This window comes from Pinus tabuliformis, chromosome 1_2, assembly GCF_031772625.1.
Source record: "Pinus tabuliformis cultivar Carrire ecotype Pingquan chromosome 1_2, CPIR1, whole genome shotgun sequence".
Classification (NCBI taxonomy): Eukaryota; Viridiplantae; Streptophyta; class Pinopsida; order Pinales; family Pinaceae; genus Pinus; species Pinus tabuliformis.
This window is the reverse complement of record NC_142298.1, coordinates 820,244,797-820,316,885: the sequence shown is the minus strand read 5'-3', so window position 1 is coordinate 820,316,885 and position 72,089 is coordinate 820,244,797. Positions and strand designations below refer to the sequence as shown.

General features: G+C 36.8%; 3 protein-coding genes across 5 annotated transcripts; 2 read left to right on the top strand and 1 right to left on the bottom strand.

Moving 5' to 3' along the window:
- The first annotated feature begins 26,744 nt into the window (after positions 1 to 26,744).
- On the top strand, positions 26,745 to 31,146 carry LOC149208435 (uncharacterized). The gene is made up of 4 exons (XM_089396046.1): positions 26,745 to 28,777; positions 28,850 to 29,701; positions 29,801 to 30,275; positions 30,707 to 31,146. The coding sequence occupies exons 1-3, from the start codon at positions 26,848 to 26,850 to the stop codon at positions 30,262 to 30,264; spliced, it is 3,246 nt and encodes a 1,081-aa protein (XP_089252172.1). The 5' UTR covers positions 26,745 to 26,847; the 3' UTR covers positions 30,265 to 30,275; positions 30,707 to 31,146.
- A 4,568-nt stretch (positions 31,147 to 35,714) lies between these two features.
- On the bottom strand, positions 35,715 to 38,501 carry LOC149208434 (uncharacterized). The gene is made up of 3 exons (XM_089398342.1): positions 37,302 to 38,501; positions 37,014 to 37,181; positions 35,715 to 36,878 (listed from the first exon to the last, which is right to left on the bottom strand). The coding sequence occupies exons 1-3, from the start codon at positions 38,499 to 38,501 to the stop codon at positions 35,715 to 35,717; spliced, it is 2,532 nt and encodes an 843-aa protein (XP_089254468.1).
- A 114-nt stretch (positions 38,502 to 38,615) lies between these two features.
- On the top strand, positions 38,616 to 40,678 carry LOC149208433 (phospholipase D alpha 1-like). 3 transcript variants are annotated; one of them, XM_089396044.1, is made up of 4 exons: positions 38,616 to 39,333; positions 39,441 to 39,537; positions 39,569 to 39,602; positions 39,769 to 40,678. In XM_089396044.1, exons 1-2 carry the CDS (start codon positions 39,226 to 39,228, stop codon positions 39,531 to 39,533), a joined length of 201 nt encoding a protein of 66 aa, XP_089252170.1. In that variant the 5' UTR covers positions 38,616 to 39,225; the 3' UTR covers positions 39,534 to 39,537; positions 39,569 to 39,602; positions 39,769 to 40,678. The 3 variants fall into 3 exon arrangements, with proteins under 3 accessions (XP_089252170.1, XP_089252171.1, XP_089252169.1); XM_089396045.1 differs by having other exon boundaries at positions 39,450 to 40,678; XM_089396043.1 differs by having other exon boundaries at positions 39,441 to 40,678.
- Positions 40,679 to 72,089: the final 31,411 nt, after the last annotated feature.

The following is a 72,089-nucleotide window of genomic DNA, read 5'->3' as shown; positions in this document are numbered from 1 at the left end:
AAATCTTCTAAATGGAAACATTCAATAGTTAGGAAACCTTAAAATAATAGAAAATAATGTATTTAAGTCACAATAGATTACAAGGAAACATTCCCAATGACTTTGAACAATTACAACACCTTGGTCTCTTGGACATCTACAGAAACATGCTCTTTGGAAAGATTCCCAATTTCCTTGCGTCCCTTATAAAACTAAGAATAATCCTCCTCCATCACAACCAGTTATTAGGAAGCATACCTGCTAGTATAGGAAACTGTACAAATTTGGAATTGCTTGACCTATCTCACAAAGTGTTCACAAGGAGCATACCTCGAGAAATAGCTAAACTTTATAATTTACAATTCAATTTGAATTTGTCAGGAAATTTATTAGAACATTCCTTGCCCATGGAGATTGGTAAAATTGTAATGTTTCAAACAATAGATATTTCTTACAATTAGTTGATTGGAGCCATTCCATTTACTCTTGTAACTTGTAGTGAACTAGAATCATTGACTTTATCTCAAAAAAGAATCCAAGGCTCTATTTCAGATTCACTTGGAAATTTACAATTGCAAGAACCTAGATCTCTCTTCCAACTCTTTATCAGGTACAATACTAGTTGCTCTTTAGAAGTGAAAATGCTTCAGTGTTTAAATTTTACTTTCAACAATCTCATAGGAGAAATTCTAGAAGGAATTTATTTTTCAAATCAAACAATTGTCACATCCTTAATTGGGAATCTTGGACTTTTTGGAACACAAATATTCAATTTATCTACATGTCCAATGTTAAGAAGTCATTTTACATTTGTGAAAAAAATATTATTGTCAGTGAGTGGAGCTATTACTTTTATACTATGTTCTCTACTTTTGGGACTTCTTTATAGAAGATATATACATATGCGAAACTTTGATTTCTCACAAGCTATTTTGCATATTTAGCACACCAAAAGGTCTTATATCAAGAGCTTCACATAGCAACCAATCAGTTTGTTGAGGTTAACTTTCTAGGGAAAGGGAGTTTTGGTTTAGTGTATAAAGAAATTTTGAGTGATGGTTCACTGGTTGTTGTCAAGGCACTCTAGTTGCAGAACAACCAAGCTAAAAATAGTTTTATTGTTGAATGTAATGTCTTGCAAAAGGTTCAACAATGAAATCTAGTGAGACTAATAACCTCATGTTCTAATCTCCATTTCAAAGGTTTGGTGTTCCAATTTATGTCTAATGGAAGCTTAGAGAAGCATTTGTACCCAATCAAGACAATAACAATGCTGAGGATGTGTGTGATTTGAGATTAAAAACATCATTAGATGTTGCCATAGATGTAGCCCATATCATGGAATATCTTCATCATAATTCTTTTGTGCAAGTAGTACATTGTGATATAAAACCAAGAATGTGATTTTGGATGGAAACATATAAAACCATGTAATAGATTTTGGTATTACAATAGTAATTGGTACAATATCTACTGATTCACTTATATCATCCATTGCATTTGAAAAGATCAATATAGCATTGCTTTCACTTACCTTTCTTCAACAGTAGTTTAGTTTTCTATATATATAGATTAGTTGAGTAAAATTAGATGATAATTGCCATTAATGTGGAATCTGGATTGGGTACGACAATTTCCAACAACAAAAAAAATATTTATAACAATAGAATACACATATTTACTTATTACAACATATACCAAATTTTCATTATGATTTTAAACAAAATCCGCTATTAATTACTTATTAAAAAAAAAAAACGTTTGCTACCTTGGACCCTGCTCGTCGTGATTTCAAATATCAGGCAAAGCTCCCATTATAATGGAAACCAAGCTGATGATAGTATTGCCCGTCATTCAATAAAAAAAGAAAAAAGTCTGTAAGTTCTTTTAACTTGTGAAATAGGAAAATGTAAGGGACCTCTGCGTAATTTTTAAAATGCCAATTAAGTATATTTATGGAAATATTTAAATTTTTTATTTTTAAATATTTGTGGAAAAATGTAAAATATTATTTTTTATTTTTTTGGAATAAAATAGAATTGGTTTAGTTGTTTTAAAAAAGTTGATTAAATTTTAATTGAAATTTGTAAAAGTTTAATTTTTATGGAGTTTGTCATTACACCAAACACCATTACACCAAAATTTTTAGGCAATAGTAAATTTTCAAATTTTTATCATTACTTTGAATAAAGGATTCTAAATTTTTATTATTATTTTGGATAGTCAATTAGTCCCATGTTACCAAGGTAGTGGTTAACCCACTTAATTGATTCTCATTAAGATGAGTATGAATTACTTCAACAACTTTTTTAGAGCCCAATAAACAAGTATGAGTATAGAATTATTACAAATTTATAATTATCAATAAAACAAAAAAACAAAAAAATTGCTTAAAATAACAACATTATCTTATTATCTTTGATACAAAGCTCTTTAAATTTTTAATTTCAACTCGGCCTATTCACTAAGATATCAATTTCCCTAACTAGAATGAAACACTCAACACACACTTTTCTGAGCTCGTGGCATATTAAACAATACCCCTAATTTGACTATATATTGGAAAAAAAATTAAAAGTCACATTATTTAACCCCCTACCAATACCAATCCAAAATACCTTTCGAATTTAAAAAACCCCTACTTTCACTAGATATTGTAGGTATCCATTTTTCATTAATATTTTTTATGCCTCTTTATATTTTTTCATTAAGTTTGAACTCTATTTTTTATACCTGCCAATATAAAAGCCCTTTACCCCTATATATATCCCCCAATATATTATGTGATTTTTTTCTCAATAAATATCCCCAATATAAATGCATGTGGTAGGTATTGCTTTCCATGTGAAGCCCCTGTGGGCATGTAGCCCAAGATGAACTCTTTTGAAAAAAGCTAAATAAACTAACAAAAAATCGAACTGTTTTACCTGTTTTACTCAATGGAAAGATGAAAATGTCTTTCCAACATATATAAGTGAGTCACTGAAATTAAAAGATTATGATTGTGGAAATATATAACTAGCATTTGCACCAGATGTTGCAAAGGAAACGTCGTAAGGCATAAATTCGAGAAGCATTATGACGTATAAAGAATCATTGAAGATGAAAATTAGTAAGTGGTGGGTAAAGACCTAATACCCAAAGCCCACTGCATTAAATAGGTCTTGTTTTTGGAAACTTTTTGGCTATTACATCTTGCCAAAAAAAACTTCTCATTTATAGCGGGCTATGGAATAACTTTAACTAGGGGACAATGCTGAATACTATTGCAGGTATTGAGGAGGAGCAGAATGTTGTCCTCATTAGTAAGATGAATAAGTGAATCATTAAAAGAGGAACTAAGAAGGGTTAAAAAGGGTTATTTACAGTTCTCCATTGTGGGCTTTTTCTGTATCTCAATGTGTATGGTAAGTGTTCAACACTCTATCTGCTTTCAATGACTTCAATTTGCATATTCGTAAAAGGAGTTTCTGCTGCTGTTTAAGCTAACATCCTCTTTTTGGTTGGATTTATTTATGTGAGCAAGGTGCTATTCACTCTTTTGGCTCTCTTTAGTTCCCTTAGTTGTAAGTGGACAAAAATGTTGGACTTATATGACACTGAAACAAAGAACCATTGAGCTATCACAGTTTATAAATAATCATATAACAGAGGTAACCATATCAACCAAAATTTGTAATGCATCAGGGTCATGGTTGACTCCCTGAGACCAAATAAAAACTAGAGAAGCCACTGTCATGACCCCGGTAGAGAGCCACAACAAAACCTGAGTCGTTTGGGGAGAATGGAGTCTCGGCATAAAAGCCAGAGAATCCATTGTCATGACCCCGACAGAGAGCGGCAGTAAAACCTGAGTCGTTTGGGGAGAATGGAGCTCCCGGAAAGGGTTCGCTGACTAGTGCTCCCAAGAAAACCAATGTGGCGAGGAATAGGCTCGCGGCGTCTAACCAAACATTGGATGATAATATACCTGCAACAATGACGTGAAATGATTTACAATGAAGTTTCTATGGGTAAATAAGACATTGGAGTTTCAATCTAGCAAAACTAAAAGAAAGGATGAGAAAAATCTTTCTTACTTAGTATGCTCCCACCAAGTGAACCACAATGCATGCATTGGAAAATTCAATAAGTCAGTAAGGCTCATAGAATTCAAATTTTGTCAATAAGTTTCTAGGTGCATTTTCCCCAAAATCTGCATAACCCTAAAAAGCACATAACATATAGAAGGTAGTTGTTATTCTTAGTGACAACAAATTTGCTTTTGTGTCTTCGCTAAACATTAATGAATATCTAATAGAAGAATAAGTATTGATTTATGGGTTCCCCCCCTGTGAGGCTTTTCCCTTGTCTTTGACTAAAAACTTTGGTGTCCTTATTGTGTATGTTTTTCTTCTCTTATTCCTTTATGTTCCGCTAAATTGTTCAATTTATTGTTCTCTCTACATTATTTCTAATGATGATATGATGTTATGGGGAGAACGTAATATGAAAACATTGAACAAGTTTAAAAATTCAATTATCTACAACAAAGAACAAATTAGCCCTAAAAATTTACATTCCACTCCCCCTTCCTCTCTCTCCACTCTCTCCTCTCTTTATCTCTCGTCTCTCTACCTCTCCATCTCCCTTCATCTTTCTTACTCATTATCCCTCTTCCTTCATCCCACTCTCTCTATCCCTCTCCCTCTTCTATCCATCTTTCCCTCTTTCCCCTCTCTCTTTCTCTCACTCTTTCTCTTCCTCCACTCATTCCCTCTCCCTCTCTCTTGTCTCCCCATTTCTTACTTATTTCTCTCCATTTCCCACAATCACTCTCTCTCTCTCTCTCTCTCTCTCTCTCTCTCAATCTCCTTTTCTATTTTCCTCTCTCCCTTCCTCCTTCCCTCCCTCCATACCGCCTTTCTCTTTCATATTCTCTTCTATTTCTCTCCAATCTTTCTTCAAATTCTCTACCTCCTCACTCTCACTCACTCCTTTCTTCCCCCTTTTCCCTCTCTCTCTCTCTCCACGTCCCTCCCTATTTTTATGCATCTATTTATATAATTTTTTCTAAGTTTTTCTCTATGTTCCTCTATCTCTCTCTCCCTCTCAACCTCCCAAACTCTATGTCCCTCCCTCCTTCCTTCCACCTCCCCTTCTCTCCCTTTTCACTCTTCTCTTTAGAATAAGATGCATAATATATAATTGGAATCTAACAATTATATAACAATGCAAAACATCAAACCTACAATAAAAATGTTTATAGAAATATTTAGCATAAGCTAAATAATTACGAAATCTTAATAACAATTACATCAATTTGATATTTATTTTATAATAAACCTTAGAGAGGCAAATAGAGAAAAAGATTGAGAGAAAGGGAGAGAGGGGGAGTGATAGAGGGAAAGGGAGAGAGAATTAAGAGGGGAGAGAGAGAGAGTTAATATATATATATATATATATATATATATATATATAGGGGGGGTGAGAGAGAGAGGTAATATATATATATAGAGGGGGGTGAGAGAAAGAGAGAGTTTATATATATATATATATATATATATATATATATATATATATATATATATATATATCCCCTCTTAATTCTCTCTCTCCCTTTCCCTCTATCACTCCCCCTCTCTCCCTCTCCCTCAATCTCTTTCTATTTGCCTCTCTACCTCCCTTGTTCCCTCCCTCCATACCCCCTTTCTCTTTCATATTCTCTCCAACCTCTCTTCGAATTCTCTACCTCCTCACTCTCACTCACTCTCTTCTTCCCCCTTTTTCCTTTCTCTCTCCCTCTCCCTCTCCCTCTCCCTCACTATTTCTATAAATTTATTTATCTAAATTTTTCTAGGTTTTTCTCCATGTTCCTCTATCTCTCTCTCTCCCTCTCAACCTCCAAAATTCTATGTCCCTTCCTCCCTCCTTCTACCTCCCCTTCTCTCCCTTTCCACTCCTCTCTAGAATAAGATGCATACTATATAATTGGAATATAACAATGCAAAACATCAAACCTACAATAAAAATGTTTATAGAAATATTTAACATAAGCTAAATAATTACTAAATCTTGATAACAATTACATCAATTTAATATTTATTTTATATTAACCCTTACTCTATATCTATATATATATATATATATATATATATATATATATATAAACTATTTAGAAATAGATATTAATATTAATAATCTTCTCGAAGCCACCATCCCTCTTGGTAGAGATGGAGTTAAGATGATCTATTAATCACTCCCTTAAAATAAGATATATTCCACATGAATATCATGTGTTGTTATAAACCTAAAGCTCAAAAACCACTAGTAATTTGACCAAGTCAAGTTTATCTTAATTGCCCAACAAAAATTAATAAAATTAATATCCTTAAATTTTAATTTTAATTATTTTAATTTAAAATTATTTTTATTTCAACAACACTAATTTTATTTTATTTTGAATAAATAAAAATATTTAAAAAGACATTACAACAATTAAAAAAAAATAAACAGTAATTAATAAAAAATATTAAAATAACAAATTGCATCTATGCTTGAAACTAAATTAAGAAAATAAAAAATAATGAAAATTTAAATTACAATTTTACCAACTAAATTTTAAAATCACAATTTAAACTAAACCAAATTTTAAAATCACAATTTAAACTAAATCGATACATCATTCTTCTTCAACTAGTATAAACCTATATAGTAGAGTGATATGTAAAAGCCAATGTCATGTCATTCATTTTCAGGTGGTATACAAACTCCACGTATATCAAAATAAATTGATACACAATCATATTTAGCCAGTATTATTCTTCTCCATCGGGATACAAACAAATCGGATTTTTTAATATATTTATTTATTTATTTGATATTGAATTTGAAACAAAGATTTTATTAAAGCTAAAGGCCAAAACCTTAGAGTTTAAGTTACTAATTTTTTAAAATTTAAGATATTTAAGAAATTTAACACGCAATCCAAGAACAAGTATATGATAAAAGAAAAAAAAAATTAGCTAAACAAATTTCGGCTTTTAATGTGTTTCATGTTTACAAGTATACGATAAAAAAAAAAAAAATTAACTAAACAAATTTCGGCTTTTAATGTGTTTCATGTTTAGATATAGATATTTGAATTTGAAAAAAAAATCTTATTTTTTGAAAAAAAAATCCTATTAAAAAGGCATTTTGTTGTTACAGTTTCAGACTTTGAAAACTAATTACCTACTAAATATTCATTGAGAATGCATTTTGTTGCTCCAGTGTCCAAACTTTAGAAAGTTGATTACCAACTGTGAGGCTTTTCCCTCGTCTTTGACTAAAAACTTTGGTGTCCTTATTGTGTATGTTTTTCTTCTCTTATTCCTTTATGTTCCGCTAAATTGTTCAATTTATTGTTCTCTCTACATTATTTCTAATGATGATATGATGTTATGGGGAGAACGTAATATGAAAACATTGAACAAGTTTAAAAATGCAATTATCTACAACAAAGAACAAATTAGCCCTAAAAATTTACATTCCACTCCCCCTTCCTCTCTCTCCACTCTCTCCTCTCTTTATCTCCCGTCTCTCTACCTCTCCATCTCCCTTCATCTTTCTTACTCATTATCCCTCTTCCTTCATCCCACTCTCTCTATCCCTCTCCCTCTTCTATCCATCTTTCCCTCTTTCCCCTCTCTCTTTCTCTCACTCTTTCTCTTCCTCCACTCATTCCCTCTCCCTCTATTTATCTCTCTCCCTCTCTCTTGTCTCCCCATTTCTTACTTCTTTCTCTCCATTTCCCACAATCACTCTCTCTCTCTCTCTCTCTCTCTCAATCTCCTTTTCTATTTTCCTCTCTCCCTTCCTCCTTCCCTCCCTCCATACCGCCTTTCTCTTTCATATTCTCTTCTATTTCTCTCCAACCTTTCTTCAAATTCTCTACCTCCTCACTCTCACTCACTCTTTTCTTCCCCCTTTTCCCTCTCTCTCTCTCTCCACCTCCCTCCCTATTTTTATGCATCTATTTATATAATTTTTTCTAAGTTTTTCTCTATGTTCCTCTATCTCTCTCTCTCCCTCTCAACCTCCCAAACTCTATGTCCCTCCATCCTTCCTTCCACCTCCCCTTCTCTCCCTTTTCACTCTTCTCTTTAGAATAAGATGCATAATATATAATTGGAATCTAACAATTATATAACAATGCAAAACATCAAACCTAAAAATGTTTATAGAAATATTTAGCATAAGCTAAATAATTACGAAATCTTAATAACAATTACATCAATTTGATATTTATTTTATAATAAACCTTAGAGAGGCAAATAGAGAAAAAGATTGAGAGAAAGGGAGAGAGGGGGAGTGATAGAGGGAAAGGGAGAGAGAATTAAGAGGGGAGAGAGAGAGAGAGAGTTAATATATATATATATATATATATATATATAGAGGGGGGTGAGAGAGAGAGGTAATATATATATATATAGAGGGGGGTGAGAGAAAGAGAGAGTTTATATATATATATATATATATATATATATATATATATATATATATATATATATATATATATATATATATATATATATATATATATATCCCCTCTTAATTCTCTCTCTCCCTTTCCCTCTATCACTCCCCCTCTCTCCCTCTCCCTCAATCTCTCTCTATTTGCCTCTCTACCTCCCTTGTTCCCTCCCTCCATACCCCCTTTCTCTTTCATATTCTCTCCAACCTCTCTTCGAATTCTCTACCTCCTCACTCTCACTCACTCTCTTCTTCCCCCTTTTTCCTTTCTCTCTCCCTCTCCCTCTCCCTCTCCCTCCCTATTTCTATAAATTTATTTATCTAAATTTTTCTAGGTTTTTCTCCATGTTCCTCTATCTCTCTCTCTCCCTCTCAACCTCCAAAATTCTATGTCCCTTCCTCCCTCCTTCTACCTCCCCTTCTCTCCCTTTCCACTCCTCTCTAGAATAAGATGCATGCTATATAATTGGAATATAACAATGCAAAACATCAAACCTACAATAAAAATGTTTATAGAAATATTTAACATAAGCTAAATAATTACTAAATCTTAATAACAATTACATCAATTTGATATTTATTTTATATTAACCCTTACTCTATATATATATATAAACTATTTAGAAATAGATATTAATATTAATAATCTTCTCGAAGCCACCATCCCTCTTGGTAGAGATGGAGTTAAGATGATCTATTAATCATTCCCTTAAAATAAGATATATTCCACATGAATATCATGGGTTGTTATAAACCTAAAGCTCAAAAACCACTAGTAATTTGACCAAGTCAAGTTTATCTTAATTGCCCAACAAAAATTAATAAAATTAATATCCTTAAATTTTAATTTTAATTATTTTAATTTAAAATTATTTTTATTTCAACAACACCAATTTTATTTTATTTTGAATTAATAAAAATATTTAAAAAGACATTACAACAATTAAAAAAAATAAACAGTAATTAATAAAAAAATATTAAAATAACAAATTGCATCTATGCTTGAAACTAAATTAAGAAAATAAAAAATAATGAAAATTTAAATTACAATTTTACCAACTAAATTTTAAAATCACAATTTAAACTAAACCAAATTTTAAAATCACAATTTAAACTAAACCAAATTTTAAAATCACAATTTAAACTAAACCGATACATCATTCTTCTTCAGCTAGTATAAACCTATACAGTCATATGTAAAAGCCAGTGCCATGTCATTCATTTTCAGAAACTAAACCAAATTTTAAAATCACAATTTAAACTAAACCGATACATCATTCTTCTTCAGCTGGTATAAACCTATACAGTCATATGTAAAAGCCAGTGCCATGTCATTCATTTTCAGAAACTAAACCAAATTTTAAAATCACAATTTAAACTAAACCGATACATCATTCTTCTTCCGCTGGTATAAACCTATACAGTGATATGTAAAAGCCAATGTCATGTCATTCATTTTCAGCTGGTATACAAACTCCACGTATATCAAAATAAATTGATACACAATCATATTTAGCCAGTATTATTCTTCTCCATCGGGATACAAACAAATCGGATTTTTTAATATATTTATTTATTTATTTGATATTGAATTTGAAACAAAGATTTTATTTAAGCTAGAGGCGAAAACCTTAGAGTTTAAGTTACTAATTTTTTAAAATTTAAGATATTTAAGAAATTTAACACGCAATCCAAGAACAAGTATATGATAAAAGAAAAAAAAAATTAGCTAAACAAATTTTGGCTTTTAATGTGTTTCATGTTTACAAGTATATGATAAAAAAAAAAAAAAAATTAACTAAACAAATTTCGGCTTTTAATGTGTTTCATGTTTAGATATAGATATTTCAATTTGAAAAAAAAATCTTATTTAAAAAAAAAAAATCCTATTAAAAAGGCATTTTGTTGTTACAGTTTCAGACTTTGAAAACTAATTACCTACTAAATATTCATTGAGAATGCATTTTGTTGCTCCAGTGTCCAAACTTTAGAAAGTTGATTACCAATGATATTTTGTTTGTACAACAAGGCCAAACCTTAGGAAGTTGATTACCAACCAGATATTCATTAGTAAAAATTCAAGACATTCAAAATTTCTGAGCTACAAAGCAAGAACCATTCTATAAAACTAATAACAACTTTATCTAAATAGTTGAGTTATACAATGAAGTCCACCAATAAAGATAAAAAACAAGGGTCACCGTAATGAGAGATTGACATACTTCTCAAGACTGATACTGAAAATAAAAAAAGGCAGCTGTGTCATACGCTTCCTTGCAAATGCTTTTCTGAGAATCATACGCTTCCTTGTAAGTGCTTTTCTGAGAATAATGGTGGATATAATTCAGCGCTATTCTGAAAATAATGTAGATTTAATTCAGTATAATCATAACTGTAAAAATATAAATAAAATAACCCATGCAATTTGAGCAAAATGTAAATTAAGTGGATAACACTTCATTGGAAAATGGCAGCACAAAGAGCAAATGCAATTCAAGTGAATGAATCTTCATTCGAGATTGACAACACACAGGTACACATATGAATATGAAATGACAAAGTTACGCAAATGCAATTCAAGTGAATGAATCTTCATTCGAGATTGACAACACACAGTTACACATATGAATATGAAATGACAAAGTTACTAGGCTTGTAATCTAGGAAAATGCAATCTCAGTGGATTTCAATTAGAATCTATGCTGATGTAGAACTAAAATGGAAAAGAAATTTACATATAATCATCATGTTTATGCAACACAGATAACCAACCGATGGTATTTTTGGGTAGTGACCGTCAGTGTTTATAGAAGGAAATGTCATTGTTAGTTCAAGAGGGTCTTGGTGGTTTCTAATACAATTTATGTGTTAAGTTTTTTTTTTTTTTAGCAATTTTTGTCTTGGTTTCTATTAAGATTTATGTGTTGAGTTTTTTTTTTTTTTTAGCAATTTCTATCCTGTTTTTCTATATGTCCCAATTTATTTGTTAATGGAATAGCAATGGTACTGTTTTTTTGTATGGAGGAAAAGGGTAAACAACTGATATATGGGGTTGTATTATATAATGCACAAAAAAGGGCAAATGGCATAAGAAATATAAAAAAATTAAAAGGGAGCTATCCCATCATCCCCTCACGAATTGAGGGAAGCCAGATATGGTTGAACCCGCCAGAAAACCAAAGAGTTGGGTACAATTTCAGTGTACTTTGGAAGCACTACAAGAGGTAGCAGAAGAGCCCATAACTCTTGGAAAAATGCATAATGGAAAAGAATCTTGCAACTATTATGCAACAGAAGACCAAGCCAGCGAATTAAAGGAAACAGAGGCGATTGTAGTTTGACCTAATGTTAGGCCTGGAAAAAAATATTTAAAAATAAAAGTAAAATTTGTGAATTGTGTTGAAAAATTGAAAGTCCGATCTAGTGAAAAGGAGATTGCCATTCTTGTATTTATTGTAAGAAGGAAAGGACTGGAGGCTGGATGCATATAATTTGATTTCCTTGTTAATTAAAACAAACCAGACCACCTCCAGTTTTCCGTCCAAAGGAGACTGCATCTCTGGCCAATTGGATAGGTAGATTTGTGAAGTCATACATTTAGAAGAACATGGGCAAAGTGGGAGTGCGCGACATGTATCACCATTATTAAAAACAGTTGCAACATCAGGTACTCTTGAAACTGAAAATTTGGAGATTATTTTTAAAAGTTTGGTAGAAGATTTGGAATCAACATCAACGAAGTTGCAGAGGAAGGCAGCAGCACATTTGAGGTTATATGCAAAAAAAACATGGAGAATAGGATTATGATAGCTAAATCCTTTAGTATCATTGTTACGTTCTGTGGATCCTCTAACACAGGAAAATGCCGTCACTGCTCTGTTGAAATTGTCTCTTTATGAAAACAACAAGTTTGAAATAACATAAGCTATCAAGCCCCTTACACATGAACTAAAGTCAGGAACATCAACAACGAAAGAGAATGCAGCTTGTACCCTTTTGAGTCTGTCACTCATAGAGGATAATAAGAATAGGAGCTTCCGGTGCGATTCCTTCCTTGGTAGCTCTTCTTATTAATGGTTCCTTAAGAGGGAAAAAAGATGCAGCTACAACCCTTTAACCTTATAAGCTTATGGAGAATCAGGGTCCAAGGCATGCAGTTTTTCCCTTGGAGTCTGTGATCTCCATTTCAATGCATCATGTTTTCTTCTTGTCTCTGTTGGGACTTCCCAAAAAAAACTGACCGTAATATGAAAATAAGCAGTTCAATATATACCAACTTCAACAGAAAGGGAAAAGAAAAGCCATACCTGAAAACTTGAATGAATGCAGGTTCTAGAGATTATAGGTGTCTTCTTCACTGAACTGGATCTTGGTGCTCCTGTAGCTGTTCGGCTGCACAAGAAAAGATCTTGGTGCTCCTTTAGCAAAAGAATCTGGAACCTAATCCTTCAAGTCTCCTTGGATATTTTGTGCTATGCAGTGACATCAGTAGCAATCAGCACACTAAAACACTCCTCACGAAAGCCGAAAGCCAGCAAGAGTCCTCTCTCGCTGATTCTGTGAGATATCACCCTGAAGAGGTTCGCATGTAAGTACCCGACCCAGTGCCACCAGCAAACTATCCGCATCTGACTTTGTTTGAGTGAAAAAAATACATTTTCCCCTTTGGCATATTCAGTTATCAATGGGTTGAGAATCGAACATTTCCCATAGGTGGATGCAGCAATATAAGAAAGTGAGATTTCTTCTGCTTACTTCTGAGATGATTCACCAACACCATCGATAACAACAGGATCATTTAAATATTTCCTTGAAAGCCTTTGCACCCAGACATGCATTGTAGCAGAAAAAAAGCATACTCTGACGCCTTTTCGGCCATCTTTCCATAATCTCTTCATCCATTCCGAGCTTGGCAACATCAACCGTTCATTGTCACCGCCGACTTTTCTTTTGGCTTCGACTTCCGTATTTTGTCCGAGGCGTCTCGACCTCCTGACGCCCAAGATGCGTGCCTCTCATCCTCTGCGATTCCATATTCCGCCAACAACTGTGATTCCATATTCCACCAGGGATAGTAATATCTGGTTGTTCCCTTCAGCTTCTCGCTCGGGAACTTGTACCGGAACTTCCTCTTTTTACGGGAGCAATTAACTATATAACACAAAATATTATTTGGCGGCACTAGAGATCTTAACAATCCAATGGATGATATTAACTTAATCGTCTAACACAACGATCGAATGGCTGACGATTGCACACGTTGGCATGAGAGGGTACTTAGTCTCAGAGGGAACGCCTTACGACGTAAATATGTTTTGAAGCACCTATGGATAGAAGACCAACAACAAAATATAGAAGTTAATGACAAAAAGATGGTTAGAATGTAAGTGTCACTGCAAATCTCATCACATTTCTGTTATTTTTTTGGGTTTTTGGAATACCAATACAAAGTTATTGTCTAGAGGTATGATTTTTTTGGTTTTTCTTTTGGGTTGGAATGCTAATATTTCATTATTTAAATGGTAGAAATGTATTTAATATTTGTGAGGCATTCTGATCCTATACAAAATTAATTTAAAATTATAATTCACTCTAATTTTAACCAAATTTAAAATAAAATTGAATAGAAAATCTACGTCGCCAAAAAAAAATCAACTTCATTTTTAACAGATTTTGCTTAAAAAAAATCTTGGAGATTTTGCTAATAAATTTGCCCACAAACTGTGTGCTAGGGAAATTTTCCTCTCCAACGGACCTCATTTTTCCGGGTCACGAGAAAAGTATTGTGGCAACACAAAAGAACCGAGAGAAGTAGAGGGAGAACAAGATGTCTGGAATGGAAAACACAAAATGTCACAATCTACACCCCTTTCTCTAAAAGTTCCCCATTCTCTTTTAAATTTAATTTTAAAGTTTTCGTTGACTTATTAATGCTATGGCACTGGAAATGGAACCACTTGGAATTTTAGTCTCTCACGTTAACATGTTTGCGTTTGTTTCAACCATGTTAGCTGCCATCTCTTGATAGAACAAGAACAATATAAGTACCAATCGAATTGTGTCAATTGAATTAATTTGAGAATAAAAGGAAGTGTTTGCCAACAAAACTAAGTTAATTTTTGAATAGAAATCACTTGTCTAGATTATTTTAATTTCAGATTTAGTAAAGAGTTGAGAGAGATCTAATCTCCAAAGTGCAATTATTTTGTGCAAAATTTGAGTAATAAGGTTTGCTAGAATTTTGAGTGCAAAATTTGACAAACAAGGTTTGGGAAGAAAGATTTCCACCTTAACAGATTTGATACCTCTCAACACTGGACAACTCCCTAATTAAGATGATTTATACTAGTTTAATTATTAACCATCTTAGATCCGTCTATCACCGGATCTATCATGCATTGAGAGGGATCAAATCCCTCGAGGTGCAAACCTTATTTTTGGTGTGTAAAACTTGAGGAAACGTTTGCACCTCGCGGGATTTGATCCCTCTCGGTGCATGATAGATCCGGTGTTAGATAGATGTAAGTTGGTTCCAGTTGAAAGCAACAATGTCACATTTTTAGATTATCATTATTACTTATATCTTTGAGATAAAATTCAAAATTCACATTACATTTTCTTTGGTTAGTATGACCATATCATTCTCTTCTTTATTTTGGTATGTGTTGCTTTCCTTGAATGGTTTGTACGTTTGTGTTTGGATGTTTGAAGATTGATATTGCACACCGATTTCATTTAATTTTAGGTATCATAACTTTTGACAACTAATTAATTTTAAATAGTTTCTCCAAATATTACAAAATACATTTTGAAGAGTAGTTTTAAGAATTTACTACGTTTACGTTTGAAATAATTTGTTTATTTGTTTATGTTTGAAATAATTTAATTACTTCAAGAATATTTTGATGATTTTTTTGTATCTATAGTCTATTTTGTGAAGTCAAGAAATAATGTATTTCAGATTTTTTTTTAATGAGTGGCCAAATTTGTTAAATCTTTACATTATTTGTTTCTCCAAACAAATATCACATCTCCTTCAATAATATTTTAATTTGTTTTGAGGTTTATAAATATACATTTTCCTCTTATAAATATTTTGAATACATTGTTGTATGCAATTACTTTATTTGTAATTTCGAATATATGTAATTTTGAATATATTTTCAATATATGTAATTGTCTATTAGTAATTAGTTGGTGATGATGAACCCAGACATCTTTTTCATTTTATTTCTAGGTATTGCAACTTTTGACAGCTAACAACTAATTAGTTCTTAATAGTGTCCCTCTATGTATTACTAAATATATCTTAAAAATATATATATATTAATAATCTACAGCCTCAAGATTAACAACATCTAATGCATCTAATGTAAACAATCAAATAGGATTAGAAAACAACATCTACACTTAAATCAATGCATCTAATGCAAACAATCAAATGAGATTAGAAGTCAACATCTACACTAAAATCAATGCATCTAGTGCAAGCAATCAAATAGGATTAGAAATCCAAATTTACACGGAAATCCATGCATCTAGTGCAAGCAATCAAATAGGATTAGAAATCCACATCTATACTAAAATCCATGCATCTAGTGCAAGCATTCAAATAGGATTAGAAATTCACATCTACACTGAAATCAATGCATCTATTGCAAGCAATCAAATAGCATTAGAAATCTTCATCTATGCTGAAATCAATGCATCTAGTGCAAGCAATCAAATAGCATTAGAAATCTTCATCTACGCTGAAATCAATGCATCTAATGCAAGAAATATTCTTCCCTCTTGGCCATCCGTCTAATCTTGAAAAATATTTTTAATAATTTACAGTCTCAAGATTGACAACATCTAATCCATCTAATGCAAGAAATCAAATAGGATTAGAAAACAACATCTACACTGAAATCAATGCATACAATGCAATCAATCAAATAATATTAGAAACCAACATCTACATTGAAATCAATGCACCTAGTGCAAGCAATTAAATATAATTAGAAATCAACATCTACACTAAAATCAATTCATATAGTGCAAGATTAGAAATCACCATCTACATTGAAATCAATTCATCTAGAGCAAGCAATCAAATAAGATTAGAAATCAACATCTAAACTGAAATCAATGCATCTAGTGAAAGCAATCAAATATAATTAGAAATCAACGTCTACATTGAAATCAATGCATCTAGCGCAAGAAATCAAATAGGATTTGAAATCATCATCTACAATAAGATCAATGCATATTGTACAAGAAATAGTCTTCCTTCTCTCCCCGCTCCATCTATATCTATATCTCCCTCCATATCTCCTTCTTTGTATCTCTATTTCACGCCCTCAAACACACACACTCACTCTCTCTCCATATATATATATATATATATATATATATATATATATATATATATATATATATATATCGCTCCCTCTCTTTATCTCTCTCTTCTTCCCTCTCTTCACCTCCCATCTATATCTTTGTCTCCCTCTGCCTCCCCTTTGTCTTTCTATATCACCCCAAAAACATACACACTCTTTCTCCATATCTATATATCTCTCCCTCCCTCTTCCTCTCCCTCGCTCTTCCCCTTCACTCTCTCTCTCTCTCTCTCTCTCTCTCTCTCTCTCTCTCTTCCCTTCTCTTCTACTCTCTTCTCTCCCTCTCTCTCTATCTCCCTTATCATTCCCTCTTCCTCTCCCTCTCTCTTCCCCTTCACTCTCTCTCTCTCTCTCTCTCTCTCTCTCTCTTATGCTCCCTTATCATTCCCTCTCTCTCTCTCCACCTTTTTCTCTCTATGTATTTATTCTTACCTCCCTCTCTCTTTCCATCCAACTCCATCTCTCTCTCCCTCCCTCTCTCCTTCTCTCTCTCATGTTCTCTCTCTCTTTATCTCTCACCTCCCTTTGTCTCTCCCCCCCCCCTCTCTCTCTCCATCCTACAAATATGTCACTATCTCCCTCCTACTCTCATTCTCTCTCCTTCTCTTCCCGCTTCCTTCCATCTCTCCCTCTTTATTCCACTATCCCACCCCAAAACATACACACTCTCTCTCCATCTCTCCCTTGTCACTCCCCCCCTGACCCTCCTCTCTCTCTCTCTTCATTCCTCCTCTCCCCTCTCCTTCATTTTACCTCCATCTCTCCCTTGTCACTCCCGCAAGAAATCAAATAGTATTATAAATCATCATCTACATTGAAATCAATGCATCTAGTGCAAGAAGTATTCTTCCCTCTCTCCCCTCTCCATCTAATCTTTAAAAATACTTTTAATAATTACAATCTCGATATTAACAACATCTACACTGAAATCAATGCAGATAATGCAATCAATCAAATAAGATTAGGAACCAACACCTCCAGTGAAATCAATGCATCTAGTGAAAGCAATCAAATATAATTAGAAATCAACATCTACACTAAAATCAATGCATCTAGTGCAAGAAATCAAATAATATTATAAATCACTATCTACATTGAAGTCAATGCATCTAGAGCAAGCAATCAAATAGGATTAGAAATCAACATCTAAACTGAAATCAATGCATCTTGATCCGGATCTAAACAGGAACGTAAAAAATTACATATATAACCATAAATACAGAGATGCAGCAGAAATAACACTTCATTTCATTAATATCAAATATTGAAATATGCTTACAAACATAATGGAAATAAGACTAGCTCGAGCGATGGTAGCTCATCTCTGAGAAGATATGTCGCTGCTACATGCCTCTAAACTGAATTACAATGAGGCTAAAAGGTCTTTTTATTATTGAACAATAAGAGAAAACCCTAACCTAAGGAGATGTAACACCAAGAGTTTATGGGCCCTGTTGGGGTTAGTTGGGCAGCCAACTTCCTGGGGTCGTAAATTGGTCATATTATCTTCGTTTGACGCGTATGATACATCGTTGGAAATATCTCTCCGAGGACTACAGTTGCTGACATAATTTCTTTCGAAATCGCCAGAGATATTTTGCCAAAAAAACGTCGTTTATGGGTTCAAAACAGCTCCGGAAGTTCAAGACTCGAAAAACTACCAAATAGTAAACTGTGCTACAATTAAGGAAAAAACAAAAAAAAAACAAAACAAAACAAAAACAAAACAAAACAAAAAAAAAACAAAATCAAAACAAAAAAACAAAAACTGAAAGAACAATGGTGAGGGTCCTAGTGGAATAGGCTGGTGGCCACCAATATCCACCTGGATACATTTATTGCAAGAAATCAAATATAACTAGAAATCAACATCTACATTGAAATCAATGAATCCAGTGCAAGAAATCAAATAGGATTTGAAATCATCATCTACGCTGAAATCAATGCATATAGTACAAGAAATAGTCTTCCCTCTCTTTCCCCTCCTTCTATATCTATATCTCCCTCCCTCTTTCCTTCTTTGTCTCTCTATCTCACCCCCCCAAACACACACACATACACTCTATCCACACACACACACACACACATATCCCTCCCTCTCTTTATCTCTCTCTTCACCTCCCATCTATATCTCTATCTCCCTCTGCCTCTCCTTTGTCTCTCTATATCAACCCCAAAACATACACACTCTTTCTTCATATCTATATATCTCTCCCTCCTTCTTCCTCTCCCTCTCTCTTCTCGTTCACTTTCTATCTCTCTCTCCCTTCTATCTCTCTTCCTCTTGCTCTCCTCTATCCCTCTCTCTTTATCTCCCTTATAACTCCCTCTCTCTCTCTACCTTTATCTCTTTACGCATTTCTTCTTACTTCTCTCTCTCTTTCTGTCCAGCTCCATCTCTCTCTCCCTCCCTCTCTTCTTCTCTCTCTCACGTTATCTCTCTCTTCCTTCCTCTCTCTCCCTTTCTGTTTCACCTCCCTCTGTCTCTCTCCCCCCTCTCTCTCTTTCTTCACCCTCCAACTATGTCACTATCTTCCTCACGCTCCCCTACTCTCTCCTTCTCTCTCCTTCTCTTCTCCCTTCCTTCCATCTCTCCCTATTTGTCTCTCTATCTCACCCCAAAACATACACATTCTCTCTCCATCTCTCCCTTGTCACTCCCTCTCTCCCTCTCTCCACTTTTATCTCTCTATGTCTTTCTTCTTCACTCCGTCTCTCCCCCTCCAACTCCATATCTTTTTTCCTCCCTCTTCATCCTTACCTCTCTCCCATTCTCTCTCAAGTACTCCCTCTAGTCCTTCCCCTCTCTCCTTTTCTCTATTACCTCCCTCTCTCTCTTCTTTCCAATCTTGTCCCTCTCTCCCCTCTCTGTCTTTGTATCTCCCTCTCTCTCTCTTACCCTTCCCTCCCTCTCTCTCTCTCTCTCTCTCTCTCTCTCTCTCTTCATTCCTCCTTTCCCCTCTCCTTCTTTTTATCTCCATCTCTCCCTTATCATTCCCTCTATCTCTCCACCTCTATCACTTTATGTCTTTGTTCTTCCCTCCACATATATATATATATATATATATATATATATATATAGATATATATATATATATATATATATATATATATATATATATATATATATATAGATATATATATATATATATATATATATAACAAATTGAAAGATGTCTCTCAATAGCTATAGCATTCTACCAATCTAGAACATAAAACCATGCAAGGTCCCAACAATTACAACAACTTCAATTTCAAAAAATGTTGTTAGTGTTCACCCTAAGGACATCGCCGAATTTTTCTATAATCACTAAATGTCCTACATGTTGGGGTAATGCTTCCTTTGATCTTCTATCTGCATTAACGTTGTGTTCCCTGTGGATATGTTATACATCTAGTTCCTTTAAAAATTCATGTAACTGGTGAATTCTTTGTTGCCGAGGATTTAAGGCCATGTTGTGTAATTTACCAATCATAAGAACCAATCAATAACCACTCCAGAATTAGCAAAGATGATTAAGAACTTCACTTACTTGGATATTACATAGTCAAGGATGAGCAAAATCCCAATTAATTCTAGTTTATTATTAGTTCCAGACACTAACCTCAAGCTAAGAAGGAAAGTGTGATCGCTGTTCAAGTGAAATGAAACTCCTACTTTGCATACACCCCAAACATAACTTTTGGCTCCATCAAAGAAGGCCCAAGCCTTTGAATTATCTATCCTATGGCCAATTGGAATTATGTTCCTCTTCCTTAAACCATTTTTGTTGAGCTCCTTCATTTTTATTTTGTTTTGTGCACCACCTGTCATATATTTGAGATCTAACTATCAAAGATGTTTCTATTCCATTGTAACCATATATGCCAAAGGACCAACCTTGGAAGGCTAGAATGATTCTCCAAGGTTGGGGTTTTTGCCACTCTGTGAGGAATTCTCCTAACGACCTACCCAACCATGTCCTTGCACAAGCCTCCTTAAACAATATCGTTCTCCACACTGCCTATGAAAAAAACCAATCGACGAACATGTGTGTCACTGACTCTTCAATATAACAACAAAGTGGGCATCTTGTAGGCTCTTCCCAGCCTCGCCTCTAGATATTATCCCGCATGAGTATCTTTTTATTTAGAGCCAACGATAGAAAGAGGAATATCTTTAAAGGACAAAGCCACTTCTAAACAAATTTATACCACTAAAAGGGGTTTGACTCTACATCTTGTGTCACCATCACTTCATAAGCTAGTTCCTTCGTCGCTACTCCACATTCTTTGTTCATTTTCCACACGAATTTATCTAGGTCTATGCTAAGTCTAATGCCATTCTATGCAAGCAAAAAGAAAATTTGTGTCAATTCCCATGCTAGATTCTCTGAAATTCCTAGAACATTGGTTGGTTTCCAAGGTCTCAGGAACATCTCATTGGTTGTGTGATCAACTACTTTCGAAAGTAAATAAATTCCTTTGTACTTTAATGCCACTGTCATATTTAAAGAGATTCTTTTGAGGCCATCACCTCTTATCCACATATCCTTGCTTAGTATATTTTGCTTCCATCTCCTACTTACAAAACAAGACCTTTTTTAACTATGTCAAATGTTGACACTAATTTCTTCCAAATATTTGACACTCCCTACCATGACTTTGCCTATGATCGAACCTATTCTTCGACTTTTTTATCATTCCAATACTTGTCTTGCATTAGAGTTCCCCATAGGCATGCATCAAACATACTCCTCCAAATACTTTTGGTAGCTAGTACCTTTGCAAAAATGGATTTTTTTTAGCCCCCATCCTCCAAATTTCTTTAGGGTGGTAATCTCTTTCGAGTTTGCTAAATGCATCCCTTTTTGTCTTTTGTGTTTCCAAAGAAAATGGAAACTTAAACATCTATTTATGTTTAGAATTGTCCTTGATACACTAGCTAGGGTCAACCAATAGACTAATATTGCTTCCAAAACTGATTTTACCAAAATCAATAGGCCTCCCAAAGAGAGCTATTAGTTGCACTAGTCATTCATCTGACATTCCACTTTCTTCACCAACTAGAGTCAATTATAAACTCAATAATTGTTAGAAGTTAGATGATAACCAAGATATTACATTCCCTCATCTAAAGGAAAGAAGTGGAAAGGAAGAAAAGTTTTAAAATTTAAAATTAGACTTTCAAATACTCCATTAGTTAACAAAATTGACTTGGAAGGACTAACCTCCATGCTTGTAGCTTCACAATGCAACACAATTATGTTCCAAAATACTTCATTCTTCAATCAAGAAATGTCCAAATAAGAGAATGCCATCAACAAATAATAGATGTATGATTTTTACTAGTGTGGATACTTGTAGACCTTTAATTCTCTCTTCCCTTGTTGTCTGGTTGAGAAGAATACTTAAGTCGTTCGCCACCAATAGGAACATAAAAGGTGAGAGTGGAATTTTTTGTTGAATTCCTCTAGACGCTTTAAAAACCTGAGTTGGTATTCCATTGACCAGTACCAAAAAATTTGTTGAAGTGACACATCCCATTATCCAATACATAATATCAAGAGGAAATATCATTTATAGTAAAAATAATCTCAAGAAGACCCAATTAACTCTATCATAAGCTTTAACCATATCTAATTTGAACACTAACCCTAGGATGTTCTTGATTTTAATACTATGTAGTCCTTCTAGAGTTGTTTCAATAGCATCGAGGATCTGTCTATTTGTCAAGAATCCAAATTATTCTTTAGAAATTCCTTTTGACAATTGTTCAAGACGGTCAACTATAATTTTTGAATTCAACTTGTATGGAAAACTACATAATGATAAAGGGTGAAACTCTACAAAAGATTATGGATTAGTCTTCTTTAGAATTAATGCTATGAAAGTAGCATTGAGAGCCCCCAAAATTATTCCTCCCACTCTAATCTCTTCAATGACGCTAACTAGATCCTGAGCTAGGAAGTTGAAGAACTCTAAATAAAATTTTGTTGTCCACCCATCAGGTCTCAGGCTCTTTTCCTTCATGGATTTGTTAATAACTAGCAGAAATTCCTTCTGAGTAATTGACTTCTTCAGAACCACAATGGATTCATTATCAAACATTCTAGGAAAAATTCTAATAACCTTCAACTATACTTCAATCTTAGGAACCTCTAGCTCTTGAAATAAAATTGAGAAGAAACTGAGAACCAAATTCCTCAAACTCACTCGTGAATAAATGAGAGAGCCATCTTCCCTAATCATCTCCCATATGGTTTTTGGTTACCCTCTAGTGCTTCACGGACTTATGGAAAAAATTGGTATTTTTTCCCCATATTCAAGCAAGAAAACTTGGGCATGTAGTCGCCAAGTCACTTCCTCCTCATCCATTAGTGTTTTTTTCTTACCTTCCAGAGTTTGAACTTTTTCTATCTCCGCATCCGAAAGTATTCAATATGGTGGAGTTTTATACAATTGGGTGATTCCAACCTCCATCTCCTTGATCTCCTTATTTTCTCTTTCTTGATGAGCCTGATCTCGTACAATGACCTCTATTTTCAACTTCTTTATTTTACAAATGAAGTGTTCAATCACGGATTCAACACTTGAAGAATCAAAAGACACTCAATTAGATCTATCCAGATTGAGACAAAACTTTCTTTGATCTAGTGAGATTTGAATTTGTATGGTGTCTTTTTCTTTTCTACCTTCTTCCCCAATTGAAGGAAAATGGGGGCATGATCTGACAGTCTTTCAAAAAATTCACCTATCCAACTTTTGTAGTGCCTCATTGTTTATAGTACATGATCGGCCACCAAAAAGTGATCCAAACTTTTTGTGATTCCTTTAGATCCCGCTCTCTTATTGTACCACATTGGACGAATCAACATTGGTTCAATATCAACCAGTCCTAATTATCCCACTAATATAATAAAGTATGAATAGATTTAAATAATAATGATTGATATTGTAAGCATGATATTTTAAAACATACAATTAATAAGCATGTAAAAACTTAATAAATTTAATAAATAAGCATATAGCTATAAATAAAAACATCTCTAAATATAGACATCAAAAACATATTACCTATATATATATATATATGTAACTATATGTATTATTAGGGTTCTAATAATAATAATATATGTGTGTGTGTGTGTGTGTGTGTGTGTGTGTGTGAGAGAGAGAGAGAGAGAGAGAGAGAGAAAGAAATCTATATAAATATAAATAATATTATTAAGGATCAACATATATCCATCTTAACTTTGGATCTACCAAGTGTTTATAGGAATCAAATCTCTGGAGGTGTAAGCTTTCCTCAAGTTTTGTACTCAAAGAGAGTTTTGTGCGTTGAGAGATTTGATTTCTTTAGGCACATGGCAGATCCAAAGTTAAGATGGATCTATGCTGATATGTAAGTCAATTCATATGTAAAGTGTTTAACTATGGAATTGCATATTTCACTATAATGTACTCATATATTTATGAGTTATACAACAACATAAGATGATGATGAAGACATATATAAATGGTTATTGGAGGTTTGATATCAATATAGAGAAAGATATTAAAGTAATTGAAATCAAATTAGCATTGAGTTGAACATGACTTTGATAAGCGATAATAAAATATTCTACCAAAAAGACTAATTAATAATTACAAGGGTTTCATACGTTGTTTAGCCTCTTTATTTCTAATGTAAAGGAAGATAAAATTAATTTTTTGAGATCCTTCAATAGGATGACCCATAGATCACATTTTTATGGGAATTAGGGTTTAAAAATGGTAATATTATTGTAGACAAACCCTCTAATGAGTTTGAAGAAGTCTAAAAAAAATTGTTTGAAGAAGTCCAAAAAGTTTAGAGAGAATGGGAATTCTTTCCAAACCCTCTAATGAGTTTGAAGAAGTCTAAAAAATTTGTTTGAAGAAGTCCAAAAAATTTAGAGAGGATGTGAATTATTTCCAAACCCTCCAATTGATGTATATGTGTGTTTGAAGAAGTCTAAAAAAATTGTTTGGAGAAGTCCAAAAAGTTATTAGGGAGGATGTGGAATTCCTTCCACATTGGAAAACAATGATGTGCAAAACCCTCCAATTGATGCGTAAATGTGTTTGAATAATTCAAAAAAATCTTGAGGGACAATGGGTAATTCCTTCCACATTGGAAAACATTGATGTGCTATTAGTTAAGGGAAAAATTCTCCAGTTAGAAAGATAGGATCACCTAAGTTTTCTAATGAATTCAACAATCTTGAGATATAATTGTAATACAAAGTGATTATTTTAAAAATGCGAACAAGAATGCTTCAAATGCTCAAACATAATTAGTAATATGTTTCACATACATTGTCGATCCATTCCTTACTTGTGTCCTTAGGATAAATTCATCTTACAACACAACCATGTAATGTGTACTTTTCATAAGTGTTTCAAACTTCAATCTATTCATCAACAAAGAAATCCACAAGTATTTCAAAAATTATCTCATGATAAACCTTTGAGAGAAAATACCATTATGTTTGTAGTCCAAAGTTGTAATGTTGTCATCAATCACAATATCTCCAAATGGATCAAATGATATGTCTTTAGACCTAAGGAATGTCATTAATAAATATTCAAAAACTTAGTGTAAATGGGGCACTCAAAGCTAACACGAGCCAACCAGTATAGCAATAGTAGTAATGACCTTAATTGTGACAAAAATATAGCAGAAAAATATATTCAAATATCATAATGAAAAAATAATTAATATTTTCATAGATATTTTAATATTTTCATAGATAATAAAATAAAAACAATTAATATTTTCATTTATATAGCATATGTGATTGTAGAATTTTTTAATATTTACTTTTAAAAAATTGTCTAATAGAAAAGATGTAGAAAAATAGTAAATTAAAAAGCAACCTTTTAGAGGGACAACACAAGTGAACAAAACATCACAGATACAAAAGAGAGAAATGATATTTACAATGATTCCTAGATGTTTAGAAGGACAACACAAGTGAACAAAACATTACAGATACAAAAGAGAGAAATGATATTTACAATGATTCCTAGATGTTCATTAGCTCTGAGTTTGGAATGGTCACAGAAATATTATTGGAGAGTAATGGTAAAAATAAATAATCGTTATAAATAGATACAAATTAATCTATATAAAAGAGATATCATTTTAATTATCAATTTTATATTAAAAATATAATAACATATTAATTATCAATTATATTTTATTAAATATTTAGTCTGTATCAATAATTTACATAAATAATAATTTTAAAAATCTATTTATAATATTATTTATTAAATATCACTTACATTTGTATTGTGATGTGACCCATTTACGTAAACTAAAGAATAAAGGGCAAAAAGTAATAAAATAATTAATATGAAAATTATGAGGCTGGGCTAATCCATTTAAGGCAAACTAAATTTTTAATAAATTTGAGTTGCACAAGTAAATTAATTTAAAATAACAATTGTGCGTTAAGTAATTGACTCCAAGTAAAACAGGTATTGAATTCGTATATTCCAAAAGTAAATTATTAATTTAAATGGAAAATGGGTTTCGTAGGGATCCATTCCAGATAATGTGCACTTCAAAATGAGTGACTTTTCACGAGTCTCGAAAGGACGGCTAAGGGATTAATCAATCCACGTGTCTTCCTATCTTCACTCCATCCACACCTCTCACGGAAAATGCTATTTCCAACCCCATAGCCTCATTAATGCGGGGCTACATGTGCAGGAGATAGCCACCTCGCGTTTAGATAATAAAAAAAAAACGGCGTAGTACCCACCTCGCGTGTTATAAACTCCTATCTCCTGTGCATGTAGCCCCGCATTAATGAGGCTATGGGGTTGGAAATAGGAGTTGCCCACCTCTCACGACGCGATTTCCTCTCCACTGAAATTCTGTGTCTCTCCTGAAGCCCTTAAGGGACCTCCCCTTGCCCTTTATAAATACTCGTTGCCACAATCCCCATACCCACTGCAACGGAACCCCTTCATTTCCATCGCCATGCCGTCTCCCTTTTTCGCTTTGCCTGCGCTCTTCCTCCTCTTCCTTTTCCCTTTCTCCTCTGCGCATTCATTTCATGATGATGCACAGTCCCTGTTGGCATTTAAAAAGCTCATTACTAGCGATCCCAATAATTCCTTGACCGATTGGAGTCCCACAGTCCCCCTTTGCAACTGGTCAGCTGTTACCTGCGGTGGCCGTCATCCGGACAGAGTTGTGGCCATCGATCTCGATGGCATGGATCTACGCGGCACCATCTCCCCTTCGCTTGGTAATTTGTCGTTCCTACGCTCACTCAATATTTCAAACAATAAGCTCCACGGTCATATCCCACCCCAATTGGGACGCCTCTTTCGTTTGAGGTGGCTACGGCTCTACAACAATCAATTGGAAGGAAATATACCACATCAACTCAGCAGCTGCAGAAATTTGGTTTGGTTATCACTCTCCTTCAACAATCTGAGCGGAATTATCCCCGGTGAGTTGGGTTCCCTGTCACATTTGCAAGAGCTTTACTTGGGAGCAAACAGTCTAACAGGTACCATTCCCTCTTCTTTAGGAAACCTTTCAGCATTGATTAATTTAGATATTGCTGAAAACACTCTGGTTGGTCTTATTCCACAAGAACTGGGCCTTCTCACTCATCTGCAAACTCTTTACCTTTTTACAAATGAATTGTCTGGCAGCATTCCCCCTTCATTGTCCAATATCTCCACTTTGAATGACTTGGCAATTTACACCAACCACCTCACTGGCAGCATTCCACAAGAACTGGGCCTTCTCACCCATCTGCAAACCCTTTACCTTTATGAAAGTGATTTGTCTGGCAGCATTCCCCCTTCATTGTCCAATATCTCCACTTTGACTGAATTGGTAATTTACGAAAACAAATTTAGAGGGCACATTCCATTAGAATTAGGTGCCAAACTCAACAACTTGAATTACCTCTCTTTATGGGGAAATCAACTTAGTGGGAACATACCAAATACCATTGGGAATTGTTCCAAACTTGAAAAACTTGCTCTACACTACAATAAGTTGAGTGGGAGTGTTCCAATAGAGTTGGGTAACCTATTCCTCCTTGAAAGATTATACTTGCATAATAATGAGCTTGATAGTGATAGCACCACAAAGATGCTCTTTCTTGTATCTCTTACGAATTGTTCTCACCTACAAGAACTACACTTGAGTGACAATAAACTAAGTGGTGTATTGCCCCTTGCCATAGGGAGACTTTCCACCAATTTGTCTTACTTTTCATTAGCAAACAACAAAATACAAGGAAACATTCCTCCACATATTGGCAATCTTAGTAGCCTAATCTTTCTAAATTTAAGTGGAAACTTTTTAAATGGTACCATTCCACCATTTGGAAACCTTACAAAATTAGAAAGATTGGACTTAGGAAACAATGAATTAGAAGGTAACATCTCCAATCAATTTGAACAATTACAAGGACTTGGTCTCTTGGACATTAGTAGAAACAAACTCACTGGAAAGATTCCCAATTCCCTTCCACCGTCTAAACAACTAAGAAGACTCTTACTTCATGACAACAAGTTATCAGGGAGCATACCTGCCATCTTAGGAAACTATATAAATTTGGAATTGCTTGACCTATCTCACAATATGCTCACTGGAAGCATTCCACGAGAAATTGCTAAACTTTCTAATCTACAATTCTATTTGAACTTGTCATGGAATTTATTAGATGGCTCGTTGCCCATGGAGATTAGTAAAATTGCAATGGCTCAAGCTATAGACATTTCCTCCAATCACTTGACTGGGCTCATTCCACCTACACTTGGAAGTTGTAGTGAACTACAAACATTGAATTTATCTAGAAATGCCTTCCAAGGCTCTATTCCAGATTCACTTGGAACTTTACTAAGTCTTGTGAACCTAGATCTCTCTTTCAACTCCTTATCAGGTCCAATACCAGTGACTCTCCAAAAATTGAAAATGCTTCAGTGTTTGAATTTGTCTTTCAACAATCTCACAGGGGAAATCCCAAAAGCAGGATTTTTTGCAAATCAAACAATTATCATGTCCTTCATTGGGAATCCAGGCCTTTGTGGACCAAAAGTATTCATGTTACCTGCATGTCCAACATCAAGAAGTCATTTGGCAGTTGTGAAGAAAATACTATTTCCAATAAGTGGAGCTATTGTTTTTATACTATGTTGCTTACTTTTTGGGTTCCTTTGGAGACGAAATATACATGTGCAAAACTTTGGTTCCTCAGAATCCATTTTTCAAAAGTTAGAGCACAAAAGGATCTCATTTCAAGAGCTTCACATAGCAACCAATGGATTCACCAGGAGCAACTTGTTGGGATCAAGTAGTTTTGGATCTGTTTATAAAGGAATTTTGAGTGATGGCACAATTGTTGCTGTGAAAGTTTTCCAATTGCAAAATGACCAGGGTGAGAAGAGTTTCAAAGCAGAGTGTAGTGTCTTGCAAAAGATTCGACATCGAAATTTGGTGAGAATCATAACCTCCTGCTCCAACCTCCATTTCAAAGGTTTAGTGTTCCAATTTATGTCTAATGGAAGCCTAGAGAAGCATTTGTATCCTGACAAAGATGACAACAATGATGAGGATGTGTGTGGCCTAGGATTGAAAACACTACTAAACATTGCCATTGATGTGGCCCATGCCATGGAATATCTACATCATTATTCTCATGTGCAAGTAGTGCATTGTGATCTAAAACCGAGCAATGTGTTGTTGGATGAAGACATGATAGGCCATGTGACAGATTTTGGTCTTGCAAGATTGATTGGTGCAGAATTTGGTGATTCACTTACTTCAACACTTACTTTGAAAGGGTCTATGGGTTACATTGCTCCAGGTATGGATTTTTTTAAAATTAGTTTTAATTTTCATTTTTCATCAACAATTTTGTATACACTAGTGAGATAAATATTTATTGAAGATTCCTTTAATGCAGAGTATGGATTGGGTGAGAGAGTTTCTACCAAAGGAGATGTTTACAGCTATGGCATTATGTTATTGGAAATGCTTACCAAAAAACGACCAACCAACGACATGTTTATTGGAGACCTAAACTTGCACAAGTGGGTGAGCCTAGCATTTCCAAACAAAGTGAAGGAGGTGATTGACAACAATCTGTTTAGTGCACAAGATGGAGCTGGATTTGAAGAAAATAATATACACAATTGTCTACTTTCTTTGCTACGAGTTGGTTTACTTTGTTCAAAAGATTCACCTGATGAACGGCCAACTATGAGAGATGTGGTAATAGTGCTGGAAAATCTCAAAGAAAATTTGGTGATGGAAAAAACAATTGCTTCAAAGAGATTAAGACGAAGCATATCCAATATACTTGGAAATACAGATACACCAAAGATAAATGTCATAACATCAAATGACCAAAGTTCTTCTACATTTTAATCTGTAAAATTGTAAGTACAAAATATTTCAAGTTTATCATTATTCTTACCATCTCCCTGTTTATTTTATATTTTTAGTTTTTCAAAAAATTACTGTTACCGCGTATTATACCTGTATTATCTATTTGTGAAATTTAAATGCTTTTTCAACCCTTGATTAAGTAGATTGTAAATTTACATTTGGTTTAAGTATTATCCTTTCATGGGATCCATGAATTAAACTCGCTTGATAGAAACTGAAAAAAATTCAATTGCATTCTGTTAGAATTACCATTCAGATTCAGCCCTGGCAAAAAAAATAAAAATTATTAATTGATTTTATGAACCGTGTTGAAGTTTAACAAATTTCTTATATTTTATTGAATTGAATTTCTATTTTATATATGATATTTTTGTTACTCTACAGATTTTTCCAGTTTTAAAGAAGTAACTTTTATTTACAGACTTTTGCAGGTTTAAAGATGGAGCTTTATATTTCAAGTCAGTCCCAGGAGCTTCGAACAGTAAGGCTTTTCTCAAAGGCATATCAAAGTTTATGTTGTTTCAAGGTTCATGATATTGTCCAATTCTTCAATATTCTTCATGATATTGCTGTTCAGGATGGTCTTGTAAAATATACGAGTAACGAGTAAACAGAGAAAAGGTTCGAATTCAAGTGATCAGCAGGACGTTCAGTCTTTCATCGGAGGCTCTGCTATGTGTAGAGGAATCGAATTCAAGTGATCAGCAGGACGTTCAGTCTTTCATCGGAGGCTCTGCTATGTGTAGAGGAATACTATAGAGTGGCATTTTGTTCTACCTTTCTTTAGATTGTTATGGATACCTCTCAATTCATTTGGGAATTTTAATTATTTTTAGAATTTTTTTTAATGAAGGCAATGAAAATATTTTTTTTTTGTAATCTGAGGTATGATTCCATTAATAGAAAAATAAAAAACTATGTACATATAAATCCGTCACCTGCCCCGAAGGGAAACCAGGTGAGCATCAGAAATAAGGCATATCCAGACAGAAGGAAGTATATGGTCAAATTGTCTAAACAGGACAGAAAACGCTACTGTTCAACCTTAACATACTAAACAAAACTGCAAAACTGCGAAGACAGAACTGAAATGAAAGCCCTAGATGATAACGAATCGACAAAAAGGAGTGTTATGTAGAAAACCGTCATACGCTACTGCTTCATGTCCTCTGGCTGGATATCAGCTTCCACCTTAACAATGCCACCATCTCGGATCAGCTGAATCACCTTGTCAATCTTCCTGTCCTGCATCATGAGAGTAATTTGGAGATTCTTCAGTTCTTTTTTCAGATTCTCTTGGGCAATCTCCACCATTTCCGCTGCTACCTGTTCCATGGACTTGGCAAGCAAACGCTTCAGACCCCAATAAACGTGCAGAGATTGTTTATATAGGGACATCCGCCCTCTGGTGTGGCCAGGGTCTGGAAGATAATGCTCCCAATCGGCCATCTCCGGATCCGACTGTTCCTGCAGGGCCTCCTCCTCCAGATGGTCAACAATCCGCCTAACATTAGGATGGGTTTCATGCATATAGGCGCTCTCGGCTTCCTTCAATTTGCGTCGCATATCCCTCTTTCCTCGCCCCCTACCAGGAATCCCAGTACTGCAACCTTCCTCGCGAGCTCGGGCCTGACCACGACCACGTCCACCTCCGCGGCCCCTCCGGCCTCTACCGCGACCACGACTTCCGCAAACCTCCTCATCATCATCATCCGATGGACTACTGTCATCCTCCACAGCATCTTCATCGCCAGCACCTACAGAGCTAGAATGCCGCATCCATTTGCCTACCTTGCCTCCCGAGGTCGGTCGTCGCACTGCACCAGAATTCTCCCCGATATCTCCTACCGGGTCATCCGAATCCTCAGAGAGGTCTACAGGTATAGAACGCAAAGCGTCATCAGCTACATGTTTCCCCTGCTCCTCCAGGGGCATCCCCTGACTGCGCGTTCGTCTACCCTCAGAGCGAACTGCAGCCATACTTACAGACAAACCAAAACTAAACTTCCTCACGAAATAGAGCAGGGACTTAGAGACTCCAATACTTATACAAGTATGGAAGAGGAAACCGGTTGCATGGGGCCTTATACCAGTCGACCACCTTCCGTCGTCATTGTGAGGTAGCACCCAAACTTGGTCATTATTACACGTCGCGGGATGAAGCCGTTGATGTGATGAGCGTTGTGTCCTCCCAATGCCACCGCATACCCGCAACAATACCCATTCTGCCGGCGGCCTTGGGATGGGCAATTCATCGCATATCTTCATTAAATCATTCTGCCAAATGGAAATTTGAGCAGACTCGTACCTGATCCCACCGCAGCGATGTTTATGATGCCGTGCCGTTCGTCCCCAGAGCATTATGTGAAGGGTGCTAAACGGTCCTGTCGCGCCCCTTGGCCTCATCATTATCCTAGCGGGTGATGGCTGCCAGCTCAGCCCAACGTGGATCCTCATGTATCAAGCTCCAACTACCATCCAACACCCGAGCCGATTCAGCACTTGCCCAATTGGCAAGATAATCTGCCGCCCGATTACCACGACGTAGGACATGGGTAAGTGTTATATAATCAAGCTGCCGCAACTGTTCTGCAATATCTTGAATATTGGCAGCAACCCGCCAGCTCTTGGCGACATGATCCCATGGTTTTCCCCGTTGCAGTTTCCGGAGCATGTCAATGACGATTTGGGAATCACCTTCTACAACCAGATTACGATAGCCATTCCTCACCGCAATGCGAAGGCCATGGTAAGCCCCCCAGAGCTCCGCCTCGTTATTGGACATCTCCCCTCCCCATTCCGCATATGCCCAACGCGACCTCCCTCTGCTGTCGCGGAAAATCCCACCCCAGCCTGCCTCCCCAGGATTACCCTTGGACGCACCGTCGAAGGACAGCTTAATTTGATGATCATCTGGGAGGCGGAAGAAGTTGGGGCTCTGCATTCACTGTTTACGAATCCGATCAGTGTTTGGGTATAACATCGTAAAATCTATGTTCAATTTGAGTAATATTCGCTGCTCGTCCACATTTAATTTCCAGTCCTCCTCTTCCCAAGATTCAGAGAGGACGGTTTCCTTCAGCGACCGACATATCACCTCCCAGATGCGTGCCTCGCAGCAGCTGCGTCCCTGGAAAATTCGCCAATTACGTTCCTTCCACACCTCCCAAATGACAAAACCCAACGATAAACTCCATAGTCTCCGGATAAGTTTACTGTGGAAATGCCCCACTCCCCATTGTAAAATGGTACCCCTAATACTGTTAGGGTCCCTATTCAAATAGCCGAAGAGACTCCGAATTTCCTCCCACAGGCTTTGGATATACAAGCAGCGACTCAACAAATGCTCCTGTGTCTCGAATTCCTTATTACAGAGAGAACAGCAGGAGGGACCAATCATACCTCGTTTCTAGAGATTATCCCACGTCAAGATCCTACCGCGGCACACCAACCATGCGAAAATTGTAACCTTTGGCCACCATTTGGCGTCCCAGAGTTTTTGCCACGGCGGTGGGGCAGCCATTGCATCCTCCTTTGTTAGCCAGTAATAAGCCTCTTTCACTGTAAACATACCTTGCGATGTTTTCCCCCAGCGAAGGATATCGTTGCCTGGACGTATCCTAAGTTTCCGCGAATCTAATTCTCTGATATACATTTGTTGAATCTCCATATTTATGCGCGCATTCCATTCAGGAGGTCTCTTCCATGCACGCCATAGTTCAGTCGGCCCTGCCGGGCGCCAATAATCCTTAACATATTCTAGGCCAGCCTGCTGTGCCCCAGCTTGAAGGTCATGTATAGTGGGATGGCTCTCCAGCTTGGCCCGTTGTTGCCAAGCATCCGTCCAGAAGCGCGCTAAATTACCATCACGAACTTCCCAGAATGCAAAGTCCCGAACCAGAGTTTTGTTATTGCTTGCAAGCTCCCAAATGTGCGATCCACGTGGAGTTTCTTCTACCCGGAGGCGCCCTGCTACTGTACGTGGCATATTATATTTGTGAGTCCAGATTCTTTTCCAGATATCCATACCCCCCTGCACCCATCTCCACCATAACTTAGCCCCTAAAACCTTATTGACGAACTCCAAATCCTTGATACCTAGACCGCCCTCCTCTTTCCGTTTTATTACCTGTTGCCATGAGACCAATGTCCATTTTCGTTGCTGGTTGGGCCCCTCCCAGAGAAATTTACCAAAGATTTCCCTTAATTTACAGAAAACTCCCTTAGGAGCAGGCAGAATGGATAATGGGTAAATAGGAATGGATAACAAAACTGATTTTAAAAGGACAACTCGACTGGCAAAATTCAATATTCTGAATGACCAATTTTGTAGTCGTTTTCGAATCCTATCCACTAGAGGCTGCCAATTCCTGATACGCAATGAATTAATATCTAATTGAATGCCTAAATACCTAGTGGGTAATTCACCCTGCCGGAAGCCAAGCACACGAGTTAAATGAACCTTAACAGCTTCAGGTGTATTGAAAATAAAGGTACAAGATTTATCATTGTTGATGGCCATACCTGAGGCGGACATAAAATCCTCTAAGACTCGCTTAAAGCCCCTTACCTCTCTGAGTGATGCTTCGCCAAACAACATTAGGTCATCAACAAATTGCTGATGTGTGATGATAAGGTCAGCTCCCCATAAGCGAATGCCTTTGAGTCCTCCTATCCTGATCTCCTGCTTAATTTTCCTGCTTAATCCTTCCAGAGCCAAGATGAATAGAAAAGGCGAGAGAGGGTCCCCCTGTCTGATACCCCGTGTGGCCTTAAACGGAGCCGTAGGTATCCCATTAAGCAATATGGAGAAATTCGGAGTGGAGACGAGGTTGATAATCCAAACTATCCATCTATGGTCAAACCCATAAGCTTCTAGGACTGCTCGTAGATAATCCCAATGCAAACGATCATATGCTTTCGATAAATCCAACTTCATGAGCATCCCTGGTCGCTTCCTCTGTTTTAAAGAATGTATCACCTCCTGGGAGACCACAATTCCATCCAAAATTTGCCTGCCCTCCACAAAACCTGTCTGCTCAGGCGCAATCAAGGTGGGTAGAAGAGGTTTCAACCTTTTCGCTATCACTGTAGATATAATCTTATAAATTACATTACATAGGGCTATTGGCCTGAATCCCTGTGGTTCGTCCGATGTCGTAGTCTTTGGGATCAAAGTGAAGAAAGTTGAGTTTAGAGCTGACCATACTTGCTGTCGGATTCGTGATTCCTCCACCACTGCCAGGATGTCTGGCCCTATAAATTTCCAACTGGCCTGAAAGAATTCAATGGTATAGCCATCTGGACCCGGAGCCTTATTTTTAGGCATGTTCATCACTACTTCTTCTACCTCTTCCAGAGTAACCACCCGCATTAATGCCATATTCTGGTCTGCTGTAACAGTTCTTGGGATGTCTCGACAGATATTATTAATAGCCTCCCGGCGATCCCGCTGAGTTTCCGTGAGTACCCCCCGAAAATAATCCACTAACGTCTTTTCTATGCCGGCCTGCTTCACGTCTCGTTCCCGCAGCATTCTTGATAGAGAAAATCCTATTACGCTGCCTATGTTGAATCATGGCTTGATGAAAAAATTTTGTATTCCTCTCACCAACTCTTAACCATCGAACCCTAGATTTTTGGCGCCATAAAATCTCTTCCTGTTTGCGACGTTCCTCTAACTGGCTTATTAGACAGCCTTCCTCGCGACTGGTAGCTTCATCTCGACCTTCCAATATTATTCTTTGCTGTAAAATCTCCAGGGCACCTTCCAACCTCTGCTTAGCCTCGTGAATATTTCCAAATTCTTTGCGATTCCACTCTTTAATTTTCTGCTTGAGTTCCTTAAGCTTCAGCTGAACTGTATGCATACTTCCATTGCCGCGACTAGTGCATTGACTCCACCATAGTTCCATTTGTTGGACAAATCGGGGATCCCGTAACCAAAAAGATTCAAACCGAAAAGGTTTTCTCCCTTTGATTCTCTTTATATCTACCTCCAAACGAATGGGCCAATGATCAGAGTCGATGCTGGGGAGAATGGTGGCTTCAATGAAGACATCCCTATTTAAGATTGTCTCAGATAATAAGAAGCGATCCAGGCGAGAGGCAATTTGGTGCTGTCCTCCACGCCGGTTATTCCAGGTATGTACACCATTGATGGTATGTATGTCTACTAATCTTAACTCCCTGATCAAATCATTAAACTCCTCCATAAGTGAATCCTCTCTCCTAACCCCTCCTCGCTTTTCACCTAAATTGCGAATGAGGTTAAAGTCTCCTGCAATCATCCAAGGAATATACGGAAGAAGGTTCCTCATAGTATGGAGGTTCCGCAAGAATACCTGCCTTTCGCGATGAATATGAGGCCCATAAACCCCTGTGAACAGAATACGTTCCCCCATCCCAACTAACCGAAACACTCCTGAAATAATTCGTGGAAGAGAATACCAATGTTCGAAAATTACCTCCTCTGGGTTCCATAAAACGGCCAATCCCCCTGCTGTTGCTATTGCATCTAGAGCCATAACCTCATAGCCAAGTTTCAGTTCCTTAACAACCTCCGCCAGCTGTTGACTTTCCATTTTCGTTTCCTGAAGTACCAGAATACATGGTTTATCTCTCATGACACGTTCCTTCAAATATCGCTGCTTCCCTCGACTATTAAGTCCCCGTATATTCCAGCTTAATACTATCATTTAAAATTTCCGAGGGTTTGGGACAAATACCTCAGACAGAGGTATCACCTTTCCAGAGTTTACCAGATTCTCACCCACTGCTTGAATGGATTCATTCAATGTGCGTCGCCCTTTCTTCCGACTGAGCTTACCTAAACTATCCCCTTCCTGAGCGTCGTGTATCAACCGCAAGTCTAAACAACCAGTCGTCTTCTCCTTCTACCGTTGAAAGGTTTCCTTATATAATTGTTTCTCATTCTCTAGGATGAATCGTTCATCCAATTTTTTCCACTCAGTAAGCAACTTTTTGAGAATGGATTCTTCCTCGATACCCACTACCTTTAGAACTTCCTGCCCCTCCGAAGTTGGAGCGATAGTCTTATCATCGCGAGCTTTGTCATCGCCTTCCGGTTCCCGACTTGGACTTCGACTCTTCCGCTTGCCATCCTTTGTAATTTCCATCGGTGCACTGACGTTGCTTTCCAGGTCCTGTCCAATGAGGTTAGTGTCCTTACCCTGAATTTCTTCGGCGACATCTGTTTGGAGGATAGTAAACTGATTGTGAATTGTAAGGGGGGTATTTCGGACCGGGTTGTGGACTTTAATATTCCCAGGAGGTGGTTTCCTTTTCCGCTGCACCTCTTGAAAACCGGAGGCTTCCCCAAATTTCCTGTCACAGGGTGGAGCAGCATCAGACGTATCCTTTGTGGCCATTGGTTGATGGAGGTTAGTATTCAGCGGTTGTTCAGTACTCTGTGGGCAATCCCTGGCAAGGTGACCGTAAACATGACAGCGTCGACAGCGAAACGGGATGTGCTCATAATCAATAGGTTGCTGCCAAATTTCGTCCTGATACTCCAGCTCAATAAAGTCTGGTAAGGGAGCTGAGATGTCCATATACACACAAATTCTTGCGTAGGAGGTATATTTACCCCTCTTTGTGGTCTCAGCCACCTTAACAAATGAACCAATTGAGTTTCCAATCCCTTCTAAGATTTCTGGATCCCAAAATTCATCGGGAAGCCCAAAGAGACGAACCCAGAGAGGTGCAGCTTTGATTTGCTCAGTCTCCGAATTATACCTGTTCTCCCAATACCGTATAAACAATCCTGCATTATTCATAAAATAAGGACCCTCTTCAAACACCGCGGCCTTGTCCTGTAGATTGGCAAAAATGACTGTAAAGAACCCCTTTGCCCCTAATTTAAGATCAATGTGGCCTCGTGGTTTCCATCGCTGTTGGATCCATCGCAGGAGATCCCGTTCAGAAGGCCAATACCCGATGAATTTACAAATCAACGCATGGTCACGCATATAACAGCGATAATCCTCCAATTTGTGATTCGGAATTACATACCTGGGTTTCTTTTGGGCCCGTGGAAGGGATTTATTGACCAGCCGTGCTTGCCACTGATTCCCCAGAACTAGAGTGCCATCACCTTCGTCTAGAAGCGGACCTTTCCCTCGGCTGGTGCTGGATTGGCCCGCCGTGACATCCCGAAAGGAGGGGATTTCACCCCTCCCCTGCCGTTCAGCCATAGCAAAACTCGAAAGAGCACAAGTATTCCCTTGTGCGAATTACGTAAAAGGCAGTGTGCCTTTATGAATAAGGCGGTGTGCGTTTTCAGTTCAGAGCGAAAGATTTATAAGGCAATGAAAATATTAAACGCCGGGCCTCTTATTATTTCATTATATTCTGTATAATAGTGAATATTTTTTAAATTTGAAATATAATTTGGATAATTTTTTTTAATGGTAACATGTAGATTTGAATTTGGAGGGATAAAATATATACAATAAAATCTTATATATTAATTTGATGTTGAGCCATATTAAAATATCAAAATTAATTTATTTGCGTTCCTCTCTGAAATCAACTCTCTCAACTGTCACTCTGCGATTCCGCACCCTCTATTCTTAATGTTAGACCATAAAACTATTTTATATGGTCATATTGATAACTCCATCACGGATATCCAGGGATAAGTGGCATATCCATGCTGTTATTAACTCCCGGCATATCCATGAGGTTATTAACTTCCAAGCAGCTGTAACGGTAAATAAACCGCACAATAAGTAAAGGAGGGGAGGAGGGTTTCAATAGATCAGCGATGGCGGTGACAGAGGAGGACTTTGTAACCGACCTGTTAATAACTATGGAAGCTCCTTTTCTTGTGTATCGAACAAAGGCTCTATTTTTGCAAGGATTATCTTTGGATTGGTTCAGAAATCGTTCTAATTGATTGTGATCACTGGATCAGTAATGGCTCAGCTACTGATTCATGGAACTCTCCATGTAACGGTCTTCGAGGCAGATTCACTGAATGATCCCGGTCGAGTAACGGGAGGAACTTCCAAGTTCTTCAGAAAGGTAAAAAATGGTGTAATTTGAGTTTTAAGATATAGAACGATCGAATCCTCTGTGATTCATTTTGTCTTTTTGTCTTTTTTGATTATTGTTTGTGTCTGTGGTTACAGTTCGTTCAGGGCATTGAAGAGACTATAGAGTTTGGCAAAAGAGCTAACAGACTGTATGCGACCATCGATCTGGAGAAAGCTCTAGTGGGTTGAACTCGGTCTGGAGAAAGCTCTAGTGGGTTGAACTCCGATCATCAGTGACGAACCCAAAAACCCACGATGGTATGAGTCCTTTCACATTTACTGTGCTAACCAAGCTGGCAATGTAAGAGTTCTCTTTCATGCCCAGGGGACTGTTGAATCTCGACTGCACTTTAAATACTTGTTGGATGCTTGTATTTTCTTCCATCCTGGTTCTGATGAAGATATTTGGCAATGGCAATGGCAGATCAGGACAAGCCAGAGCCCCCATCTGATAAGCTTTGCAGGTGTCCCAAGACCCAACAGTACAAAAGCCATTCGTTCCGTCCTCACGGAACACTCACGGAACATAGGCAGACCAGACAGTTTCAATTTTTTGAACTGCAATTCCTGCGTTTGCCTAGGTCCCAAAAACAGAGTGAAGCTCTTCATGCAATCCGAATTCTGCCTTCAGCCTCCTGGTGATAGCCTCGGAGATCCCTGTTCGATTCTCTTATAGCTGGGTGCATTCCTGTCCTGTTCAATCCCTTTACAGCATATTATCAGTATCCATGGCATCTGCCTGCTAATGAGAGCTCCTATTCATTTTACATACAAGAAGAGACAGTTAAAGGAAATAATATAAATGTGATAGAGGCTCTTTGGAAAATCACAGAGGAAGGAAATGAGAAAGACCATAATCCAGGAAATTATGTCTGCTCTGGTCTATTATAACACAGATTCATGATTTAAGGTTTTCCAGGATGCATTTCTGATTTCTTTGAATAATATTTTCTGGAAAACAACTAATCCCTCCAAGGATGAAGCCATTTGAATCCATGATGCATTCCATTATGGAGGGGACAACGCATCTGAGTTGAGTACAAATTTCGAAATTTACAGACAACTAAGCTCTTGTAAAAAATTGTTTTGAATTGAGGATACATGAATAATCAGACGTTCATGGTTTTTGTATTTGCAAATAAAAGCATTGAAATGGGTCAGATTGTTATAGGCGCTATCTCCACGATTCATAGGGCAAAAATTGAAGTGGAGTCTGCACCCAGCAACTTTCGGTTTGCTGGATGTTATTGAGTTATGTAGTGAAGAACATAGTTACTGGTTGTTATTTAGTTATGTATTCATGAACGTAATTATCGGCATCTTCTTTGGTTTTAGTTTGGTGGGTAAAGGTTACCAAAAGAAAACTGTTCAATGTCTAGAATTTAATTTCATGTATTTCTTTCTTTTAATATCATAAAACGTGCAAATTAAATCTATTCAATGTATCCATGACGTCTAGATTGCGGATTACTCTAATTGTGCGTGGTTTACTTCATATTATTGTTTCATGGAGCAGGAAGTATGGCATTGGATGAGGTGGAGTAATTTTGAAACACAATTGAAACGCTATTCAAAATTGATTCCATTTCTTCCTTTGACATAGTTTCTCCTCCATGAATGATGCACTGTCGGTCAGATTGAAATTCTTCAACGCGATTATCCGTCTGCCAGTTAATTTTACAGATTCTTTATTTTTGTTTTGCAAAACATTGTAGACATCACAACAGTTTTCTTAAGGCAAAATCGACTCAAAATTTGGAAGAAGTTTTGGAGTTGTTAAAGGGCTGTCGTTAGACCACCCCTGCTCAGTTTCGAAGAGTGTTCTGTCTCAACCATAGGTTCTTTTATAGATCCGAAATGAACCTGACGTCTAAGCTGACTTTCCTTAGGACCTTCATGGAGTAAGAGGATATCTCTAAACTAATTATTACTTATGCAAGCGCATTTGGAGCTTAAATCTGCAATTTCACTTTTCAAAAGATTGGGTGTTGAGGGTCGAGTATTATCAGAGTTAGTAGCTAAACATCCTCGTATGCTCATGGCTTCAGAGGAAAAGGTAATGAAGTCATTTAGACTTGCCGAGGATTTGGGTTTCAAGCCGGGATCAAAGAAGTTTGTATTTGCGGTACATGGAACGTTTAATCTAGCGAAAGAAACCTTAGAAGAAAGATTGCAGTGTTTGAGTAGTTTAGGTTTCTCAAAGAAAGAAATTTCGCAAATGATAGATCGGGATCCGTCTATTCTATGGCTTTCAAACGAAAATTTGAAGCGTCATGTAGATTTTCTCATCAAAACTGCACTTAGTTTGGAGATGAGGGTGATTCCTCGGCATAGCTGAGTAATGGAGGCATTGAAGTTTATGCAAGCTTTGAAAACAAAAATGCATTTTATATCGATTCTTTATTTGACAGAAAAACATTTCATGGAGATATATGTGGATTCGAATGCAGAATGCTCAGTTCTGCGAGATATTTACCACCATGTGAAGGGTGGAGTGTTCAACATTGACAAGGAGACATCTAGTGAATCAGATATAGGGCCAAGGATATTCGCCACGCGCCAAGGCATGAAAGCTGGAAAGTTGAGCGTGGAGAAGGAAACGCTTATTGAATCACATGTAGGGATAAGGCTAGGTCATGGAGAGAGTCATCCTAAATGAAAATAATTTAAAAATCTGTGGCAGGCTGTTTCAGTGAACGAATGGTGAGATCACTCACACTTTCCTCAGATTCAATGGTACATCAGCAACATGGAGATCAAGCTTGTCTACACACGTCAGCATATAGTTCAGAATGAACAAGGGATAATATGGCTACTGTTTAGTGACCAGAGGACAAATATGGCTATGGCTACAGATAAGCTCTATTATAGAGAAGCAAATTTTGTAATCTATGTCTAAGTGTTTCAGAACCAAGTGCGATGTTAGGTTTTGGTGGATTACTTTTTTTTGTTTTTTTGTACAGATGATATTGCAGCTGGGAAATATTATGTTTAGTATGAGAATAGCATTTAGTATGAGAATAGCTCGGCAGAGAACTGTCAGATTCTGCAATTCTTGGTCTCTGAAATTCATGAGAAAATTTGGGGTAGATAAAAAGCTCATCATTGTAAGTTGTAGAGAAGCAAATTTTGTAATCTATGTCTAAGTGTTTCAGAACCAAGTGTGATGTTAGGTTTTGGTGGATTACTTTTTTTCTTTTTGTACAAATGATATTGGTGGATTACTTTTTTTTTTTTTGTATTTTTGTACAGATGTATGAGAATAGCTCGGCAGAGAACTGCCAGATTCTGCAATTCTTGGTCTCTGAAATTCATGAGAAAATTTGGGGTTAGATAAAAAGCTCATCATTGTAAGCTGTATCTGATCTGAACAAAATCCCTATTAAAATGAGACATGCATTGAATTTGTCAGTAAAAACATTTGCAAAGATTATGAGAGATAGATCTTTAATATTATGAGAGATAGATCTTTAATATGATTTTTCTTATTCATAGTTTTTCTTTTTTCATCAAAGAACTCTAGGAACGCTCCACTTCTGGCAATTTTAATAAGGGGACATTTTGGCTATATAATCTTTATGATTGCTCTTGCGGTATTTCAATATGATTGGTAATTTAAAAAAAAGTGTCGAGGCTTGTTGTTCAGATGGTTTCAACTAAAGAGAGTTAGCCTAGATGGGACTCTAGCTTAAATTTGTCATACCTTGTCATAACAAGGAGTGCTTTCAGAAATGTCCCACTTGATCCATTTTGGGCAGGGAAAGGATAGAAATTTGAAGAGATTGGGCAGAACTCTACTATCTATAACAGAGTTCAAGTATTACTTGGACAATCATCTGCCTTTTTAAGTTTTAGGCTATGCTGCCCTCTGCAGTTTACCAAGTTTTGCTTACTTTGTAGTTTGCAAAAGTAAACACCTCATCTTTGCAAAAGCTAACAATTCATTTCAATGAAAATGTAGTGAATTATTTGTTCTTAAAATTTTTTAGTCATGTTGTGAATGAGTAGTCCAAATGTATGATGCCTGCTTCATTTGTTTGACGAGATGGTTGATGGTCCTTACCATTACAGTGTTGATTTCTTATCTTTCAACAAATTTTGAAAGTGTGATCTAGCAATTTTAATAAGGGGACTTTTTGGCTATATAATCTTCATGACGCTCTTGTAGTATTTCATGATGCTCTTGTGGATGATAATTTATACAAGACTTGTTGTTCAGATGGTTTCAAGTTTCAACTAAAGAGAGTTAGCCTGGATTGGACTCTAGCTTAAATTGTCAATCCCTGTCATAACAAGGAATACTCTCAGAAATGCCCCACTTGATCCATTTTGGGCAGGAAAAGGATAGAAATTTGAAGAGAGTGGGCAGAACTCAACTATCTATAATGGAGTTCAAGTATTACTTGGACAATCATCTACCCTTTTTAGTTTTACTTGGACAATCATCTACCCTTTTTAGTTTTAGTCTATGTTGCCCTTACAACATTACCAAGTTTTGTTTCAGTTGTAGTAATGGAGTAGTTGCTTTGATAACATCTAGTTTCATGCTTCCATCTTAACAACCTTTTCTTTGTTGGTGGCATTATAGTTATTACGAATCTTGTCCATTACGAACAGATGACCAAAGAAGGTGCTACATGGGACACAACCATAACAATATGGAGTCTACAATAGTATTATAGGGACCTAACATATGTTAACCCTAATCATCAAATCAAAGATTAAAATTGTTAGGATGGCATTATCGTTGAAGGACAAATTTACTTTACTTGGAGTCTTTCCCCTTTAAATAGACTATATTCTTCACAAATACCATGGGTCAATACCATGGGTTGTTAAAACCTAGAGTCCAAAAACCACTAGTAATTTGACCGAGTCGAAATGTTTACCAGATGGGACATTACAACAGTCTTTCCCCTTAATTTGACCAAGTCGAAATGTTTACCAGGCGGGACATTACAACAGTGTTTCCCCTTAATTTGACCAAGTCGACATTACAACAGTCTTTCCCCTTAATTTGACCGAGTCGAAATGTTTACAGGACAGGACATTACAACATGTCTTCCATACTAGGTTGGAGAGAACCTCTTAACGCAATAAAATATTTATAAAATATTTTGATTTTGAAATGAATTATGCTTTATGGGCATGTGGTATTGATAAGCCATGGTATTGGTCCATGGTGTTGTAACAAAGCCTATTTAGAAGTTAATAATAACCATGGTAAAATGGGGGTGAATATATATGGTTAAGAATCTAGTTATATTGTAAGTGAAATGCCCCACTTGATCCATTTTGGGCAGGCAAAGGATTGAAATTTGAAGAGAGTGGGCAGAACTCAACTATCTATAACAGAGTTCAAGTATTACTTGGACAATCATCTACCCTTTTTAGTTTTAGTCTATGCTGCCCTCTTCAGTTACAACATTACCAAGTTTTGTTTCAGTTGTAGTAATGGAGTAGTTGCTTTGATAACATCTAGTTTTATGCTTCCATCTTAACAACCTTTTCTTCGTTGGTGGCATTATAATTATTACGAATCTTGTCCATTACGAACAGATGACCAAAGAAGGTATAATTTGAGGGAGAAATTTATCAGAGGTTATTGCAAAGAGGTTGTTAGAATAAAGGCTTAGGAATAAATAATACAGAGAGAACTTAAACAACATAGACTTGGCTTTGGCAGCTGACCCATTCAACCTTGAACTACAATTACAATCTCCCCAGGTCATGTCCTTGAGGTTTCTGAAGATAGAAACGTGTCGCGATTGGCTTTAGGATCCAATGGGTTGAATGGGGTAGATGCACTAATTTTATTTTTACGCCGTAAGGTGTTCCCCTCTGAAATCCACTCTCCTCTTATCTTACCTGTCAAACTATGATCCATTTGATCTGATGTTAGACGATTAAATTGTTTGCTACTGTTAAAATGTAGTTATAACTGAAACAATAACAGTCTAAACTTCATCTTTTTCTTTGACCAGCGAACCCTAAAGGTAGACAACCATGGCTTGCGTTGCAGAGTGAAGGTAGAAGGCCATGGCTTGCAACGCTTGCATTGTAGAATGAAGGTAGACGACCATGGTTGCAACGGGCTTGCGTTGCAGAATGAAGGTAGATGGTTCTCCTTGTGTGAAATAGTGTTGTGGAGAGAAAGAGGGTATATAGAGGCAAAGGCAAGCTTTCTGTTTTAGCGGGAAGATGGCTTCAAGGGAGAGAAAAGCGATGGTGGGTTTGAAGCTGCCAATCCCAGCTCAAGAAGATGCATTTTCTAAGCCTCTGAGCTCACCAAATTTAGCTAAAAAGATATTGCCAGTTTTACAGCCTTGTTAGGCCTTTGAACTTAGGGAGTTGGCATTTTGGCTCTTTTGGCAAAGGAAACTTTTATTAAAGCCGCCAAGCCTTGAACTACAAGCCTCTGAACTCAATTAGTTGGCACCTTGGCTCCTGTCATGAAGAAAAACTTAATAAAAACCTTGTTGAACCTTTGATTCACTAGTTCTCTGCTAATTCATTGAGGATTTGATCACTTATAGGGTGAATCAATCTTCATGAGAAGGAGTTGGTTGGTTGCTAGGATTCCTTGGTTCACTGATGATCAATTCATGTCAGTAAGATTTTGAGATTTACATGGTTCTCTGCACATTGGAAGAAGGTTAAATCCTCTACCTAAAATGCTTCATACTAATCACATAAACCTTGTCTCCATGGCTCAAAAATGAAGCAAAAGGAAACTTGTCAAACTATTTTAAATTAATTGAAATGGAGACCAACAAACTCCCTTGGTTTTTTGGCTTCATAAAACCATAACCCACTCTCATGAACTCAGATTTACAAATTGTCTGTTGCACAATGTAGAGGACACAAAGATCTTTCAAATGAGTGGTTGGACAACACATTTTGTGTTCAAATTGACAAGTTTCGTAATGTGGAATGTTGAAATTTCCTAGTTGATGGGATTTTTTTTAATGTGCATTTTTGTACCTATGAGCCTTGAATTGAATTATGTTAGTTGCATTGAGTTTATACACTTCAAAAACATCTACGAAACCTCTTCTAGAATTCCCAAACTCATTTAAGTGGATGTCAAAATATGTGCAAAAAAAAGTTTGGTGCTCAGTTAGAGTGCTGCTTCACTTGAATCAAAATTGTCTTTGTGGGAATGCCTTTTATGCTATATGGTTTTTAATCTAGGTAATTGATGTTACTGAGATCCTCACACATGAAACTAATTTTAAATAGTGAATGTGGCCTCTGGTGATCTGAAATGGGGCACTAAAAGCTTCTTGTCAGCTTACAAGAACCTCTCCCACTCCAAAGCTTAAACAATTTCCAAGATCTATGCTTATGATTGATAATTTGCAGAAATAAGCACTTGAAATAGGTGTATGCTTGTGTTTGCCTTTAACTGCTTAATTGCCTTAAGTTTATTTGCTTAAACTGATATATAAACACACATAACAGTAAAATGCAGCAAATAAACAAACACATAAGACAACAATATAATATGGAGTTCACCCTGATATCTTGGGCTACGTCTCCTTGAGCTCTAATCAACTCGACTAGGCTCTTTGGGATTATGGTAATGCTTCTTTTACAAGTTCCACACTCAACTCCATAGGTTTACAACTGTACCTATGGGCTTAGAATACCATCTTACCCCTGGCTATCCTTACTCTGTAGACAGATCTAGGCTTCTCTGGACTAGACTCCTTCAATTAGTGCTTTGAGCTATCTTGAGCTCTAGCTTGCACCAACTCCCTCAGAATTTTGTTAACTGTCTCTGGAACTCCTTCTTCTGTCTTCAACACACATCAGACATCAGCAATAGCTTGATCATTTTGATCTCTTTGATGTTCTGAACTTCACTGCAGCTTCATGGCTTGTAGAAGTCCATTGAGCCATTTGGCTCTGCCTCCAACCTCTGGTGGCTATGCCTCTGTCAGCGCTCTGGCTCTACCTTCCAACCTCTGGTGGCTATGTCGAGCTAACCTGAGCCTCTTCTTCACTCGGCAGTCTGACTCCTCTGGCATCCGCGCATCCCCGTTAACTGTGCTTTCTGTGTGTTTATAACACATTTGTTTACAGTCGCCTCAAGCGTGGAAAACAGACTGTTTCATCAAAAGAGTCAGTTCACAATTGAAATGAACCAGCGGGCACGGGCAACCCGGTCTTTTGGCCTTCCCCCTGCAGAAATCCCGAAATAGGCATATAACAGAAATACACAGGAAACTCATGAAAACACCATCATGAGCATTACAGTCGGAACTCAAATAGAATTCAGTCGCATCTATAATCCTCTCGGGTCCGTCCTTTTATCACCTATCGCAAGTCGCATTACGTAAGGCCAAAAACCCAATTACACGGGAATACAAAGAAAATCCCGTAAATCCAGATTTCAAATTATATGAAATCGCGCTTATAATCCCATCGGGTCCGCCTTTGGTCGTAATATCGCAATCGCACAGGCGGGAGGTCAAAAACATCAATACACGAGAATACATAGAAAATCCGCAAATCCAGATTTCAAATATTATTCAATCGCATTCATAAACCTCATCGGGTCTGTACCTTGATCGCTAATTGCAATCGCGTCTCGCATATGTCAACGACCCTTTATATTTGGGATTCACCGATCGCCGATCACTGATCCAATCACAACCATTGATCCCTTTTATTTATCCGACGGCTACGATGGAAGCGCTCGTTGCAAGTCTTTAAGCTATGGGTCCTGGTTCTTCTCCCTCGGTTCATTGCGATGCAACTTAATCTGGTCCATCGATTTACCTTTTAATCCAACGGTTCGCGCTAAACCCAAAACATCAAGCAGTCTTCTCAATCTCCACCGTTGATCTGCGATCTCCAATCCAACGGCTGTCAGCCATTTCAGATGGCCCACTTGCACGGAGATTACCCGACCGAAAAAACGGTTTTTTCTCTCCTGCAATGTGCTACGTGTCAGCCAGTGTATGGAATCGGGCAGAGCCTCTCCAATACTGCTTACCGCCTGAAGCTTGCCCGAAATACCATTTACCACGGAACTCAATTCCTTCGTTGTTTTGTTCAATAATCCTTCGGGTCCGCTAAAAGCCTTCACGCCTGTGTTAAGGCCTTCCCTTTGGCACATTTGCGATGCGATATAATATTGCCTGATTTCCTTTTTGACCAATCAAATAGGGCCACGTGGCCCAATCCCGGCCTGCCATGTGTCAGTTGTGGATTGGCTCGTGAGCCTATACCAAAAATCAACATTTTCAATATAGTTTGAAGATTAATGAAATTGTCTCCTTTTCTAAGGACATTGGACAATTTTCATCTTACAATAACTCCTTCATCCGAAGTTCGTTTTGGTCCATTCAAATTGCAATAGATTCGGAATGAAGAGATCTATGCAATGGGACTATTTTCAGAAGCATCCTTTGACTTTCATTTTTGAGTAAAAAGTCATCTAGGATCATTTTCTAATCACGCCTTCCCACTAAAAAGCTTTTGGACTCCAAAAGACTGATAAACTGATCTGAACATTAAATGAGAGTACCTCACCCTCTTCTTTCAGCCTCCATACACTTGCCTTGCATAGTTCCTCTGAACCAAAGCCTTTGAACACTTCCTTCCTGGATGTGCTTGTCCTCCTGGGAAGAACTGTCTTCCTCCTTGACTTCATGTAGAACTCCTGCTGAGAAGGTTACAGAAGGTAGTTTAAACCTTTCTTCCTTGATCATTGATACAAGGTGGCTCAAACAAATGTGAAGTTACATCTTCTTCACAAAATTTTACATTTGTACCTATTTGACATATTGTCAACAACAACTTTTAACAACAACAGAATTACAGACAACAATCGGATGGCCTAAACTCTTGCTTCATCGAAAGAAACAAATTTCCCATCTTGTGAACACCTCCATGTCTTTACATCTGCATACAAATGATTGATTAAATAACAAGCCAACAAAACATGCCTTTAAAACAATTGACCCTTCAAGTCAAGGATGTAGAAAAAGGAATTCTACAGTTCTTTTTCAAAGATGAAACACTTCATCATCATCTCCATCTTAGAGACCAAATCAACTTTTCCCAAGTCAATATTACATGCATGTTTAAAATAAAGTAATCAACCCTTCAAGTTAATCACACATACATGTTCAAATACAAGGAAATCATCAACATCCCTGTGTTCATGCATATCAAGCTTATGCATGCATTTCATCCTTCAACTTTCGCTTAAGTACATTGTACTTTCGAAGCTGAAATGAATATAATGTTGCAGCAATAAAGTGAGTCTCTTACTCAACTTTTCCATTCACCTTCTTGGTAAAACCTTGCAACTTGCATTCTATTAACAAAGAAATGCATTCTATTGATTTGATGCATTTTCAAAAGACATGCAACCTTAATTGGATAAGAACTCTAACCATTTCTTACCAATCCATTTCAAAGGTCCTTCCTTTGTCTGCACATCAACATTAACATGTAGATCATCTTGAAACACATCATTCATGGAAACTTATTTTCCATTTCTGCCATTTTCTCTTTCCACCTTCAACTTTTCTGGAAGCATTGTTAATTTCAGAGTCCAACATTTTGCAGCAACATGTCCTTGCTTATGGCAGTAAGTGCAATGCATGTGCACCTTCTTGACAGCATGATTTGCCTTGTCCAATGGACCTTTGGCTTCTTGCTTCCTCTCCTTCAAAAGTTTCCTGTATGTGGCCATTCTCTTCCAACATCTAAAAACATTATGGTTATCCAAACCACAAAAGGAACATGCAATTCTTTTCCCATGCTTATATGGAAATTTACCATGCTTTACATAATCAAAAGGAATATGGCTAGAACCAGATTTATACATTTCTTTTTCACCTTTATTACCTTCATGAGGAGGTGAATCAAATGAAGAAGTAGCTCCCTTTGGAACACCATCAACCTCTTCAATGGTTTCAGAGTTTCCACAACTCTCTGGTTCAAGTGTATGCTTATGAACACCTTCTTCCTGAAAATGATGTTTCAAGCTATTGCATTCCCCAAGAATACAATCTTTACACTCTTGAGGTAGAAGACTTGAAATGAAACTCCTTCTTGGAACTGTTTCAATTGTCTTCATGGTAGCTTTGGAACTTTATCCATAAGATTGTCCATAGCCAAGACCCAAATACTTAGGCCTTTCCTCAACCATTATTGGCTCAACAATACCTTGTGCATGTTTGCCCAAGCCTTTTCCTTCATAGCCCATCTTGGACATTAACTTGGAACCTATGCCTCTGGTATGTTTTTCAAAAGAACCAATATAAACATTCTTAGAGGAAATTGAAGACAAACTGGAATTATTTACCTCTTCTTCAAGCTGATACTTGACCAAGGCTTCCTTGGTAACAAAGAGTTGTGTTTCCAACTCATGCATCCTTTCCAGGTTCATATTTGCAATATGAAGTTGTCTCTCCATTTCCTGCAATTTGTCAAAAAGCAACTGCTTCTCTTCCTTCATGGAATTCATCTACTCTCGAAGTATGCTGCTCTTCCTTCCATCCTCATACATTTCTCTCACCATACCCATCATGATGAACAAGTCTTGCTTCATGTCTTCATCAAAGAATCTTGTGATGAAGGAGGAATTTGAGGATTCACTTGTAGAAGTTGTCATTATGCAAATGAACAAAAGAACTTCAACAAGATTAACAAAGAGCTTATTCAAGCAACCTTTTGCAACAAACCTCTTGTGCTTCAAGGATTGCCTTGAGGTCCTTTGGGATAAGAAGTATGCCTTCAACCCTTCTTCCTTCTTGTCCTCTCCTAGACTTAGCTATCAATAGCTTTCACCTCTGCAAACTCACACAACAGTCAGTTTACAAACAATCAAACAATGAAATTCTTTCTACTGTTTGAACACCTTTCAAGTCAAACAAGCATATAGATTGCTCTGTCAATCAAGCATTCTGATCTGATACCACTTGCTCCATGCTACCACCTGCTCTGGTATAACTTAAGCTTTGATATCACCTTCTTTGAAGGTGGGGTTAATCAACCTGATGCTCTGATACCACCTGATCTGAAATGGGGCACTAAAAGCTTCTTGTCAGCTTACAAGAACCTCTCCCACTCCAAAGCTTAAACAATTTCCAAGATCTATGCTTATGATTGATAATTTACGAAAATAAGCACTTGAAATAGGTGTATGCTTGTGTTTGCCTTTAGCTGCTTAATTTCCTTAAGTTTATTTGCTTAAACTGATATATAAACACACATAATAGTAAAATGCAGCAAATAAACAAACACATAAGACAACAATATAATATGGAGTTCACCCTGATATCTTGGGCTACGTCTCCTTGAGCTCTAATCAACTCGACTAGGCTCTTTGGGATTATGGTAATGCTTCTTTTACAAGTTCCACACTCAACTCCATAGGTTTACAACTGTACCTATGGGCTTAGAATACCATATTACCCCTAGTTGTTCTTACTTTGCAGACAGATCTAGGTTTCTCTGGACTAGACTCCTTCAATTAGTGCTCTGAGCTATTTTGAGCTCCAGCTTGCACCAACTCCCTTAGAATTCTATTAACTATCTCTGGAACTCCTCCTTCTGTCTTCAGCACACATCGGACATCAGCAATAGCTTGATCATTTCGATCTCTTTGTTGTTCTAAACTTCACTGCAGCTTCATGGCTTGTAGAAGTCCATTGAGCCCTCTAGCTCTGCGGCTCTGCCTCCAACCTCTGGTGGCTATGCCTCTATCAACGCTCTGGCTCTACCTTCCAACCTCTGGTGGCTATGTCGAGCTTCCCCTTCACTCGGCAGTCTGACTCCTCTGGCATCCTCGCATCCCCGTTAACTGTGCTTTCTGTGTGTTTATAACACATTTGTTTACAGTTGCCTCAAGCGTGGAAAACAGACTGTTTCATCAAAAGAGTTAGTTCAGAATTGAAATGAACCGGTGGGCACGGGCAACCCGGTCGTTTGGCCTTCCCCCTACAGAAATCCCAAAATAGGCATATAACGGAAATACACAGGAAACTCATGAAAACACCATCATGAGCATTACAGCCAGAACTCAAATAGAATTCAGTCACATCTATAACCCTCTCGGGTCCATCCTTTTATCGCCTATCGCAAGTCGCATTGCGTAAGGCCAAAAACCCAATTACACGAGAATACAAAGAAAATCCCATAAATCCGGATTTCAAATTATATGAAATCGCGCTTATAATCCCATTAAGTCCGCCTTTGGTCGTAATATTTCAATTGCACAGGCGGGAGGTCAAAAACATCAATACACGAGAATACATAGAAAATCTGCAAATCCAGATTTCAAATATTATTCAATCGCGTTCATAAACCTCATCGGGTTCGTGCCTTGATCGCTAATCGCAATCGCGTCTCGCATATGTCAACGACCCTTTATATTTGGGATTCACCAACCACCGATCGCCGATCGCCGATCCAATCACAACCGTTGATCCCTTTTATCCATCTGACGGCTATGATGGAAGCGCTCGTCGCAAGTCTTTAAGCTATGGGTCTCGGTTCTTCTCCCTTGGTTCATTGCGATGCGACTTAATCTGGTCCGTCGATTTACCTTTTAATCTGACGGTTCGCACTAAACCCAAAACATCAAGCAGTACGCTCAATCTCCACCATTGATCTGCGATCTCCAATCCAACGGTTGTCAGCCATTTTGGTGGCCCAATTGCACGGAGATTACCCGCCCGAAAAAGCGGTTTTCTCTCTCCTGTGATGTGTTACGTGTCGGCCAGTGTATAGAATCAAGCGGAGCCTCTCTAATACTGCTTACTGCCTGAAGCTTGCCGGAAATACCGTTTACCATGGAACTCAATTCCTTCGTTGTTTTGTTCAATAATCCTTCAGGTTCGTTGAAAGCCTTCACGCCTGTGTTAAGGCCTTCCCTTTGGCACATTTGCGATGTGATATAATATTGCCTGATTTCCTTTTTGACCAATCAAACAGGGCCACGTGGCCCAATCCCAGCCTACCATGTGTCAGTTGTGGATTGGCCCATGAGCCTATACCAAAAATCAACATTTTCAATATAGTTTGAAGATTAATGAAATTGCCTCCTTTTCTAAGGACATTGGACAATTTTCATTTTACAATAACTCCTTCATCTAGAGTCCGTTTTGGTCCATTCAAATTGCAGTAGATTCAGAATGAAGAGATCTATGCAATGGGACTATTTTCAGAAGCATCCTTTGACTTTCATTTTTGAGTAAAAAGTCATCTAGGATCATTTTCTGATCATTTGGACACCAAATGCACTGAAGGAAAACACATTAAAACTCATCGCCTTACTTCAAAAACTTCAAAACTTACTATGGTTGGATTTATTGGCATCATAATCTCAGTTTTTGGAGGACCTACAAATTTTGTTTGCTAATTGGAATTCAATTAATTCATTACAGGTAAAATTGCACTGTCTAAGGTATATGCCAAAGAAAAACAAATCTCCCAACCCAACGATTTGTCTTTTAGAGAATGAATGTGACTGAAAATAACCTTTTTTGATGCTTTCTCAATCTATTTTCAGTAAATTTTTCCCAATTCAAATGTTAGAGGGTGAATAATTGGTTTTGAGAGGCAAACACACCTTTGAGCTCACCAAATTTAGCTAAAACGATATTTCCGGTTTTACAGCCTTGTTAGGCCTTTGAACTTGGGGAGTTGGCATTTTGGCTCTTTTGGCAAAGGGAACTTTTATTAAAGCCACCAAGCCTTGAACTACAAGCCTCTGAACTCAATTAGTTGGCACCTTGGCTCGTGTCATGAAGAAAAACTTAATAAAAACCTTGCTAAACCTTGATTCACTAGTTCTCTGCTATTCATTGAGGATTTGATCACTTGTAGGGTGAATCAATCTTCATGAGGAGTTGGGTGGTTACCAAGATTCCTTGGTTCAGTGATGATCATTGCATGTCAGTAAGATTTTGAGATTTACATGGTTCTCTGCACATTGGAACAAGGTTAAATCCTCTACCTGAAATGCTTCATACTAATCATGTAAACCTTGTCTCCATGGCTCAAAAATGAAGCAAAAGGAAAGTTGTCAAACTATTTTAAATTAACTGAAATGGAAACCAACAAACTCCCTTGTTTTTTGGCTTCATAAAACCATAACCCACTCTCATGAACTCAGATTTACAAATTGTCTGTTGCACAATGTAGAGGACACAAAGATCTTTCAAATGAGTGGTTGGACAACACATTTTGTGTTCGAATTGACAAGTTTCGTAATGTGGAAAGTTGGAATTGCCTAGTTGATGGGAATTTAAGTTAATATTTTGGGAGATTGCTTGGTTAAAAGAAACACAGGAAGCTCCATATATAGCACTGAGAAATGTTTTTCTACGGTGAACGGTATTAATCACTATCAATGTGTGCATAGAGAGAGAAAAATATCCATACTCATTTCATAATTGTGATACTCTTTCAGGGTTAGTGTGGCTCAATAAGTTGAAATATAAATCAAAGTTGCACGAGGTAACCACAAGAGAACTGCAAACAAGTAGAATGGAATTGAACAATTCTTCATATTTTCAATATTTGTTTTTGTGGAGTGGTTCACAATATGGTCATCTATGTTATACTTTATTTGAAGGTGTCTGGTCTGTGGTTGTAGAAGGTGAAATTTAGATCTTTGACAACTTTGAGAAGATATCTCCATAAATTAATGCTAATTTATTATTAAAGTGAGTGCCTTAATAAGTTAAGAACTCCTTTGTGACTATGGTTGGTCATCTATGTTATACTTTATTTGAAGGTGTCCGTTACTGGTCTGTGGTTGTAGAAGGTGAAATTGAGATCTTTGACAACTTTGCGAAAATATCTCCATAAATTAATGCTAATTTGTTATTAAAGTGAGTGCCTTAATAAGTTAAGAACTCCTATGTGACTATGGTTGGTCATCTATGTTATAATTTATTATAAGGTGTCTGTTACTGCTCTGTGGTTGTAGTAGAAGGTGAAATTGAGATCTTTGGCAACTTTGAGAAAATATCTCCATAAATTAATGCTAATTTGTTATTAAAGTGAGTGCCTTAATAAGTTAAGAACTCCTTTGTGACTATGGTTGTCAGATTCCAGTAAGTTTTAGTAGAATGAAATGTTCATATTCAATGATTCTTTCTATGTCACAATGCTTCTTGAATTTATGCCTTAGTAGAATGAAATGTTCATATTCAATGATTCTTTATATGTCACAATGCTTTTTGAATTTATGCCTTATGACGTTTCCTTTGCAACATCTGGTGCAACTGTTAGTTATTATTATTCCAAAAAAATAGACTATAAACCACAATATCATCAATTTAATAGGCATTTATTAATTTTAATTAATATCATATGTGTACAAAGGATGGAATTTTTGTTCAAAATAATGGGTATTTTATTTATTAATTTTAATTAATATCGTATATGTAGAAAGGATGGAATTTTTGTTCATATTTTGTATAATAGTGAATATATTTTAAATTCTAAGTATAATTTGAATAATTTTTTTGTTAATAAAATTTCTTTCTTTCTAGTAAGATATAGATTTGAATTTGGAGGGGTAGAATGTAATTGGCAAACCGCTTGACAAAAACATAAAATAAACTTGTATATATATTCAAAGTACCAACTTGATTTCTGTATCTCTGTCCCCAGTAATTGTTGGTTGTAATTTCTTTATAATTTTGAAGTGCCAAGTAAACAACTAAGGTTGCTATTAAACATAATAAATACAAATATATTTTTTTGTTACTGTGTTAATTTAGAGAGGTGTGACAAGTGGTATCAGAGCTGAAGGGATGCAATAACACAATAATTAATCAAATTATAATATGCCACTATTAATAGTGAAGAAGTCATGCCCCAACAAATCAGAATATGAGTACAGGAATAGATTAAGGAAAGCGACATTTCCTAGATTGAAGATATGTTGAAAATGAAGGTGGGATTGTTGTATGTGAGATTAGGATTTTCTGTAATATGATTCTGTTATGCTCTTAACCTGCAAGACGATACTAGAATACCAAATATGCGAAGAAATATACCCAGAACATAGACAGTGAGAAATAACAACAAGTATTTTATTATTCAGAAAGCAATGTTCACTTGCCTCTTCGAGGGGGCAACCTCCAATAGAGCAGAGCTAGATTACAAAATAAGACACGATGCTCCTCCCTTTATATAGGATTCATACATGCAATACCATGGTTCTTATTAATACCATCTATCTAATACCATGGCCCATTTGCAACTAATTGTGGTCCCTTCATTAAATGAGGGTTAACCCATTACAATTATTAATATGGGCTTTATTGACTCTTTACTTAATTATAACTATGACTCGATCCTATTACATAAATAAGGGGGTTAGGGTGGGACCCTAACATGCCCTCCCCCATAAGAATAGCCTTGTCCTCAAGGCTGAAGTTGCGGAAATTGCTGAAGAATAGTGGCTAGTTCCCAGGTTGCATCTTCCGGAGAGTTGTCTTTCCACTTGATGAGGACTTCCTTGATCATGCGGCCATGCAGGTGCCTTTCTCGTGTATCAAGAACCTATTCAGGTTGGAGCCAGATTGACTTTTCTTCATCCAGTTCAGGTAGATTGGTTTGAAGTCTACAATTGTTCCCAATCACTTTCTTGAGGCATGAGACATGGAAAACAGGATGGATTTTTGCAGTGGGTGGCAAAGCTAGCTTGTGGGCAACTTCTCCAATGCACTGAAGTACTTGATACGGTCCGTAGAATTTTGGAGATAGTTTCTGAAAACCCTTGTCTTTGAGTGATGTTTGCTTATATGGTTGCAACCTCAAAAATACCTAATCCCCTTCTTGAAATTGGCGTTCTGAGCGATGTTGATCTACCTGTTGCTTCATGCAGTTTTGAGCTTGATGAAGATTCTCTCTAAGGTGAGCCAGCATGGTTGTGCGGTTCTGTAGGAGTTGATCCACTGCTTGTACCTTCGAGCATCCCTTGATATAAGAAGTAGGGGAAGGAGGGAGTTGACCATAAACTGCTTCATATGGAGTCATTTTGGTGGTGGCATGATAGTTGGTGTTATACCACCATTCAGCTAGAGGTAACCACTGTACCCAGAGATGTTGCTTTTCTGAAGTGAAACACCTAAGGTATGTTTCCAAACATTTGTTGACTTCTTCAGTTTGACCATCAGTGAGTGGATGATAGGAAGTACTGAGTTGTAGTTGGGTACCTTGTAGCTGGAAGAGTTCCTGCCAAAAGTTACTGGTGAAGGCCGGGTCACGATCAGACACAATGGAAGTGGGCATGCCATGCAATTTGAAGATCTGATCCATGAAAGATTGAGTGACCAAAGTCGGTGTAAAAGGGTGGGGTAGGGCACAAAAATGAGCATACTTAGAAAGTTTGTCCACAACCACCATGATGATTGACTTGTTTCTTGACTTTGGAACACCCGTAATGAAATCCATAGAAACCTCCGTCCAGATTGAGGCCAGGATGGGCAATGGTTGTAATGTGCCTAGGGATTTGACTATTTCTCCTTTGTGGCGTTGATAGACGTCGCATTCAGCTACAAAAGTAAGAATGTCCTTTTTAATGCCTGTCCAAAAAAAAGATCTTCGAGTGTGAGCATACGTCTTCTGAAAGCATGAATGTCCTGCAGTGGGAGATGATGCAGCTTTTGAGGGTCGATGTTGGTGATATTACGACTCTGTCCTTGTAGCGAAGAATCTCATCCTACCACGAGTATCCGCTGTGGAATTTGGATCTGCCTGCAATTGATTAATGAGTTGGGAGAGCCAAGGATGTGAAAACCATTCCTTGCGGGCCTCTTCAATCCATTCTGGAATGGGAAGGGAAATTGCGAGCAGGGTACTTTCCTCCTCAAATTGGCATGATAACGCATCTGCTACAATATTTTCGCGCCCTTTCTTGTAAATTATCTTATAATCATATCCCAACATTTTGGCGAGCCATTTATTTTGTTGTGGTGAGGATAAGCGTTGCTCCAAAAAATATCTAAGGCTTTGATGGTTGGTGCGGATTTGGAAACGTCGCCCCACTAAGTATGGTCGCCAGGTATCTACTGCATGTAAGATGGCCATCATCTCCTTCTCATAGGTAGATTGTCCCAAATTCTTCCCACTTAGTTGTTGGCTCGTGAAGGCCAAGGGTCGACCTTCCTGCATTAAGACTGCCCTAATACCTGTACCCAAAGCATCACATTCAATCACAAAAAAATTGGTGAAGTCGGGTAGTGCTAAGACTGGAGTGGAACACATGGCATGTTTGAGAGATGTAAAGGCCTGTTGTGCTTCATCATTCTAGAGGAATGAATTTTTCTTGAGGAGTTGAGTGAGGGGCCTAGCAATGCGGCCATAACTGCGGACAAATTTGCGATAGTAGCCTGTGAGACCCAAAAATCATCTCAGGCTCTTCAATGTCTTAGGTTGAGGCCAACCCTGCATGGCCTGGATCTTTCTAGGGTCCACCCTAACACCTTCATGCCCCACAACGTGGCCCAAATACTCAACTTCTTCCATGCCAAAAGAACACTTGGACATCTTGACAAATAATTTATGCTTACGGAGCAGTTGCAAGAGCAGATCTACACGCTGAAGATGTGCGGCCCAGGTGCGACTGTAGATGAGGATGTCATCAAAGAAAACAAGGACAAATTTTCTTAGATATGGTTTGAGCAGGTGGTTCATAAGGCTCTGAAAAGTGGACGGGGCATTACAAATATCAAATGGCATGACTAGGAACTCATAATGGCCTTCATGAGTTTGGAAAGTAGTTTTTGGGATGTTTACTTCTTTCATACGGATTTGGTGGTAGCCAGAGCGAAGATCAAGCTTAGTAAAGAATTGAGCCCCATTTAGTTCATCCAACAAATCATCAACAACCGGGATGGGAAATTTATCTTTGACTGTCAACTTATTAAGGGCCCTAAAGTCTGGACACATATGCCATTCCCCATCTTTCTTGAGCACCATGACCACCGGTGATGAATAAGGACTAATGCTGAGACGAATGACGCCTGCTTCCAAGAGTTCCTTGATTATTTTTTCTATTTCATTATTTTTGGCAAACGGGTATCTATATGGGCACACATTTGGTGGTTGGGCCCTTGGGACCAAAGTAATGCTATGATCATGTTCCCCTCTCGAGGGTGGTAGCTCATGAGGCTTGTTAAAGACTGGCAGATGGTTGTTTAAGATCTATTGTATCTCAGGATGAATATGAACAGGCTTGGGTTCGCAGGCCTGGATGGCATTAAATTGAGCTATGACTCCATGGTGGCCCTTTTTTAACAATTTTTCCATCTGATGTGAGCTGATGATAGAGGGAGCTCCCGCCTGGAGTCCGCGGAGGGTATGTGTGTGGTTGTTCTGCTTAAAGCTCATATATAACTCTTGGAAATCCATTGTGATTGGGCCAAGTGTGCGAAGCCATTCAGCACCGAGGACAATGTCGCACCCTCCCATGTGTATGGCAAACATGTGGGTCTTTAATTGATAATCCCCTATTTGAAGTTTGACATTTTCACAGCGGCCTTCACATTTCATTGTTCCCCCATCAGCAATTTGGACCTGGAAGTTAGAAACCGCTCAGACAAAACAATACACTGCTTCCACGACTCTTTGATGGATAAAATTATGTGTACTTCCACTATCAATCAAGACTACTACTAGTCGATGCTTAATAAAACCTCTGATTTTGAGAGTTTGAGGCGAAGAAATCCCTGCCAAAGCATGCAGCGAGATAACTGGTTCTTCAAGTACATTGGCTCGCTGGTTGTCCTCTTCTTCCTCCTTTGGTTGCTCAAGTGGTGGGGCTTCCTCCGATGCACTGTGATCAGTAGCATCAATTTGAAAAAATTTGGGCTCCTTGCATTTATGCCTGGGGGAGTATTTCTCATCACAGTAGTAACATAATCCTTTCTTTCTTCTTTCTGCCATTTCTGCTGGTGACACCTTTTGAACCTTGAGTGTCTGGGTAGTGCTTTGAGCCTGTGGGGGGCGACCCTTGGCGATGAAATTTGGGCGATTGGACTGGGCCGCCAATGCACGTTCGACTTCACGAGCTATCCTGCAAGCATGCAGCCATGAGCTAGGGTGGTGCAGTCAGACGTGGGCTTGTATGGCTTCTTTGAGACCACTGACAAAACATTTCGTGTAGAACTCATCTTGTAGACCTCCAGTGTGGAAAGCTAAGGCTTCAAAGGCTGCAATATATTCATTCACTGTTCCTATCTATCTGAGCTTAGTGAGACGGCCCAAAAAGTTAGATTCATGGTCAAAGCAATCCATAAGAGCTTTTTTTAATGTATCCCACGTCAAGGGCCTTCCATAGCAACGTTTATGCCATTGCCACCATTTCCATATTTCATTGTCCAAGTACATGATACCCACACTAAGCTGAGTCACATTATCCAAGATGTAATTCAGTGTTAAATATTGCTCCATTTGTGCTATCCATGCAACTGGTTTAGAGGCATCAAATTTATACATGTCCAACTTGGGAGGTCGCGGATGGGATGGTTTGGGGGTGCCAAAGAGGTGAAGGGACTGGCTCAACTCACCCTCACTGTTTTCATTGCCAATATATGCCTCCTCGCATGCCTCCAACTTGCCCTTAGAGAGTGCTGCAATTATTTCCTTCAGTTGTGCTTGGATGTCTTTCAAGGATGATTCAAGGTTGTCCATCCTCTCATTCGCCATAGCTTGAGCTCTAGTTTGTACCACGCACCGAGCCGATTTACTTGAAATTTGGGACTGCCTGAATTTTTTGGCACTAACAATTGAATGGTACCACCTTGCTCAGCTTGTCGTCCTGATTCTTATGGGCTAAGTCACCAATAAGCGCCCCGGGGGGGTCTCAGAGTTTTTTTTTTTTTACTCATAACGAAGTTTTACTCCTTGCTTAGGAATACTACAGTAGCCGAATCCTGGAAATGTCAATGCTGCCAAAAGTCCTGCGAAAATCGTGCCTAGGTATAGGGACCCACACAACTACTCAGATCTGGATGGCGAATCTGATGGATCTGAGATATCTGAATGGCTGATCTGATAGATTTGAACGACATAACTGATTGTTGCTGCTGCTGCAAAACCTCATTTGCGGATCTGATCTGATAGAGATTATGCGTGATCCCAAGATAGAGAAGGGAACTATGGTCTCCAGGAGTGTCCGGTGCTACAGATCACAATATACATAAGGGTTTGACAGTAGTACTCGGCCCAATTTTTTAGGGCACTAACCAAGGAGGATCAACCATACCCTTAGCCGTACAACCTGACTACCCTATCGTACAAGCGAGTAATCTCTCCGAGTGTTGTTCTCGGTGTACTGTAGCAGCAAGACGGCCAATGGTTTATCTATGGCGAGGTTTCAAGGGAGCTAGGGGGCTTCCGATATACCCAGAGGGTACTTGGAAGACAGTCCGTGAGCGGTTCTATTTATGCGCTACTACTCGAAGGGGTACCCACAGGGGTTACAAGGGAGTCCAACAAGCGTGACCACCTCTTGTATTTTCTGTGTGCCTGCCTCCCCAAATCCATAGGTTTATGTGCTCAACGACAGATCCCGTGATTTAAAGACGCCAGAACATGTCTCTAGCCAAAAAAAAATTGCTAAAAAATGGAGATCCCACCGGCCCTGGAAAGCGCTCTGATACCACTTGTTATGCTCTTAACCTACAAGACGATACCAGAATACCAAATATGCGAAGAAATATACCCAGAACATAGAACAGTGAGAAATAACAGCAAGTATTTTATTATTCAGAAAGCAATGTTCACTTGCCTCTTCGAGGGGGCAACCTCCAATAGAGCAGAGCTCGATTACAAAATAAGACACGATGCTCCTCGAGGGGAGTCTCTATCCTTTATATAGGATTCATACATGCAATACCATGGGGCAATACCATGGTTCTTATTAATACCATCTATCTAATACCATGGCCCATTTGCAACTAACTGTGGTCCCTTCATTAAATGCAGGTTAACCACTTACAATTATTAATATGGGCTTTATTAACTCTTTACTTAACTGTAACTATGACTTGATCCTATTACATAAATAAGGGGGTTAGGAATATTGTATGAACATGCATATGGCTTGTGGAGTGTTCTCCTTCCTTAAGGAGTGAATGTATGGTGTTGCCCTACCTTAAGGGTTTGAGATTAATAAAGAGAAGCATTTCTATATATATTCAGATCTTATTATTCTTGAGTTTATTTCTGTTTCTCATATATTTTCAGATCAGATCTATAACAAGTGGTATCAGAGCACTTTCTTGGGCAAAAGTGGAGAATTTTTTTTTAATTTTTTGCAAGAACTTTCTGGGGCGGTGAGTTTGTAGATCATATATGTATGTTTTGGGGCAAAATCTACAAAATCTAATTGTAGATCTGGATTTTTTGTGAAAAAATACCCGATTTCAAAAAAAAAAATCGGCCGAATCGGAGTCTGGATGAAGGAGATATTGCTAATCTAAAAATCAGTGGTGTTGCAGACATTTTTTCGGGGCAGCGAGTTTGCGGCGCAGATCTGTACGTTTTGGGGCAAAATCTGCAAAATCTAATTGCAGATCTGGATTCTTTGTGAAAAAATACCCGATTTCAAAAAAAAAATCAGTCGAATCGGAGTCCAGATGAGGGAGATATCGTTGATTTAAAATTAGCTCTTTTTTTAGAATTTTTGGTGATGGCGGGAGAGTTGCAGCGCAGATCTGAAATTCCAGTGCCTAGATCGATATTTCTACTACATGGGAAGATGCAGAATGGTTGTTTCATTTATGAAAACGGGTCAAAATAAAGATTCTGAGCAATATTGACTAAACTGTGGCCACTTTAAATTTTCGCTAAGTGAAATTTTTTCAAAACCCTCTTCATGGCTTCTAGCAAGAAATATTTTACACGGAAAGATAATGGTCCTACTATTGAAGAAATCATAAAACAAAGAAAGTTCATGTATGGGAAAGATTGGAAGGATTTATTGTGGCTTGGTTTCAAAGATGAGGCTACCAAATGGTATTTTTCACTTGACTACAACCAGTGGCCCAATCTTTCAGATGCAGAATTTGAAAGAGTCCTTTTAGGCAAATGGTCTCAGGTTAGAAAACAAGATAAGGAGAAACATGTGGGATTATTTCCTACTGGTATATCCTTATTGCAAGTTCATGGATTGATTCAGAAGGAGAAAATCATTGTGGCTATAAATCCGAGTTGCAAGCAAAATCTCATAAATGTCAACTTGGCAAAAAAATTACAAGTGCCAGTGAAACACATAAAGCACACACAAGTTAATAATGAGCAGGTGCAAGTTTATAAAGATTTGAAGATTTATATGGACAAATATGTATTGCATTCTGATTTTTATGCTTCAGATATGGCTAATGAGGATGTTGTTTTAGGATACCCGTGGATGGAATCGGTAGGTACTATAAATATTAATGTGCAGAAGAAATTCCTGAAGCTCTGGTATAAAAAGAAGAAAATTACATTACAGGATATTTCCATCAATAAACATGTAGAGTCCAAGGAGGCTGAAGCAGAAGATGTTCCAGGGACTGACATATCAGATGATGAACCATTGATGATCGACAATCAAACATAAACAGAGGCTGAAGCAGAAAAGGCTACAGGTGTTGATACATCAGATGAGGGCTCAGTGGTTGAAGTAATATTGGAAGATAAAACACCACAGCCAGCACCACAACATGCACTAAATAACAGTGAATCATATTACAGAAAATCCTAATCTTACATACAACAATCCCACCTTCCTTTCCAACATATCTTCAATCTAGGAAATGTCGCTTTCCTTAATCTATTCCTGTACTCATATTCTGATTTGTTGGGGCATGACTTCTTCACTATTAATAGTGGCATACTATAATTTGATTAATTACTGTGTTATTGCATAAATCCTCCAAACAATTGTTCACCTCCTATGCGCCTAATATGTCAGTGTCAATTGGCCCCTATTTTATATCACCATAGTGGGTATGGATTGGGGTTCTTCACTAGCACCTACATTTTCGAGATTTAACTTAAGTAAGGGAGTAGAATAGGGTTTCCATATTTTCAATTTCTCTATTTCTGTGGAACATAGCTCAGTTTACTGTTATTATCCCTTTAGCGAGTTTCCATATTTTCAATTTCTCTATTTCTCTGGAACATAGCCCAATTTATTGTTAATATATTTTGGTGCATGTTGTTAATTTAGAGAGGTGTGACAAGTGGTATCAGCGCTAAAGGGTTCAACACTGAGGCCTGAAGGGTTCAGCATTGAGGCTTGTTAAAGGGATAATAACAGTAAAATGAGCTATGTTCCACAGAAATAGAGAAATTGAAAATATGGAAACCTTATTCTACTCCCTTACTTAAGTTAAATCTCGAAAATGTAGGTGCTAGTGAAGAACCCCAATCCATACCCACTATGGTGATATAAAATAGGGGCCGATTGACACTGACATATTAAGCGCATATGAGGTGAACAATTGTTTGGAGGATTTATGCAATAACACAGTGATTAATCAAATTATAGTATGCCACTATTAATAGTGAAGAAGTCATGCCCCAACAAATCAGAGTATGAGTATAGGAAGAGATTAAGGAAAGCGACATTTCCTAGATTGAAGATATGTTGAAAAGGAAGGTGGGATTGTTGTATGTAAGATTAACCCCAATCCATACCCACTATGGTGATATAAAATAGGGGCCGATTGACACTGACATATTAGGCACTTAGGAGGTGAACAATTGTTTGGAGGATTTATGCAATAACACAGTAATTAATCAAATTATAGTATGCCACTATTAATAGTGAAGAAGTCATGCCCCAACAAATCAGAATATGAGTACAGGAATAGATTAAGGAAAGCGACATTTCCTAGATTGAAGATATGTTGAAAAGGAAGGTGGGATTGTTGCATGTAAGATTGGAGTATGATTGTTGTATGGAAGATTAAGATTAGGGTTTCCATATTTTCAATTTCTCTATTTCTGTGGAACATAGCTTAGTTTACTGTTATTATATTCTGGTGCATGTTGTTAATTTAGAGAGGTGTGACAAGTGGTATGAGAGCTGAAGGGTTCAACACTGAGGCCAGAAGGGTTCAGCATTGAGGATTGTTAAAGGGATAATAACAGTAAACTGAGCTATGTTCCACAGAAATAGAGAAATTGAAAATATGGAAACCTTATTCTACTCCCTTACTTAAGTTAAATCTCGAAAACGTAAGTGCTAGTGAAGAACCCCAATCCATACCCACTATGGTGATATAAAATAGGGTCGATTGACGCTGACATATTAGGCGCATAGGAGGTGAACAATGGTTTGGAGGATTTATGCAATAACACAGTGATTAATCAAATTATAGTATGCCACTATTAATAGTGAAGAAGTCATGCCCCAACAAATCAGAATATGAGTACAGGAATAGATTAAGGAAAGCGACATTTCCTAGATTGAAGATATGTTGAAAAGGAAGGTGGAATTGTTGTATGTAAGATTGGGGTATGATTGTTGTATGTAAGATTAAGATTAGGGTTTCCATATTTTCAATTTCTCTATTTCTGTGGAACATAGCTCAGTTTATTGTTATTATACTCTGGTGCATGTTGTTAATTTAGAGAGGTGTGACAAGTGGCATCAGAGTTGAAGGGTTCAACACTGAAGCCTGAAGGGTTCAACATTGAGGCTTGTTAAAGGGATAATAACAGTAAACTGAGCTATGTTCCACAGAAATAGAGAAATTGAAAATATGGAAACCCTAATCTACTCCCTTAAGTTAAATCTCGAAAACATAGGTGCTAGTGAAGAACCCCAATCCATACCCACTATGGTGATATAAAATAGGGGCCGATTGACATTGACATATTAGGCACATAGGAGGTGAACAATTGTTTGGAGGATTTATGCAATAACAAAGTAATTAATCAAATTATAGTATGCCACTATTAATAGTGAAGAAGTCATGCCCCAACAAATTGGAATATGAGTACAGGAATAGATTAAGGAAAGCGACATTTCCTAGATTGAAGAAATGTTGAAAAGGAAGGTGGGATTGTTGTATGTAAGATTGGGGTATGATTGTTGTATGTAAGATTAAGATTAGGGTTTCCATATTTTCAATTTCTATATTTCTGTGGAACATAGCTCAGTCTATTGTTATTATATTCTAGTGCATGTTGTTAATTTAGAGAGGTGTGACAAGTGGTATCAGAGCTGAAGGGTTCAACACTAAGGCCTGAAGGGTTTAGCATTGAGGCTTGTTAAAGGGATAAACAGTGAACTGAGCTATGTTCCACAGAAATAGAGAAATTGAAAATATGGAAACCCTAATCTACTCCCTTACTTAACTTAAATCTCGAGAACGTAGGTGCTAGTGAAGAACCCCAATCCATACCCACTATGGTGATATAAAATAGGGGTCGATTGACACTGACATATTAGGCGCATAGGAGGTGAACAATTGTTTGGAGGATTTATGCAATAACACAGTAATTAATCAAATTATAGTATGCCACTATTAATAGTGAATATGTCATGCCCCAACAAATTAGAATATGAGTACAGTGATAGATTAAGGAAAGCGACATTTCCTAGATTGAAGATATGTTGAAAAGGAAGGTGGGATTGTTGTATGTAAGCTTAGGATTTTCTCTAATATGATCCCTTGTTAATAGTTGCGAGCGACATTTCCTAGATTGAAGATATGTTGAAAAGGAAGGTGGGATTGTTGTATGTAAGATTAGGATTTTCTGTAATATGATTCCCTGTTAATAGTTGAGGAACTCTTTTGGTTAATTTGCACAAAGATTATTTTAATACATAGTTTATAAGATTGATATTCATAATAATATCATTTATAAGGATTTTATCAAGGAAGGAGATAGGCATGGAAAAGGGTTAAATGAGTACTATTGAGGTTAAATAACATTTCATTGTAACACCAATTATATTAAGTGAAAATAATAATAATAATAATAATAATAATAATAATAATAAATAAGTCAAAAAAAAAAAAAAAATACTTCTCTACACCTATATTGGATTCTAACGAGAACCTTGTTGAAAGAAGGAGTAAGGAAAATCATCGATGGTTAAGTGAATTTTCAAATATAATTCCTGTAAAGGATGGAAGTTGTAGCTATATTACAAAACACTCGTGATGATAAATATATTCTATGTTAAATAGGAATTTACACAACATAAAATTTGAAAAAAAGGGATACATGTGGTATATTGAGACATAGAGGGAGGCATTGAGTATATTTAAGGTAACTTCTATCAAAGATGAATAGGGATATATGACAGTTCTGATTATGTATGAATATGAGTTGAATGGAATTATCTCAGGTCATTGGTGGGAATGGTTAGAAACCTATAACCAAATAAGCATTAACAAATGATAGAGATTGAAAGTGATGATAACAAAAGATAAATTAACAGTATAACTCAGATATAATAAATCCATTACAGTTAAACCGACAAGTATAAGTCTCATAATTGATGAAAAAACTAAGGAAACCGAAGAAAGACTTATCAAAATAGTAAAATAATTGGCAGAAACCATCAGGTGATATGGTAATTGGATTGGGTTATTTCAAGGCTTTGGACTTACACAAAAGTATTTACAAAAAACAAAATATATCATCTTACACCAAATTTAGTAACCATAAAGTGATCAAGATTAAAGTCATTCCTGAGAATATGGAATCTTCTAGGTAGGAAATGCAATGCCCTCCCAGAAGAAATTTAGACAACTTCTGAAAATTGTTGAGTACAGACTTATAATATCGAATCATGAAATGATTTGCTAATTGGCTTATTTTACAACTGTCTTGTTATTGGTAAGGCTAAGTTTGATCGAAGCTAAGATGGCGTGAGAATCTTGGTTATGACTATTAGATGTAAATTTAATAACTAAAGATTAACATAAGTTGCATGTCAGTAGGAAACTATAAATTAAGACCAAACAATGCAACCATAAATTACAGAGGAAAAACTCTTAACCTGGTTGATGGTTGATTAATTCTTTGTGTCTTAAAAGTTTTGGACAGGGTATGTGCCGAGGATGGTAACATGGGAAGTATATATATATAAATATATGCATGACAAGGTATACATGATAATGAGTGCATATATATATATAATACTCTGATGGGTTTGATGTCCTAAAATGATTGAGGAAGCGATGATGGAAATAGATGAACAAATATATATATATATATATATATATAAACCAACAGAGAGTCGAATAAGGTAAAAAGGGAAATGTGACATCTAATTTAAAAAAGAAAAAAAAATGATATAAACAAACGGTGATAGCATATTGGCAGGAGTGGTACCAATGCATGTTGACGTGGAAAGGACAACATGTCCCAGTCAACGCTACCCCGGATAAGTACCACAAGGAACTTCAATATGATTTCTTTAGATATCAATGAAAATTTAGTCAAATAAATTTATTAGAAGCAATTTTTGCTTACAAGATCAATATGTCAATATAACTACATTAAAATGATGTGTTGAGAAATTTGAATGGCTCAGAAGATGCAACGCTGGAAGGATTCCCTAGATCAACAGTTTTACAAGAAGGAAAGGACACAAACCCCAAGAAAAGAGTCCATAAGAACTCAGGGGTGAGGCACATCGGAAAATTATTGTTGCAAGATTTGGTGACATGAATTCCTTGTGATATCGATAATTCTAAGTATGCCCATACTATTCCAAGTATTCTCTTGATTTCTTATAGTGATTTTATTTAATATTTCCTTGTGCTTTCAAGTCTTAATGACACTAGATAGAAAACAATGAAACCAGGGAAATTCATTGAATTATAAAACCCTGATCAAGACTTCTATGGATAACTAAAGTGAACATAACTAGATTCACTTAAGCAAGGACAAAGATAATATATACTATGAACACAGTAAGAGGTTGTAACATTTAATGTTGGGAAATTTTGAGTGACTAAAGGATAAATTATATTAAAGGGACGAAAGAAAAGAAAGAGAGAATGATAACAAGTATGACTATTGGAGAATATATATATATATATGATAATAATAATTATTCTTGTGTTGGCATAACACTTCATAGGGATCTTGCATGCCAAATGTGTTGAAGTAACCTATTGAGAACGATATTTTTATATGAAAAGAACTCTGCTATAATTAGGATGAGACAATCATATGCTTATAAAAGAAAAATGGAGAACTCCCATGGCCATACACATAAGCAAGGTTGTGTACAACTTTTATCAACCTCATGTAGATGACAAAGGATGACATAGGATGAATTGAAACTAAAGGAACACTGCAAAGTAAAATTCTAGATTTGCACTAAAAGAAGAATATAAAGTACTAAATAAATAATATAGTGAAATAACTCGCAATAAGAAAAGCTAAGTGTACTTGGGCAACTCGCAATAAGAAAAGCTAAGTGTACTTGGGCAAGTAACAACAGAATAGCTGCTGTGAACTTGGTAGGAAAGAGAAATAATCCTAAATTTTATGCATAAGTGACTAATATGTGTATAACATTTGAAATGAAAGCATAATAATGCTACCAAGTACAATAATGCATTGGCTGCAACCTCTCATTTGATTTCTGAAATATTAATATCTTTACACAAATAGAGCAAATGAAATTGATACCCCATAAATTGAAATCTATAATAAAACTACACAATGGGGTATAAAACTACACAGTGGAATCTTTGCCAATAGGCTCAACCTCTCATTTGATTTCTGAAATATTAGTATCTTTACACAAATAGAGAAAATGGAATTGATACCCCTTAATTGAAATCTATAATAAAACTACACAATGGGATCTTTGCCAATAGGCAAAGTTATTGGGTAAATGCATATATATTTTTTTATTGCTATGGGTAATAAGCCTACAATAATGAATGTATTGGGTAAATGCAAATTTTTTTTGGACAATAATATGCTTATAAAAGAAAAAGGGAGAACTCCCATGGCCATACACAGAAGCAAGGTTGTGTACAACTTTTATCAACCTCATGTAAATGACAGAGTATGACATAGGATGAATTGAAACTAAAGGAACGCTGCAAAGTAACATAGGATGAATTGAAACTAAAGGAACGCTGCAAAGTAACATAGGATGAATTGAACATAGGATGAATTGAAACTAAAGTAACGCTGCAAAGTAAAATCCTAGATTTGCACTAAAAGAAGAATATAAAGTACTAAATAAATAATATAGTGAAATAATCCTAGATTTGCACTAAAAGAAGAATATAAAGTACTAAATAAATAATATAGTGAAATAACTCAGAATAAGAAAAACTAAGTGTACTTGGGCAAGTAACAACAAAATAGCTGTTGTGAACTTGTAGGAAAGAGAAATAATCCTAAATTTTATGCATACGTGACTAATATGTGTATAACATTTGAAATGAAAACGTGCAATAATGCATTGGCTGCAACCTCTCATTTGATTTCTGAAATATTAGTATCTTTACACAAATAGAGCAAATGGAATTGATACCCCATAAATTGAAATCTATAATAAAACTACACAGTGGGATCTTTGCAGATAGGCTCAACCTCTCATTTGATTTCTGAAATATTAGTATCTTTAATATCTTTACACAAATAGAGCAAATGGAATTGATACTAGTAAATTGAAATCTATAATAAAACTACATGGTGGGTATTGGCAAAGTTATTGGGTAAGTGCATATATATTTTTTTATTGCTATGGGTAATAAGCCTAAAATAACGAATACATTGGGTAAGTGCATTTTTTTGTTTATTGAATGTAGGTTGTTAACACTTGTTGGGTTGTGAGATATGTTAATGACTCTCATTGGGTACATAAATAATAATTATGTAAATAATAATTGATGATCTTGTAATAAAATTGAAATAATTATATATTATATATATATAAAATAAGAAATAGAGACTCATGGAAGCCATAAGCCATAATGATTATGCATGATTATGAAGACAAGATAGCTTAAATTAAATAAGATACTTTTGGCCAAGTCTCTGCGCATTCTCGAGTAGAGAGAAGCCAAGCTAACAACACAAGTAATCATTCATTCTCGAGTAGAGAGAAGCCAAGCTAACAACACAAGTAATCATTCAAAATAGAGAGCAATGGAGGCACCTTAGAAGGAAAAGACTACATGAAAAATGGAAGACTAAGCTACCAACGCAAGTAATCATTCAGGATAGAGTGCAATGGAGGCACCTTAGAAGGAAAATGCTACATGGAAAATGGAAGTTCATACTTACAAGCATATTCCAACCTATTTCAAGGGAAAGAATATTGGAACCTATTTCAAGGGAAAGAATGAACACCAAGGCCGGTGTTTTGCTGGAGGAGAGAAAGATGTAACACCCACACCAAGGCCGGTGTTTTGCTGGAGGAGAGAAAGATGTAACACCTCTTTAGCGTAAATTTATTTAATTTATTTAATATTACTTCTGTATCGCGTAAATAATTTTTTTGTAACACCTCTTTAGCGTAAATTTATTTAATTTATTTAATATTACTTCGGTATCGCGTAAATAATTTTTTATTTAAGATGTAACACCTCTTTAGCGTAAATTTATTTAATATTACTTCGGTATCGCGTAAATAATTTTTTTGTAACACCTCTTTAGCGTAAATTTATTTAATTTATTTAATATTACTTCGGTATCGCTTAAATAATTTTTTATTTAATTTTACTTCGGTATCGCCTAAATAATTTGGCACACTGCTTGACA

Coding starts and splice junctions, on each gene's coding strand:
- LOC149208433 (XM_089396044.1), top strand. CDS start 39,226: ATGGCTCAGCTACTGATTCATGGAACTCTCCATGTAACGGTCTTCGAG. Junction 39,334..39,440: donor CTTCCAAGTTCTTCAGAAAG/GTAAAAAATGGT, acceptor CTGTGGTTACAG/TTCGTTCAGGGCATTGAAGA.
- LOC149208435 (XM_089396046.1), top strand. CDS start 26,848: ATGCCGTCTCCCTTTTTCGCTTTGCCTGCGCTCTTCCTCCTCTTCCTT. Junction 28,778..28,849: donor CTCTTTCAACTCCTTATCAG/GTCCAATACCAG, acceptor ACAATCTCACAG/GGGAAATCCCAAAAGCAGGA. Junction 29,702..29,800: donor TATGGGTTACATTGCTCCAG/GTATGGATTTTT, acceptor CCTTTAATGCAG/AGTATGGATTGGGTGAGAGA.
- LOC149208434 (XM_089398342.1), bottom strand. CDS start 38,501: ATGGCTGAACGGCAGGGGAGGGGTGAAATCCCCTCCTTTCGGGATGTC. Junction 37,182..37,301: donor AGGGGCAGGAAGTTCTAAAG/GTAGTGGGTATC, acceptor TTTCAACGGTAG/AAGGAGAAGACGACTGGTTG. Junction 36,879..37,013: donor AGGTGATACCTCTGTCTGAG/GTATTTGTCCCA, acceptor CTGGTACTTCAG/GAAACGAAAATGGAAAGTCA.